Source organism: Poecilia mexicana, unplaced genomic scaffold (assembly GCF_051168715.1).
Source record: "Poecilia mexicana isolate PSO_F unplaced genomic scaffold, ASM5116871v1 scaffold_4, whole genome shotgun sequence".
Classification (NCBI taxonomy): domain Eukaryota; kingdom Metazoa; phylum Chordata; class Actinopteri; order Cyprinodontiformes; family Poeciliidae; genus Poecilia; species Poecilia mexicana.
Genome location: NW_028263373.1, coordinates 8194057 through 8262788, shown reverse-complemented (window position 1 = coordinate 8262788; position 68732 = coordinate 8194057). Strand labels below are relative to the sequence as shown.

General features: G+C 39.7%; 6 protein-coding genes and 1 long non-coding RNA gene across 9 annotated transcripts in view; 3 read left to right on the top strand and 4 right to left on the bottom strand.

The window, feature by feature from the left end:
* Nucleotides 1-15963: 15963 nt before the first annotated feature.
* Nucleotides 15964-17293, bottom strand: LOC148159918 (uncharacterized). The gene is made up of 4 exons (XR_015762754.1): nt 16942-17293; nt 16382-16439; nt 16239-16281; nt 15964-16148 (listed from the first exon to the last, which is right to left on the bottom strand). It is a non-coding gene; the product is annotated as an uncharacterized LOC148159918 (long non-coding RNA).
* Nucleotides 17294-21785: 4492 nt separating this feature from the next.
* tmem161a (transmembrane protein 161A) lies at nt 21786-28033 on the top strand. 2 transcript variants are annotated; one of them, XR_015762659.1, is made up of 12 exons: nt 21786-22055; nt 22521-22624; nt 22696-22779; nt 22919-23010; nt 23151-23307; nt 23838-24053; nt 24139-24282; nt 24382-24495; nt 24599-24773; nt 24867-24963; nt 25045-25483; nt 27740-28033. XR_015762659.1 is itself a non-coding variant. In XM_014967777.2 (11 exons), the coding sequence occupies exons 1-11, from the start codon at nt 22053-22055 to the stop codon at nt 25347-25349; spliced, it is 1491 nt and encodes a 496-aa protein (XP_014823263.1). In that variant the 5' UTR covers nt 21786-22052; the 3' UTR covers nt 25350-27675. The 2 variants fall into 2 exon arrangements, 1 of the variants encoding a protein (XP_014823263.1); XM_014967777.2 differs by lacking the exon at nt 27740-28033 and having other exon boundaries at nt 25045-27675.
* Nucleotides 28034-29031: 998 nt separating this feature from the next.
* mef2b (myocyte enhancer factor 2b) lies at nt 29032-45106 on the bottom strand. Its single transcript, XM_014967774.2, has 9 exons — nt 44687-45106; nt 39259-39328; nt 37246-37449; nt 36678-36806; nt 36334-36517; nt 35434-35582; nt 35100-35214; nt 32955-33051; nt 29032-31263 (listed from the first exon to the last, which is right to left on the bottom strand). Exons 2-9 carry the CDS (start codon nt 39310-39312, stop codon nt 30951-30953), a joined length of 1245 nt encoding a protein of 414 aa, XP_014823260.1. The 5' UTR covers nt 39313-39328; nt 44687-45106; the 3' UTR covers nt 29032-30950.
* Nucleotides 45107-55875: 10769 nt separating this feature from the next.
* tmem221 (transmembrane protein 221) lies at nt 55876-60749 on the top strand. Its single transcript, XM_014999221.2, has 3 exons — nt 55876-56224; nt 58616-58701; nt 59342-60749. Exons 1-3 carry the CDS (start codon nt 55920-55922, stop codon nt 59881-59883), a joined length of 933 nt encoding a protein of 310 aa, XP_014854707.1. The 5' UTR covers nt 55876-55919; the 3' UTR covers nt 59884-60749.
* Nucleotides 58510-64466, bottom strand: borcs8 (BLOC-1 related complex subunit 8). Its single transcript, XM_014999225.2, has 6 exons — nt 64294-64466; nt 63981-64093; nt 62863-62927; nt 62663-62770; nt 60816-60907; nt 58510-59178 (listed from the first exon to the last, which is right to left on the bottom strand). The coding sequence occupies exons 1-5, from the start codon at nt 64328-64330 to the stop codon at nt 60838-60840; spliced, it is 393 nt and encodes a 130-aa protein (XP_014854711.1). The 5' UTR covers nt 64331-64466; the 3' UTR covers nt 58510-59178; nt 60816-60837.
* rfxank (regulatory factor X-associated ankyrin-containing protein) lies at nt 64451-68067 on the top strand. 2 transcript variants are annotated; one of them, XM_088004883.1, is made up of 9 exons: nt 64451-64700; nt 64798-64902; nt 65054-65152; nt 66056-66121; nt 66199-66299; nt 66373-66513; nt 66637-66703; nt 66808-66888; nt 67567-68067. In XM_088004883.1, exons 2-9 carry the CDS (start codon nt 64800-64802, stop codon nt 67614-67616), a joined length of 708 nt encoding a protein of 235 aa, XP_087861009.1. In that variant the 5' UTR covers nt 64451-64700; nt 64798-64799; the 3' UTR covers nt 67617-68067. The 2 variants fall into 2 exon arrangements, with proteins under 2 accessions (XP_087861009.1, XP_014854708.1); XM_014999222.2 differs by having other exon boundaries at nt 64456-64700; nt 66388-66513.
* The window catches only part of nr2c2ap (nuclear receptor 2C2-associated protein), a 3107-nt gene continuing 2238 nt past the window's right edge, over nt 67864-68732 (bottom strand). The window contains exon 5 of the mRNA XM_014999224.2: nt 67864-68479. Within this exon, the coding sequence (XP_014854710.1) occupies nt 68357-68479 (123 nt within the window). The 3' untranslated portion in view covers nt 67864-68356. The remainder of the gene's footprint in view (nt 68480-68732) is intronic.

Below are 68732 nucleotides of genomic sequence, written 5' to 3'. Positions count from 1 at the left end.
ACGCGCACTCTCATGGACAACATCCGAGGAAGCGGGGATGCGCGTGCGCCCACACTCGTGCACGCCGCAGTGGAATCTAGTGGCCAAGTGTGACACAATCGAGATAACATCTGTGGAATAGTGAGCTTGCAGCAGGGCCGTAAAGCTAAAACAATGGCTCTGTTGTGTGTGCAGGGGTAAGAACGCAGTACACGTCCGATCCGTCCGGCGCCACATCCGTCCGTGCACCTGGCAAAACGAAATGAACGGAAGAAGAAGCGGGCGAAACTTTGCGAAAGCGACAGATTTAAATCTCTCTTAACTCGCCGCCGCGTCGCTTTGTGCTCCTCGTTTAACACGGCCATCTTGATGCGTGCGGAATAAATCTGGGCAGCAGAAAACCATAAAGGGCGTTCAAGCAGATGTACAAATGGAGACGTACAAATCACCAAGACAATGGAATGTTTAATGCAGCCTTATGGCAGGTGCTCAAGAGATAGACCCAGTCTAGACTGGGCTCCATCTGGTGCGTAGAGGCCTCCTCCTCGCGCCCCCAGACAGACAGACACATATTAATGTGGGAAAAAAATGCACGTCTAGCCTGCCTCTGTGAACGCTCACCAGACTGCATTTGAATCTCAAAGGGCCTCTCCACATATCCTCCATTTATTAGCCCTCAGCAATGCATTAATTTTTTTTTTTTTTTTTTTTTGCTGCTTCCACAGGTCGAATGTGGGGAGGGCGGCCTTGTTGGTGTAGAACAATCGCAGCTGACGGATCACGCTGTGTTATAAATCCCTGGCTCAGAGTTGAACCTTTATCTTCAAGGGACATACAGTAAGGATGACTGCCTCAGAACATGGGCTTCTGACTTTCAATTTCAGGAGCTATTTCTGTCAAATCACTAAAGAGAGACAGATGGTGGCGTTTTGATATTGGCTTCAGTACCTGAAATAATGTACATACTGGAATAACAGGGTTAGCAAGACGTCAGTGTCCTGCTCCTCGGTCAAATTACACTAAATGCCTCCGAACAGCACATTTGCAAATCACGAAATGACCATTAATAGCATCAATTTAAAACTACAATTTAAAACCAAAAAGTGTCAACGCCTAGACCGCGAGGCACACAAACAGGGCTGTAGCGACACAAAGACGCAGCAGTGCTAGCATCTTCTCTGATCTGTGATGCAGTGCAAAACCGGGGCCTGTAGCACCAGGCAGGAGGTCAGGCAGGATCTGTGCTGCTGCACACCTACACTCAGCACACAAGCAGAGACACAGGCAGCCACACAGCTTTAGAAGCTGTAACACACAAATGACTTGTTCAAATTCAACAGGCGTTTACCACCGTGGAGTTAAACCTTTCACTCAGACGCCCCCCCCCCCCGCCCCCTCCTCGACTTGGATGGAGAGGAGAAGAAACGGGTCGTGTTGCAAGACAAACTGGGTTATTAAAAACAGGCCAAGGTGACCACGCTGACCCCGTCTCAGCAGCGATAAGGGTCAGATTTTAGGGGAAGTGGGTCTCTTTTAGCCTGTTTTGGTGATTCAATTGCAAAAGTTCTTTGACTTGTGCAAAAAACGTTAGATTGATACTTTGAGGGTCAACAGGTCTTGACCAGGAGAAACTTTAGTTTCTGGATCTTTGACACCTTTTGACATTTGCAATGTATATCTTCATCCGTGCAAAAACGGTTAAGTGACTTTGACTCGTCTATATGCGGAGATGGAACGCAGTCACCAAAATACACCGAAAACAAAGAAGGTGGTGAGTGAGCAGCGTTCTCTTCAAACTATCTCTCATGAACACCCTGGTCAGAAATTGGGTGACAAAATCGTCATCTACACAAAACCACAAACAGTTCAAACACCTCACTTTATACGTCAAAGTTTTCTTTGGTAAATGTTTGTAACATATCTTTTACTTTTAAAATTATACATGAAATCTCTAACAATCTTGTTGACATTTTGGAGCTGGAATACAGTCTGACCCTGAAGACTATACAGCTGCATTTCTTTTCCCCTAAATATTTAAATAAGCCCAATAAGCACCGTTACTGCCAAGCAGTCATCTGCAAAACAGCGAAAACTTGAAATGGGTGCTTGATCTACAATTTGTGTTTGACCTCACTCTTCTGCAGAACCTTTTCCAAGGAATCAGGCCTAAACGGGCTGGTAATGGAGGCAAAGATAAATCCAGGGATATAAGATTTTACCTTTGACAAGCGCAAACTGAACTGGATAACTGTCTCATTTCCTCTTTTTAGCTTGACACACTGACATGTGGGCCAGTCTGAGTGAAAATGTCACAGTTTCATGACATTATAGAATTTATTTTACAAATATCTGAAGGAAAATGTGGGAATGGCTAATTGTTTTTTTAAATAGAAAAGCATGTCTTTTCTCCTTTGTATAGTAGGACATAAAGAGCTAATGACTAAGCTAAGATGTGCTCCTTAGGTTTCCATGGGTGCAGTAGTCTCCAAAAGTAATAGATTCCTAACAGCTGATTGTTTCCTTCTTGCAAGTGGAAGAGAAGCTCAGAAACATTCTTGCAGCCAGCTAGCCATCAGTGTGCAGCAGCGTGTTAGAGAGGCAGTCTCAGATAAAAAGAACTCTATTGTCTCAGGGCGTTTCTTATTAAAAGGACTTTAAACCACATGAATGAGATGATGGAGATCTTAAAGAAATAACTTAAAAAAAATAATAAAATACCTTGACACTATGTCAACACACACCGAAGGTATAGCTGGAAACTAGCCTTCTTGTTCTCTTTTTTGTAACATCTCAAGCCCTGAAAATGGGATCTCATCTTTTATGTGGCACATCACAAAGTGAATCCCTTCTGGCCAACTTTTTTTTTTCTTAAAATGAGACTTTACATTGATGTGTAAATGCACCAAAGCATGATAACACAACACAGCAGCTACTTTTCGTTGTTAATATCCCTTTCCATTTCAGAGATGCAAGGCATAGTTGGGGCTGCTGGTAGAACACGTGACTCCCAGGAGTCCTCCAATCGGGTGCCTCTGACATCGTGCACATCTCACCTTGTGTCTGCTGTTCAGCGGCGTCCAAGTAGCAATGAATAAAAATAAAAAATAAAAAATAAAAAAACGGCACATGCGGCCACGTGCCGTGTAGTTCCAAACTGGGAATGGTCCATTAAAGACACCAGCATCGGCGCCTTCATCATCCTCATCACCCCTCAGCGAATGGAGCTCGAGTCCGGCTGCTAACTACTGTCACTCCAAGCATCCCTCTTGATCAAAAAATAAATAAATAAATGTAGTCCCACGAATCCATCTTTTGAGGGAGGATCGCCTCTCTTTTCCGCAACGCTGATCTTCCAAGGAGGAAGAAGGTGCTCCATGGGCGCGATCCTCCGGCGGGGCTCTCCATCCTCAAGCTGCATCCCTCCCTCCGTGCACGCATGCATCCATCGGCTCATCCAGCCAGCTCAGGCAGTCCACCTCCCCCCCAACACGACCACCCGCTTCTCGCTCCGCTTCCAGCTCGCTCCGCCGTGACGATTGCGGAATTAGTTTATACATTCGGTTCTCTAGCTTTATGATATTACATAAACTCATACAGCTAGATAACCAAAGAGAAAAACTAACCCACGTCTCTTAAAGGGGCCGCCGCTGGGAGCTGCATGTGTTGTGGTCACATGGAGCCATTGCAATCCGCCTTGCATGAAGGCGCCTCCCTCGCTCCGTCTCCCGATCTGCCTTTCTAATAGACGCGCGTAATTGCGCGCACCCACAAAAACAGGTTACACTCAGTATATATATATATATATATATATATATATATATATATATATATATATATATATATATATATAAGTATATATATAAATAAAACGTACACACAAGAACGTATTTCTGTGTCTTTTGATTTGCCACGTTACTAATAATAATAATAATAATAATAATAATAATAATAACACCTTTAAACAACCTCCATCACCACAACATAAAGTCCACCATCCGTCTCCATTCTGGTGTTTTTTCTCTTTTTATTTTTAACTTCAGCTTGTGTAAAAACCTGAATCCTGACGAGCATCTGCAGGGTGAAGTCATGCCGCTGCAGGATGATGATGATGATGATGATGATGATGATGATGATGATGATGATGATGATGATGATGATGACACGTCCATCTATCACCGACAGAAAGGCTTAACGACATCTAATAACCGCGCGTTGCTCTGCTAACAGCACAACACAGTGTCAAACCCAAACTGCTACACGCCATCACGCAACTCGTGAGCTGAGATAAGACACTTCCTCCGAAGCCCAGGCCCCCTCGCACACGGCCGGCTCATTGTTGCTTTTTAAATGCCAGCTCACATCGACCCATTTCAAACCACAGGACCCATAATTTTTTTTCGCCGCTGAGTGAATTAATCCGCGCATTGTTTGAAAGTATGACAAACTACCACGAGCTTGTGCAGCAATATATAGGATGGCTTCCAGCAAAATGTCAGCAATGTGACCTCCAAGAAAAACCCAGTCCTGCCTCACTGAGTGGGACTGCTTTTGTTTTGTGATAGTGACAAGCTAAAGGAAACCGAGGTGCTTTCAGGACAGTATTAGACATCGGGCTTTCCTTTCTTTTCTTTTCTTTTCTTTTTTTTTGTTTTGTTTTGGTTGTTTCCAGGGGCACCGCCGGGGTGTGGCGTGGGGGTGTAAGGGATTTTCTTTTTTCACGTAAAGCAAAAAGGTTATTTATTTCCTTGATTTGTTTCAATCTAATAACACATTTATGCATGTTTTCTGTTCCTTACTTTGGAGAATTTGTCACATTCATATATAAAAGTAATTTAAAAATAAGAATAATAAGTTCTACACTGACTTGTTTTCACCCCAAGATATCATCTGAGCAACCTAATTAAAAAGTTCCTGCTTGCTTTAAACACTTTTCAGAACAACTTGCAATGACAATAAGATACTCTGATGTAAATTGTTAGCCTACCAGAACCTCACTGATAATAAGCAGCTCCTACATTTAATTGCGCATTAGCGTTAATATACAACTAAGGCAAAGTAGGTCAACAGCACTGTGCGCATAGCAAAGACTGCTGTTAAATAAAATATAAAGAACAAACTAGCAGAAATTGTTTCTGTAATTCATGCTATAATACGAACAATATTTTTAAAATATGTTTTAGCTACTATAAAGATTAAAGAGAGGCAATCCAAAAAATTCCACTTAAGTCAAGAAAATCTGAAGAATAGTAAAGATGTCGTTTTTCTATTTAGGCTGCAATTTGAAATACATAAATTTATTATGGAATGCGACGTACTTTAACAGCACGGTGACGTAAAGAGACAACATAGCCACGTTGTGCCTATTTTAATAGTTTAACAGTGTAGATCCATTGAGATGGGAACAACATGATGAATAAAGATGAATTAAAGTCGTTGATTTAACCACATGGTTTTATCGTTTAGTAGGTTTGTTAAAACATGTTTGCTGAGAACGTACCTAACAATTTATGACCTATTCTCAGGAAAAAATAAATAAATAAAACAAGTAAATGACAATTAAAAGCGAAAACACTCACAAGACTTAATTGTTTATGGAAAAGAGCTTCCAGTCAATGTGCTTTCCCAGCAATTCTTTTTTTTCTGAAGGGTCTTAGCTCGGTTTAGGGGCATCACTCCCTGGCGCGCTGCACCCATGACGCTGCGCGTCTTGGTTACCACGTGGGCTGACGGCCGGCACGTGAAGACAAAGCGCCGGCTTACACAGAGCAGCGCGCACCGTCTCTCCGTGCGTGGAAACAACACGCACATAAGATGGGGGAAATATGCAGCAAGCGTTGAGGAAATAAGAGGCTTTGAGTGAGTCAGATGTGGCACAGGGCCGCTTGGTGCTCCCCACGGCAGGGGTCAGGAGAGGGGGGCGAGGCGGGTGTAGGGGATGCACACTGCCGAGGGACAGACACGGTGCTGCTGCGAATTAGGCGTGCTTACTGACACGCAAACACGTGGATGGGCTCGAAACAGGACAACCCACGTGAACATGGATCCCAAATTAGAAGGTGACCTACCTACCTACCTATCTATCTATCTATCTATCTATCTATCTATCTATCTATCTATCTATCTATCTATCTATCTATCTATCTATCTATCTATCTATCTATCTATCTATCTATCTATCTATCTATCTATCTATCTATCTATCTATCTATCTATCTATCTATCTATCTATCTATCTATCTATCTATGCAGCCTAGTTCTGCTGCATCTCATCATGAGCTCCTTAAAAGTTCATTTAGTTGCATCTCTGTATGTTATGCGTCTGCTTGGCCCAATGAGAAACATCTGTAACATCTGGCCCCCAGCGGCGAGTTACAGCGGTATAATAACCACATGGTCACTTTATGACTGCTCTATAAAGTGGCCATGTCTCCCCCTGCATATGAATATTATTTTTTTTTTATTGTTATTATTAAAATGTGATTATAGGTGTAAAAAAGAAAAAAAGAATTGCTGCTGACAAGTGGATGCTACGAGAAGGTGCTCAGGGTTTTTTTTTTTTAAATAAATAATAATAACAGTTTGGTCACAAATCATTTCATTTCTGTCCTGACAACCCATCTGAGCAATTTCAGTCGTTGTTCTGAATAATATTTTCAAAGAGAATATCTGAAGGTATATTTGAAGGCTTGCGGACAACAGCCTCAACAGATCCACGATTCTTCTAACACTGTCATAGTAATAACAATAAAATTCAGGCAATTATAGCAGAATCTGAGCGCAAAATAAGTTTTGCCTTGCATTCATCTCAATTTGTGTGGTTGGTAAAACCACCCAGTTGAAATTTAAGCTCCCCTGCCACTGTCGTTCTGTGTGTGGGTAATTGTCTAAATGAATCATTTAAAAATACATAAATGAAATAGGTCAATTAAGGTGGATGTTATTTTCATTCTTTAAAAGTAAAATATCTCACAAAGTAAAAAAAAAAATGAAAAAAAAGACGACTGCCTTCCCACACGCATTCATTTTTTTTCTTTAAGACATTTTGGCTTGCAGTAAAATTTCTTTTCTCACACTTGAAATAACATTCAATGAATCATTTCATAATCATAATTTTTGTTTTCTTATTTTGCTACAATTTATCTAAAGCACAAATTTTAAAAACACGAGCCATGCATAAATAGCAGGGGGCAAACTTAACGTTGTAAACCTACTGTAAGATCTGTGTGTGTGTGTGTGTGTGTGTGTGAGGAAGAGAGAGGGAAAGGGAAAGAAAGAGAGAGGTAGAGAGATGTTTTTTTTTTCTTTGCCCGCGGCGCAAAGTGAACGTACAGTACGTTAATGCAGGTTGACTTGGTTCTTCCTCTCATCAGCTGAACACGCCCCCTGGGTGCGTCACGTCCTACCACATATAAATACCGTAAGCCATCCAACCAAGGTAAGCCTTTAAGCTTTATTCCAGCCTATTTCTTTCTAGCGAGCTAACCTATTTTCCTTATTTGGGTACTTTAAAAAAATATATTAAAAAAAAATAAAAAATACCCGCAGACAAGTTTTGTTCTTGCTCTGTGACTTGAATGCCGTGTCCTGGGGGTGGGGGGAAATAACAACAAATCCTACTGAAATCTAACAAACATATAAATGTAATATACCAAAATGTTACGGAATGCAAAAATATCGCTATTTTAAGGATAATAAGACTGCATTTCGTCGACGTTGGCGCTCGGACGGAAGAAAGCAACATCTCTGTCTATGGTGCTGAAACGAACGAAATTATATTTGCTATTTGGATGATGGGTGACCAAAAATACAAATAAATAAATAAATAATTAATTTTTAAAAAATAAAGAAAAAAGAGTGAACCTTTGAGTTTGTTCAAAAAGCTTTAACACAACTGAACTCAGATCATATGTAATTGCCGGTTTGGATTTTTGGAAAAGGAAAAAAATACCATTATTTTATATTGTTTTTTGTTTTATGCGTCGTTACTGTATTCAAATGAGGACCCAACCAAAACGCATAAGGTGTCTATTTGCTAGCCTAAAGAAAAATGAACAAAAAAAAATTACTATTTCAATAAGTCTTAACTTTAGCATTCTTTCAGAGGTACAGTTGCTGCTCATTTTTAATCTGAAAAAAAAAGGTTTTATATTTTTAAAATATGATTTTATAACGTGCTATTTTTTTGCCACATTTTGGACTTTAACATTTCCTGGTTGGACTGGTTGAATAAGGAAAGGAAATGCAAAGTGCAGCTCTCAAGTTCTATAAAAACACATCTAACCGTTTTTAATGTAAAAAGTGCCGAATTGTTTGTTTTGTGGGCAGCTGCGTTGAATTCAAATTTATTGTACTGTAGCTAGCTACACAGTAATAGCATTGCAATCACACCAGGCCTGTACTTGTTGCATGGTGAAAGAAAGGAAGAAAGACAGACAGGAAAGAAACAGAGAAAGGAAGAAATAAAGAAAGAAAGAGAGAAAGAAAGAAAGGAAGAAAAGTAGAACAGAGAAAGGATGAAAGAAAGAAGGATAAAATAAATAAATAAATAATGAAATAAATAAATAAATAAAAAATGGAGATTTAAAATTGTACTTTTCAGTGTAACTTTCTTCAAACTGTAATTTATTTCTGAAATAATTTCCTTTTATCTACCAAGAGTAATAGAGAAAGTACAAAACTTTAGTTTTTGCTTAAATTGATATAAAAACTATATTAGTACTTTTAAAAGTTAATGGCCATATTTTTTTTTCAGCTTCAATGGTCTTATCAATTAATTTCACACGGTTGCTCCGGAGAACATTTTCCCACAAACAAGGTACTTACAAAAAAAAAAAGAAAGAAAGAAAGAAAGAAAAAGAATGGAAAGAAAGAACGGGGGGGGGGGTAAAAAAAAAAGGGGGGGGCGAAATCGTCCGATAATAGAAAGAAAAAAGTCAACATCAAGTTCAACAGCGTGCTGGTGCTCATTATCATTACAATGCTGTCTGGGAGCACACACAAGTCTTCTTAACAAGGGGCTCTGGCGTCAAGTCCCTCCACCTCCCAGCCGAGGGGACATTTTCCCAGGCTCTGCTAACAATCACACAACTGTTTGCTTTCTAAGCGCCGCGCAGCTCCGGGGCCACTCAGCTCAGCCCGCCTCAGCTGCGCTCAAGGTGGGACGGAACAGCCGGGCTGCCACTCATCAGTCCGGGTCTCAGCACACCTGACATATCGCCCCTTTCAGAGGCACACTTTAACCCACAGGAAATTATCATTATTATTATTATTATTATTATTATTATTATTATTATTATTATTATTATTGTGGGACAAGTTGAGTTAATATTTAACAAGACTTATGTGAGGAATACTTACAAGCAATAAAAAGCGAATAAATCCCGCATCTCCGGTTGAAGTCCTTTCAGAATTTTAAGGCAAGTTTCTACGGGTGGATCTCTCAGTCAAGAGCAACGTTGCATTACCAAAAGCCCCAAAAGTCCAGGGGGGCAAACCCCAGTGATACGCGTCACTTCAAAGCGGTACAAAAGTGGATCCCATGCAGAAAAAAAAAAGTTTAAAAACGAGAGAAAATAAACATGCAGCGACCACTTCACTGTCTCAACATCTCCTCACTACCCTTGGATGACAGAATAGAGGAAGCTGCCGTGTCGTTGGTCCCCTTCTCTCTCTCTCTCTCTCTCTCTCTCTCCCCCAAAACACGCACTCAAAGCGGCCGCAGCTGCACCATGTTCTTGCACGACCCGCACAGCAACGCAACAGCAACGCAGTATTCCCGGACCACCGTGATTCCCCACGGTTGGAGTTGGATCTCCTTGTCCTCGCGTGGTTTCCAGCATCTGACAGACGTGCTGCGCCACGTGCAGCCCTCTCTCTCTCTCTCTCTCTGCGTGGCAGTTACGGGACGCAGAGAGACGTGGAGGACAAAGCCCCGGGACTCCTTTTTTTTTTTTTCCAGACACACATTCATGCCAACTCACGTCCGTAGGTTTTTTTTCTCACCCCCCTTTTTTTATCCTACATGGCAGGGAGGAGGGCATCAAGAATCTCCACACTTTGATGAAGAGGCGCACTTTCGCAGATGTGGTTTGTGCGCTACAAAAACGAAGCCCTCACATCTTATCGTGTATCCTCTTTCTCCATAGCAAAACATCCAAATGGCAAAAAAAAAACCAAACAAAAAAAAAAAAAAAACACCACGGGACCTTGAATGAGTGGTCCCCACACCTGCATGCATGATGCATGTCTCTTCTCTGAGGCACCTGTGCCAGCGTCGTAAGAGAGAAAGGAGGAGAGAGCGAATGAAAACGCCTCCAGCAGCAGCAGCAGCAGCAGTAGCAAAGCGGCTGCGCGTTTAAGCGCTGTATAGTTCCCGTGTAGCTACTAGCGCGAACCGCAGGAAGGATGCGCTGTTATCGAGCAATCTGAAGTGGAGAGGGTTAAATGCGGAGCACGCAGCGGCGGTGTGCGCGGGGCTGATGTCGCAGCGGCAACCTCGGCAGCGGCCAGCAGATGCCGATGCCTCTACACTGAGCTCCAGCGGGTCACGCTGCTTTACGCGGTGCGACGTAACCAGCAGGACGCACGGCGGGCACTCGCGTCTAAATCTCGACTTTAGAGAGAGGTGTTAAAAATACACCAAATTAAACCATCATATTCCAAAAACCGGCATTCATCTTTAGAAGAGGCAAAGAAAGCAGCGTGAATGCGTCGTAAAAAGCAGAAGAGAGAGAGAGAGAGAGAGAGAGAGAGAGAGAGAGAGAGCGAGAGAGAGAGAAAAGCAGGTGCGCCACTAAAAAATTGACGTGTTAAGCTGCGTGCTGACGTAAGGGATAGCGCGTGCGCCGGGATATGTTATTCCAAATGTGTTACCCAAAGAGTTAGTATGTGTGTGGGATATTCATAACACAGAGGGGCTGGGACGTTGAATCTGTTGGCATTTTATAATGTTTTAATTTCTACAACACTATTTTAAAGAAAAGATTAAATGTTGCGTTTCTTTCTGTCTTTCTCTCTGTCTCTTTTTCAAATGTGGAGGTTAAAATACAGAATGTACACAGGGACACTTCCAGAAACTTATTAACAATAGTGTGCCATCACCAGAGCTTCAAGAGTTGTACTGTTCTGCTTCCTTATCCGGGGTAAGGCGAGGGGGCTGGGCCGGGAGTGATGGACACATTTCCAAAACTGACATGTTACAAAGAACTCAATTGAAATCACAATAAATAAATGTCCCGTCACTCAGATTTTAAAATGACATGGGTAAAGCTTGGGTATGCCCTGCAACCTCCCTCACCCTGCACCTCCTTGTGCCACTGGATTCAGAACAGCTTTCATTGTCTCTCTCCAACAGCCCTAATCATTCATGTTTTAGTAGTTCTCCTTTGAAAATTAGTCAATGCATATTATCATTTTCCAGGCAAAGTAGTCAAAACATGTGTTGGTTATTGTGGAATGTTTGCAAGATGTCACTTTTTGGGAAGCGATATGACACATGAATTAGGCCAACATTAAAACGTAAGCCTATTTAATTTATTTCAATATGAAGACAAAACAACAAAGAGGATCTCAGATTTAAAAAGTTTTGCTTTATTTAATTTTTTTATCTAATTTGATATGTTTTTATTCTCTATCTCTTCAAAGGTCGAAGTTTGTTAATTCACAGAAAAAAAAATCATTTTTAACTATGTACATGTAGACCATGATGATGAATACTAATGTAAACATCAATGTATACTCTCTTAGCCTTTCTGAGGCCTTTTTGCCGAACACATTCTGGGAAGTAACGTCAATCTTTGATGTAAAACTACGGCACCTACTGGCAGAGAGGTGGTACTGCGGAAACTGTCGGGCCTGCACAGATAAAATGCCCGGCCTGAAGCTACAGCACGTTAAAAAATAAAATAAAATAAAATACACTAAGCGCCAGAAAATGTCATTAATAATGACGCAATGTAAATAAAGCATCCAAATGAAGGCTTTTAAATGTATCAAAACAAGGCATTGCCGCAGGTAAAGTGACTGTGTGTGAACGGAAAAAACGGCCTGACATGTTGCATGCATTAATGTTTGTAAAAGCGCTTTTTATTCTGCTCAGTTTTGTGAAAATTAATCTGCTTTATCATCCCAAACTGGCCTGGCTCCAAAAGCCTACGAGTTAGAATAAACTTGTATGAATTAGACGGGGGATTTGAATAGGATAATATTTATATATGTCTATAACAAATCCATAGCAGCCGTTTGGGTTTTATGAAATGAGTTTCGTTTGTTTTTGTTGGGATTTATTTAAAAATAACAGTCATAACAATAACAATAATATTAATGCAACAAAATTGCATACATTTTCCATTATATTCATTACATTACTTCACACTTGTAACTTGCATACAACAACTAACATGACAAAGAACTCGATTGAAATCTTAATGAAATTATTATGAACATTTTATCGCGAGATTTGATCGTTAAACGTTTACACGTGAAGCTTATTAAGGTTTGGCATTTATTTATCTTTGTTTGAAATGTTATATTAATGGAAAGCAAATTCATTGACAACGTGCGTTTTGGATTGACAGTTCACCCAGAGCTGAAAAACGACAATTGTCTAGAAGCATAATATTTCATTTGTTGAAAAGGCGATCTTGAAGAAATACATTACAAAATGTAAGGCTGCATTTTAAATACATACATGTGCAAATATGGAAATGCCTACTTATCTCTTATTTATTGCATAAAAATGATTTTGCAACAAATCAGCTTCAAAAGGAACGTTGTTTATTCTTTGAAAAATATATTTCAAGACTTCAGGATAAAAACGTTGGATTTTCATGTTTAATTAATTTGAATTAATTAAATAGATTTTTAATATGCAGATTTTACTGAATTTAATGCTACAATAAATTGCACTTTAATTAATTTGTACTTGAATAATAATAATAATAATAATAATAATAATAATAATAATAATAATAATAATAATAATAATAATAATAATAATAATAATAACTTTATTCCGATATATGCACATTGTGAAATAAAATGTAAAGGTATGGTATTATTATTCTTTTCTACATATGGACGATAAATAAGACATGACAAACATAAATAGAAGACGTGGCATAAATTCTTAAGATCCTAATCTTCCTCATCAGAAAACAAATCCACTGCTTTCTGCAAGAATTTATTCTTGTTCTGCAGAAATCACCACCACCATCTATGACCTAAGTGAGCTCTGTTGACTTGCCAAGAACTGACCAATTCAAGTGGCCACTTTTGGGAATTGTAATGACTGATCTTCAAAGAGGTCTGACCTGACACAGGGGCATGAAGATGTCAAAGGTCAGGCATGAGAAACCAACAGGGTGCCAATATTTGTCCCTCCCTCTGTCATGCTCCCAAATCAGAACCCTGCGCTTCAGAGCTGCAGCTCATTCGGCATGTTGGAGATGACCACTCGAGTGCAATTACAGAAACTTTGAGATGGACTGAAATTAAATTGCATGAAGATGTATAATCCATACGTACTGTGGACAAAATCCACCTATAAAACCAGCAACAACACGTTTCTGATGTCTTTTAAGCTATGGCAAGTTGCAAATGATTTTATTTCTAAGCTTGTGGTGCATCCGTAATTACATAATTATTGAAAGAGAGTAGCTAAACAAGAGGGAAAAAGCTTGTAAATGGCATTCAAATAACCAGATGACTCAAGTGTCTCCACAACATGAGGCAGCAGCAGTTTTCTCTGTTTTAGATCTTTAAGATCAAACAGCGTTGCGCTGCTGCCAGTCAAATCTTCCTCTGTTAGGTTTACCTGAACACCCTGAAGGCATCGAAGACCAGATCAATACCCCAATATCAAATCTTAATAAAATTAGAGCATTTCTTTGGATCCACATAGAGTTGTTGTCAGTAAGAATCATTAAATGCACTAAAGCTGAAAAAAAAAAGAAGTGTTTTAAAGCTTCAGTTGAGGTGGAAAGCAAAACACCAAACTATCACAATGTTTCACACCAGCCAGTAAGGGGAAGAAAAATATAAGATCCCAGTTTAATGTTCAAACATTTTAAATAAAGGAATAACAAGTCAAAAATCGCCATGAACACATCAGCAACTCCAGAGCTTACCCCACAGTTCAGCTGCAGCTCCTGGCTCTTTGTTGGTCTGTCTGCAGAGGGAGATGCTGGCCCATTCCCGGCCATGTGAAAACAGATTGATGGCCTCCCCGCTCTCCTGGTTTAATTGGGAACAGGCTGAAATTTATGCTAATACGATGACATCAGTCCCGCCAGCCTCCTCTCTCCATAAAAGAGCGGAGCAAAAAAAAAAAAAAAAAAAAAATAGGGGGCCAAAGTCGCGCCTCTTTTCCCAGCCAGTTCCGTCGGTCAAGTTCAAGCGCGCCGCCGGTCGGGCTGCTTTTGTCATTTAAATGCGTGACTGCGCTCATCAAATTAACGCAAGTGGAGGGTGGGGGGGACACGTAGGCACGTGAGCATATCCATGCATCTTGCATCTGGTTTGGTTATTTTATTGGTGAAGCTTCTGTGTCACTAGTGTAACAAAAATGGTTTAGTTTCCACCTATAGCAGAGAGGGATTATGCACCTGTGTTTAGGTTTTGAATTTCAACCGTACCAGATTTGCTTTGCAACGGATCTAAAAAAATAAATAAATAAAAATGTGACAGGGATGCAGCCTACCAGCACACACACGAGTGAGACTTTTTAAACATTTGTGAATGTGAGTCATCCGCTCAGATACGCCAAATTTTTTGCGCTGTCACACACCGTCCACCTGTATGACAAAACAAGATCGCTGCAACAGAATTACAGACAGAGGGGTCCTTGGTTTTTCCAGATGCACAAATTGTGTGAGGACATAAGCAACAGCTTAAAGAACCACAGCGGAATCGAGCTGAGTCTTGCTTATTAGTGGATGTAATGCGACTTTATGATGAATGACGGGCCTCTTCTTGGGTTAAAAAAAAAGTGCAATCGGTTCGGAATAGCATTAACATCCAAAACTCCCTCCCAAAAAGCAAAATAAAACTTTGTGTGAAGCACAACTGAAAGACAGCTACCATCCTTCTTTCTGTCTTCTTTCTTTCTTTCTTTCTTTCTTTCTTTCTTTCTTTCTTTCTTTCTTTCTTTCTTTCTTTCTTTCTTTCTTTCTTTCTTTCTTTCTTTCTTTCTTTCCTTTAAAGTGTGGCTCTGTAAGGAGAGTCGAGTGATCAGAAGGTTGTAGGTTCGATTCCAGCCAAAACAGGTCAATGTGCCCTTGGGCAATTCACTTAACCCCAAGTTGCCTACCGATGTGTGTATAAATGTGTGTGCGTCTGTGAATGTAAATAGGTGAATGTGACTCTAGTGTAAAGTGCTTTGATTGGGAAAAATTCAGACCATTTACCATTTTCTTTCTTTCTAGTCAAGGAACCCTCTGGGTCATACTGCCCTGCATGGGTAGAAAGCTGTATAATCTACATCAAAACCAGCACTGACTCCCCATAAATGAAAGTCAAGTTTGTAGATAGGCATCAAACATAAACACATTGTCCAAAGACCTCATAGTCATATACACAGCCAATATTTGATATAGTGTTATATATACTGAGTAGAAATGTTGCTGTCTAAATTAAAATTCCAATATGTGTTAATGTCAGCTCGGTGGCTTTTTCTGCCTATGTGTATCTATATGTATTTTTCTGTGTACACAGCAAATTCGGAAGTGTTCCATCAACTTCTACAGAGTTAAATTCAACCCTTTGAAAGTGTCTATATTGGTCCACTCTGGATGGTGTAGAAGTTACACTTTTGAAAGTGTTATTTGTGATAGAGTTGAATCAACACTGACAGTAGTTGATATCAAACACACTTCAGTGTTAATATACCCAACACTAGTGTATATTGTTTTTTGTTTTAAGACATTAGATGCCAACCTGAATCAACAAAAACACCAGCACCAGTTGGTGCTACTACTTTTATTTCAAAACATCAAATAGCACTGACAGGAATATACAACAAAGGTCATTCATTCATGGTACTTTGCACTGAAGGTGAAGTGTGCTTTGAAAGTTCATTGGAAGTGGCCATGGATGGTCTTGTGCTCACTGATGGTGAAGTGTCTTTGGTGCTGCTCTTGTTTTCATCAACATGAAGGAGGAAGACTTCCAGCCTGGAAGGAAAAACAAGAAATATAGCAGAAACATTAGAATAATAAATAAATATTTTAAAAAGTAGTGTGAGCAAAACTAATCAGACTCACCTGTGTGTGTCACCATCATATTCATTCAAATTACTCTGCCCACCTGGTTTACAGGATAAAGCATAAAAAAGTCCGAAATAATTACTAAAGACATTAGTCAGCTTATAGAAAAAATTTTGGACAGCATTAAAAGTCGTACCAACCTGTCTGAAGAAATGTGTTGAAGTCATCATAACAGGCTTCAGTCACCAACATGACACACTGACAAAGAAAAAACATTTAGGCAGTTTTTAGATGTGCCACGGGCACAGAACACCAGAGTCAAATGGCTCAACTGCCTTCTCATTGTGTAGATATGTTCTCCAGAGTCCTGCTAATCACCTAATTATTGTAGGTGTGGTGCAGCAGCGGCACATCTACATGTTGCAGGACAGTGGTCCTCCAGGACTGGAGTTTGACACCCGTGGCATAGATCAAGCCAATGGTCCAGCACAGCCACTCCCCCATTTTGCAGTCTACAGCCAAAAACTTGAACAAAACGACCTCGGCAGCTAAATAATGTTAACTCAAATGGCCTCCAGATTTTCCTGACAGTTTTAATGTTTGGTTAAGATAATAAACAGTCGTATATACCGGCGATATCCAAACAAATAAACATACGTTAAGCGAACTATGTATATGAATCAATACTCTTGCTTAAACGGAAAAATAATGCCTCCATAAAAAATAGTCAAAAACATGATCATTTTAACATGGAACTAACCTTGTTATAATAAGCTCCAGACAAGACGCCATACTGCTGCCTCCGCTCCTCAGGGAAACGTGACGCAGTAGCGGAACAAGACGGCGTCGTCCGGGGGACAGAGCTATTAACCGGGCCCAAATAATAAAGCTCATGATAATTTAACCTTACAACATGTACGTGCCCCAACAGCGGAGCTAACAAGTTTAATCACCACAGAGAGCGACTATGTCATTTTGAAATCCATCTGACATCAAGTACAACAAACCAAGAGAAGAACAGAAACATCAGGCTACTGGTCACTGATGATGAAACAACACAAATTCAAAACATGTTAAATAGTCCGTAGAAATGCTCTAGCTAGTTTGCCATTTGTTGCCCAGTGACTGATGATGACGTTGGTGACAAGCTTGACCCAGAATGCACCTGGAGACAATAAGGACGATTCATTTGTAGTTTTGTGTGTCATGAAGTTAAATATAAGAGTGAAAATAAAGCCAGTCATGTAGCACAACATTTTATTCAATATTTTACACTCACTATGTCACTAAAATCAGTCAGTCTGGTAAGGTTTTTAGCAACCATGAGTCAACAATGGAGCACCCTACTATATAACCTACTGGGGTATCAGTTCTCTTTGGGTTCTTCTGTACAGTTGTCATTAGATGTTTTAAAGAAAATCCCTTCTTGTATGTTGCGCAGTCCGATGTGAAGTTTCAATTGTGGGGAGGAACTATCTGATGATTTCTAAATCAACACCGGACTGAGTGTTGAATTAGACTGTTGGACTTAATATAGAAATCAACACTGGACTGGACTGCTTTTTATTGAATCCTTTGGAACTCTAGTGAGTGTTAACACTCATGTTGTTGAATTAACACTGTATTTTTAACATACAATACTTGCACTGGAAAGCTGACACTTCCGAATTTGCTGTGTAAGGCTTCCTCCCAACGTCCAAACAGCAACAACTGGATATTGGCACCAGACCCCTCTGTGAATCCGGTGGACATAGAAAACGAGCCGATGTATAAAAATGATTCATTTCCTGTATTTGTTCTGTGGACACTGCATGGATTAATGAGGTATCATGTTGAACGACAATGCATCACCTACTCAGTCTCTTTCCAGGCACTTCCTTGTTTCCCTTATCCTACCATGAGCCTGCTAATTAACAGTCATGAGTTGCAGCGTTTTAAAAAATCCCTGTGACAAAACAGATCTGGTCCTCCTTAGCTTGTTCCCACAGTTCACAGTTTTTCCTCCTGTCTCTCTCTCTCTCTCTTTTTCTCTCTGTCTCACACACACATATTACAGAAGATGCAGCAGTTAGGACCGAGACAAAAACCCCCAGAAAAAAGCGGGTAAAATTAAGGCAGATGATAGGGGGGAGACAATAACCACAGACAGAAAGGGGCAGTTTCCTTTGACAAGCCACCACTGCAGCATTTGCATATATTCAAATTAGGGGGCCAATGCCATGCGTGGGGGTTGACAAAGACGAGCCAATGGGAGGGCTGCGTCCCTGCTGCGGGCTCTGAGGCAGCCGCCAGTCCTCCAGCAGCACCCTGGGAGAAACCCAGGGAAGTGGTGTGGGAACCAAGAGGCCCCTGGAGCTGGACAGAGGGAGGGGAGCCACTTGTAGCCCGTGATGGATTTGCATTTTATTTGTGTCCATTTTGCTCAGTAATTTCTGCCCCTGCTCTTCAGCCACAGATGGCGGACATGATAGAAGGATTATCATTTGTGTCAAAAATGATAATGATGGAAGTGTTTTTTTTTTTTTTTGTTTAGTTTTTATTTTACCCAGACAGATTTTTCGTCCTTTTGTTTGACTGGCACAGTAACGTCGGACATGATGGACAAACTTTAAGAACATTTAATGGATTTTGGTATAATTTTGTTGTCAATTCCTGCTTCAAAAAAATGTGTTTTATATATTTTAAGAGTGCAATTCACAATGTGCATAAAGGATGTTGAGTTAGACAAAAAAACAAAAAAAAACAACAAAAAAAACGAAATACAGAACTGGTCTTCTAAGGACAGTGCTTTGCAAAAGCATCCATGCAGTCATGCCGTGTTTTCTTAGTTCTTTCTACATTTCACTGAACTCTGACCTGCTTTGCTATCCCCTCTACAGAAAAGCATCCCTAGATAATGGTGCAATCATCACCATATTGAGTTCACGGACATGTTCAGTGTTAGTTTTCCTCCACATATGGTTTGCACGTAGAAAAAAAAAAGTCAGGTCTCATCTGGCATTCATAGCATCCTTTTCCACATGTTTGATGTGTCACTTATATTATTTGTTGTTAGAAAAATGTAAAGAGGTCTGGCTTTCTTTCAATGTCACAGTCTGCTTCTCTAATGCTTTTCCATGTCAACTCTGTCAGATTAGGTTGACAGAGTTGTGTCAACCCAAACTGACCGTTTAGGTTGACAGCCATGTCTTAACGTGTACGTTTTGTGCCATACTCTTTCCACTTTTCGAAGATGGATTGAACAGCACTATGTGAAATGTTCAAATCTTGAGATGCTGCTTCACAACTTAACCTCGTTTTGAACCTTTCCACAACTTTACCTCTGACCTGTCTGGTGTGTTTGATGGCTTTTGTGAGCCTGGTTCTTCAGTCATTTACACCACAACCCTTCAATATGATGCTGCCTTGTTTCATTGCTTGATGTTTCAAAAAGATCTGTTGGATTGTTTTTTTTTGTTGTTTTGTTTTCTTTTTTTGTAAGGGGTACAGGAGAACAGGGGAACTTAAATGTGCACCCCACTGTTTTCTATTTTCCAAATCATTTTGTAACCACGCATCATTTTCCTTCAACTTCACAGTTATGCACTAATTTGTGTTGGTCTATCGCACTAAGATCCAATAAAATACATTAAGGTTTGTGGTTATAACTAAAACAAAGTCAAGGAGTTTTAATATTCTTGTCAGGAACTGTATAAATAGCCGCAATGTCAATAAAGTATACTCATTTTTTTTCTTGTCAATGCATCTCAAATTCAGGCAGAAACATATAGTTGCTAAAATACCAATAATATAAGCTGATGAAGTAATGTGATTTGGTTTATAGAGCTTTGGAAAAAATGAAGAAACCACTGCAAAAATGATCAGTGTCTCTGATTTTACCTTTCATAGGTTTATGTTTGAGTAAAATGAACACTGTTCTTTTATTCTATGAACTACTGACAACATGTCTCTGTAATTCCAAGCAAAAACTTTGTATTTACTTGGAGAAAATGAGAAATGGTCAAAAAAAAAAAAAAAGATGCAGCGTTGTCACACCTCAATAATGCAAAGAAAACAAGTTCATATTCATTTGGAAACGACAATACTAACGTTTTAACTCATGAAGAGTTCAGAAATCTATATTTGGTGGGATAACCAGGAGGTTTTCAATGGGGTTCAGTGCAGTGGGCTCTTCATTTTCTTTTTTCCAGAACTGTATTTCCAGAGGTTTTCCTACCAGAGGTACAGCATGAATCTCCAACTCATCAAATTCCCAATCCTCTCTGAAATGCCACTCTCTTGTGATCAAACTATAAAGAATCAGATGTTTTCTTTTTAACAGAGAGGGAGTCGCCAATTAGCCAAAACTGAGAATTAAAGCCATAGTGGAAGAACGCTTCAATAACACACCCAGCCTCACATCCTAAACACAGATTTGAATCTCGTTGGCCTAAGAGGTTTAGAAGCAGATACTTTTCGCTGTTGGTGGCACATGGGGATGAGCTGACATTTGAATGCATGTACAGGCTGTGGCTGTCATTCAGTCATTAACACTGATCAAGCTGCTCCTGAGCAAGGCATCTGTGCACCCCGATGCCTTTTGTCATGCATTGCCATCTAAACACAGCGTACATATGTTAGTGGATTTTAGGGTGCAGAAAAACATGCGGGCGGATTAAGAGGCGACAAAGACATTACCCTGGTGTATAATGTGCGCCACGCTGAAGCTTTTCTGAGTTTTATCCTTTAAAGTGGAAAAGAATGCTCTGGTGCACAATTACATCACACAATTATCCCTGTTGAGCAGTGTTTTAGTGCCAAAGCAGAGAGGAAGAGGAGCATATCTGAGACCTTAAGCTTCACCATTTGCATATTGTTTGTTTTCATGCAGCGAAATGTTAAGATGCATGATGGTGAAGCATGAGACCTGGGGATTATCATTAGGAGGATCACAAAGATGCATTCGGGGCTACGCTGAGGAACAACAGGAGGATCAAACTTTACATTTTGAAAAGATTTGATGAGTTGAAGCATGATGGTAAATTAAAACTGCTAAGAGGTTTTACGTTTTTGTGAGTTTTCTCCACGCTGCGCACAGTTTTCATATGTATGGTGGTCAACGTGTTAAGAGAGAAGTGCAGCAATTATTAACAAAATCTTCACAAACTGTTGAAAATTTAGGAACAATCTGCTATTGTTACTAAATAAAGATTTAAGTATGTACTATGATAGCAAATTGTTCCTTTTAAAAATATATATGTGTTACACACATCGGAAACCTAGAAATATTTATATTTTTGGAACACTGAGAGGCAAAAATAAATAAATAAATAAATAAATAAATAAATAAATAAATAAATAAAAGCACGGTTTTACCGATTCTTCTGGTGCCTTCAAGAACATTGGGAAATTTTCCCTTTGCATCGGCAGTTTATATTTCCGACGCATTACTATTATTTTTGTAAAACCTTAAATGTTAGTAGCACGAAGAATATAATTTAAAGTTTGTCTGAATTCTGAAACCCCAAACAGAAACATCAACTGATATATTGAAAATAATAATTAATTTAGAAAATGTTGACGTAATCGTGAAAAATTATTTATTAGCAGAACGGCAGGAGAGTATGGAGACAGCTACAAATGATGTAAATGATGTAAATGTAAAAACATAAAAAAATAAAACTTGAAACTGACGATTTTCGTGTTTATTCTTGTATTAATCATTAGAATTTACCTAACTTTACTGAAGTACATGAAGGTAACCCGGAACTCACTTCTACATCCGGGGCATTCAGTAGTTTCACATGTAGGTCGGTTCAGCTGCCATAGAGTGCCCTCGTTCAGAAGCTCCTGGTGCTACTCTGGTGTTTACATCCACATTTGACAGAGATTATGGTAAATATATTCATATTAACTCAGCAGCCTGTATTTATCTGGCTAACAGGCTCGCTCTATGGACTTCTAGCGAGCATTTAGCTAATGCTAAATGCGGCTTGCAGCAGGCTGACAGGTGCTGGAGCTTTGGCTAAATTTAGCCGACAGACATCTGCTGAGTTTCATTCATTCTTCCTGGGACTTTCAACTAACATATATAGTTTAATTTTTTACTTTTTCATCGAACATTCTCACTCTTTGCAAGCTTTTGCTTCACAACAAAGTAAGGGTATCGCTTGTTTTCTGGACCTTTTTTTTTGGGAGGGGGAGGGTCATTTATGTTTCCAAAACAAACATAAATGAAACTGCGGCCAATTGTGCAGTGACAAATTTAGCCATTTGAGAAAATAAAAAATCAGCTGCAAACTTGCTGAGAGTAACATACCCAACTGCAGTTGTTAAAAATGTACTTCATTCCTCTGCCAGGCACTAATGGGGATTCAGCTGGTGGTCAGCTTGCTGGCCGCCAGCATCATGCAGAGGATGGCCCCACACTGCTCATTTGCACGATGGCTCGTCTGCAACGGCAGGTAATGTCACACTCGGGTATCAGTTTGTGTGTTATGCATGTAATATAAGCTGCACACGTGTTTTCTCCCAGTTTGTTCCGATTCAAACACCCGTCAGAGGGAGAGTTGTTCGCGTTGGCAGGAAAACAGATGCCTAAACAGAACAGAAGAGACAGGTGAGTGTTTTTTTTTTTTTTTTTTTTTTTTTTTACTGATAAACTCAGCTTACATTTATCTGAGAGTTTGCTCATGAGTTGGGTTTTCTCCAAATTTTCCCTCTGTGTTTTAATTTTTTTTGTGTGTGTGTTTTCTAAGGAGACAGAATGGAGAGAGCAAGCCTCTCACTGTGCCCAAAGACATTGACCTTCACCTGGAGAAAGCGCCTGTCAACGTGATGGACGCTCTTGGTAAAACAAGGCACTCCTCTATGTTCATCGGGTCGATGCGTTGCATGTGTTATTACTCTAAGCTCAGTTACTAACTGCGAACCGATAAGACTCTCTTTGAAATAATCAGAGCCTTTTGGTTGTATTATTTCTGTTTGCAGTCCTGCGGTTTTTCCTGGAGTACCAGTGGCTTGTGGATTTTGCTGTCTATGCCATGGGCGTCTTCCTGTTTACCGAGTGTTATTATAGTGTGGTAGACGCCAGCAAAGAGGTCAACATCGGAGCCATCTGGTGTGTCCTAACGGTTGTGTTTGGACTGTATCCTTCAGATTTTGCCTTAAAGCTACAGCAGCTTTTTAACAGTGGTGGTACAGCAGAGGCAACAATTGCTCTAGTCACATTTGCGTCATTAGAAATACATTTATATCAAAATATCAGACAGAGCAAAGAAGATGTATTAGAAAATAACTTCTGTTTTAAGTCTCTTTCTGTCCTTCTGTCCAGTATCTACACATCTTTCAATTAATCCATAAGCATCTGTTTTGTTTTCCATCCATTCACTCAATCAGGTTTTTTCAGGGTTTTTATATTTAAACCAAAAATATAGTAAAAACAAAATAAAAAAAAATATATATAATATATAATCTCTGCAAGAAATTTAGAATTGGCCATACATGGCTGAGAATTTCAAAAGGTCGAATAATGAACCTTTAAAATAAAATATATTCAGGAACCCTTTAACCTGCTCTTTATTCCACGTATGAAGTCGTGTTTGTGTCGTCGTTTGTTTTCCATCAGCTCCCGGTCTCCTCCCGGTCGTTCCTCCTTAACCCGTCGTTTTTTTCCAGAAAGGCCCTCCACACTCTGATGAGTCACTACTTTCGCTCGGAGGAGGGCGGCGAGCGCTCCGTGTGCCTCGCCTTCGGCTTCCTGTCTCTGCTGGTGGCGATGCTGGTTCTGGTGGTCCGAGAGGACTACCTGGAGTTCGGCCTGGAGCCCGGCTTTTCCAGCCTGTTCGACAACTTGGAGACGTTCGCCAGGCATCAGGGTTACGCCGATTGGTCGTAAGTAGAGACGCGGGACTTGGCGAGGCGCGCTCGCTTCAGGAGACGCCGCCGTGCCGAACTTTGCGGCTGTTTCTGACGACAGGATCCCGGTGACGAAGCTGACTGTGAAGCTGGGCCTGGCTGCTGTCTGCGCTTACATCGGGTCCCTCCTGGCCTTCCCTGGACTCAGGCTGGCTCAGACTCATCTCGATGCTGTACAGATGAACTCTGACCGCCCTCTCATTCAGTAAGAACTCTTAGAGGAAAGAAGGAAAAAAAAAACTGTAGTCCCATCTTTTTCCAACATATTTGACATCGTGTTTGTATCTCTCTGATTGCTCTACAGGATTCTGCTGCACATGAGTTTCTTATCTCCCGTCGTCGTGTTGGTTTTGTGGGTAAAACCCATCGCTAGAGACTTTTTGGCCAACGCGCCCATGGGAAAGACGTCTGTCACCCTGTAAGTAACTTTTTTTTTTTTTCTCCACTGACTGTTTAACCTCTGTATAAGTAAAGCTGGTAAGTTGTCGGCAGAAAGAAACCTCGCGGTTTGCCTCCGGCAGGGTGAGCAGCGCAGCATTCGACAGCATGCGTCTGTGGATCATCGTGGCCCTGTGCGCGCTGCGTCTGGTGCTGACCCGGTACCACCTGCAGGCCTACCTCAACCTGGCTCAGAAGTGGGTGGAGCAGATGAAGAAGGAGGCGGGACGAATCGCTGCCATCGATATCCAGCGGAAGGTCAGACACATGTTTTTTTTTTTTGCATAAGAATGAGAACGATTTTCATCGCCGTCACGGAGAAACCTTTTAACTTGATCTGCTTTCCGTCAGGTCACGCGTGTGTTTTGCTACCTAACGGTGGTTACGCTTCAGTATTTGGTTCCTATCCTGATCATTCTCTTCTCCACGTTGGCACTCAAGGTGCTGGGTGAGTGAATAGTACATCTTCTGGAGAAACCCTGATCAGGAAACCTCGAATGCTACGTCTCATGACTTTATGCTTTTGTAGGGAACTTCTCCTGGGGTTTCGACATCGAGGAGACGCCGGGTGTGACGCCAGCGCTGGTGCTCCCCACAGCAGCACCCGTGCCGACCGGCGGCCTCGACGAGGACGAGGACGGGATGGAAGACATGGAGGAGGACATCCAGGCCACGGTGGCACGCCTGTCAGAGACGTTCGCCGCGCTGCGCTCCGTCCTCACTCCTCTCTTCCTCCGCGGTCTCTTCGCCTTCCTCACTTGGTGGGTGGCTGCCTGCCAAGTGATCAGCTCTCTGTTTGGCATCTACTTCCATCAGTACTTGATGCAGAACTGAGGAAACTGGAGCGCCGGATGCACGCAGATCACTTCGAGCTCTCGCTGTGTGAGACGCTGCTGGAAGGGTGATGGACAGAGGGACCATAGCGGATGACCACAGACTGAGACCGAGTCTGTGTTTGGTTGGAAGAGGTAAACCAGCAGGCCTCTGGCATCAGTGACACAAACACAGAGAACGATCCGTGACTTGTTTCACAAAGCAGGTTCAGCTTGTATCAATTTATACGACTTCGCTTGGTCATATCATGGAAGCAGCATTTTTAGCAAAGGAGGAATAACTGAGAATAGATCTATGTTTCCTTTTCACTTCAGATCTAACTTGACTGTGTAACTTTGAAGGTATTCAAACCTTTTTCTTTTATTATTCTCACTCTAGAGCAGGGATGTCAAACTCCAGTCCTCAAGGGCCGCTGTGCTGTCCTGCAGTTTTTAGATGTGCCACAGGTACAAAACACTGGAATGAAATGGCTTCATTACCTCCTTTTTTGTTTAGGTAAATTCTCCAGAGCCTTGCTAATGACCTAATTATTCCAGTCAGGTGTGGTGCAGCAGAGGCGCATCTAAAAGTTGCAGGGCAGCGGCCCTCCAGGACTGGAGTTTGATGCCTGAGCTCTAGATGAACCTCTAGAATCCAAATAGCCATTTATTTATTTTTTTTACCTTCATTCCTAATAAATCAATGTCTCCATTTCCAAAAAAAAACATACTTGTCCCCTTAGTGAAAGGAGAACTTAACTTTTATAAATGTTATGTTGAATTGGTGTGATTATACAATGAAGGATTCACAGTTTAATTTTTAACATTTTAAAGCAAAACTGCAAACTTTTCCGGAGGGGAAAGAGCTTTCGTGAGTAGAGAAAAAGCCAACTTGAGGTGGTTGTATATTTGTGATGCACATGATGAACACTACCGTAACTTCAAATGGCAATAATGGTCTGAGAAAGAACAACAACAAAAAAAAGACATTGGCGCAGCACAATGTCCACAGTTCTTTGCAGATTTGATATAAAAACGTTTCTGTTGCCTTTATATTTAAAATAATTTCTTTATTCTCTCATCATGTTTGATCCAAGCTACCAATCACTTTGCCAGTGCTTCCAGTTTCAGTTTTTCACGACTCTGATGTTGAAGTCTTAACTTTGACTCATCAGCTGCCTCCAGTATGATGATTACAATCCCTTTGGTTCGTCTCGACTCCAGCTTTTTGAGTTTAGCAGAAACTTACCTGGGAATCAGATTTTTTTTTTATTTTTTCCAGGAAAATTCATGAATAGAACTTGATTGAAAGTTGCAGTATTTGCCTGCACAAGCAAGTTATTCTTAAAGCTTTGTGTGTGTGTCTTTTTTGTTTTTTGTTTTAATTGATGGTGTTATTTTGTGGTTAACTTGAGATGCTCTGTGAACTCAGAAAGCATAACCTTTCTTTTAGTACCGTCCCAGTTTTCAGTCCCTTTTTCTGCTGCTGCTGCTCTAAATCGCCTCAAAACATATTTTCCTTATTTAAAAACAGGAAATTATGGAGCATGTACTCATGGTGATCTGCAGCTACTAAGCGTCTGCTGACACCATAGCGGTTAACTTTCCATTCATTTTCTTGTGCAGACCTACCAATCCTTAGCTTCATTCTAAAAGCATCTTCTGCAGCTTTTGCCATGCATCTGTATCAGTGTAATGTGAACAGGCTGCTGTTTTAATGCTGCATTTATATAACATGTAATGGTACCAGTGCAGGTTTTTGTGCCTCCTCCCGGAGCTGGAAGAGGATATATTTTGTGTGAGGGACTCTGTTTCCCTTTAAAGAACCGATTTAAGAGTGCTAAACAATTTCTTTTTTTTTTTCCTGCCGTTTCTTTTTTTATGTAGAGCTGTAGTTGAAAGTGTCTGAAAGCCAAACACTGAAGAGTTATTTTATTGTGACCTAAGTGCCTGGGAGCGTCAGGGATTGTTAGTTTCTCCAAAACTCCCTCTCTCCTTGTTTGTTTTGTGTTTATTCAAATCAGCTTAATCACATTTTTGTTTTCATATATATATATTCACAAAAGCAGATATGATATTTTCCCACGCTAGATGGCTAAAACATTTCATGCTAACTAATGAGTTACTTTTTATTTATTGTGCATCACCTTATGTTGTAAGTGACATAGAAATTTAGCAGATTCTGACGTTTTGATCTTTAATTTCATTGTAAACCATTATGCTGTGAAGTTTTAACCGAGATGATTTCAGTTTTTGAATGCATGGTGTGCTGAATCTTAAGATTTTTTTTTGTGTGTGTGTGTTTGTGCAGCCTAATTAAAGACAACTTTCTGATTTCATGCATTTTAGACATTCTCACTTTGTCCTGTTTTTTTGGGAGATTTCTGATAATTATTTTTTTTGTTGAAGTAGCACTCCATTGATCGTTAGCCGAAGTCCGGAGAACGTGACTGCATACTGAGGAAGGTCATCCAGGTGTTTGATCCAGGTGCATTGGACCAGAGACGCATATGAAAGCTGCAGGACGTCGGCCCTCGTGGACTGGAGTTGGAAGTCCTCCAGGTCTAGTTGATTTGAAGGGTCCTGACCTTTGACCCCGGCCTCCAGAGAGGCTGCGTCATCAGAGAAAAGGAGGCTAAACACGAATACACGCCACAATTTTGAAACTTGTATTTCTATAAAGTTTTGGAATGTGATAAAGGGAAATGTGCCCTGACTGTGTTTTCTTAGAATGGTCTTGTCTTTAATCTGACATATTTTCTGATAATTGTGGTTTATTTCCATTCTTATTAAAAAAAAAAAAGAAAAATCACAAATGCCTCATGACAGCAGTCAGGAGAGGAAATTTGAGTAATAAAATATCACATTCATGATAAATAGACATGGGAACTCGGGAAGAGCTTCTGTCCGACGTCGTACTGAAAGGTGACTCCGTCTCCTCGCTGGTGTCTGTGCAGGAGGGTCACTGCTCCAGACCGCTCTGCGCCTCCTCAGCCGACCGCTGGCTGGCTCCGGTTGCTATAGTGATTTCCTATGTATGTCTGTGCAGGGGACCCAGACATCCCCTACAGCCTGGGCTGAGGCTGTCCTCAGGGGAGGAGACCAGACATGACCCTGGTGAAAGTCTCTTTTCTGATTCTTTTTTTTTTTTTTTTTTTTTTTTTTTTGGAGGGAAGACAACAGAGTCGGTCCATGCTGGTGTCAGCCCATTCCCCGTTTGGTTGGGTGTGAGCGGGAAGGCAAATTCTCCGTGGGTGGAGTTTCCGTAAAATGCTCCTTCACAGTCACCGCGAGACAACCAGCTGTGGAAATGAGCCTTTTTATACTGAACAATTTTAGTTTTCTTTTTCTCTCTCTCTCTCTAAGCCAGACATAAAGGTCTCCGGGCTTTTAAGCAGCCCATTCTCGCTCTCCACTTTCTGGTGGCTGCGTGGTGAGGAGCATGACAGGGCCGTGACATGATAATGAGGGAGTGTTTGCATGTGGGTTCAAAAGATAGAAAGTAGGTGAAAAAAGAAGAAATAAAGGGAAACATGAAAGGTGTGCAGTAAATGGCATTTTTATCAGCCTTCAGACAACGCAAAACAGGCAACGGATTTGCATTTTCTCTTCAAAGCGAGATATTTAACTAAATGTTAGATGTTAAAGTAAAAAAAAAAAAAAAAGACAAAAGCGAGAGAGAGAAAGAAACCAGGAGCAAAAGGTACAAATTAAAATGTTTTTTTATTTAAAAGGATTCACGACAAATGTCAAATAAAAATCAGTCTCTGTTCTGCTGGAGAGGAACTCAACAAACATTAGAAAAAAAATAATCTGCAGTAAAATAAGAATACTAATAAAAACTTTATTTTTCTTTTAGATATATAAACGCATAAAATAAAAACAAAGCTAACTCCGCCACAGAGGTTCGATGTGGCGACCTCTTTTCACTGAGGTAAAACATGAACCTGAACTTCCATCAGGTCATGGACATCCTTTTTTTTTTATTTTTTTTTAAGATAACCAATCAGCGACAGAAAGCTTACGGCATACAGCCTCAGCCTTATTAGGTTGCGATAGTGTGACATAATACCACCCCCTGGAGGACAAGAAGAGGAAATGATCTGAACGTCTTCTGAACGGCCACCAGCAGTTTTTACTACACATCAATGAACCAGATGCAGCTAAAAAAAGAGCAGAACAATAGAAAGGCAAAGATTTGTCACGCAGATTGTCCCATATCTGTACATCATGAAGAGGCGAGAGACGGCAGCCATGGTAACAAAGTCTTATTTGACCATGTTCAATTCAGCACCATCCACATTTATTATTGGTATTAAAGATAAATACAATAAGTTCACTGTTTTTTTATTTTTATTGTAGCGTAATCTTACACTGAAAATGCAAACTTTAATTTATTAATGAGTCCCGTTTCTTTTGGCTACTTGTTAGAAGGAAGGCATGTATTTTGTGCCAACACATAGTGAACAGAACGGCAAGGGAGGTAAAGAAGGAAAATCTAAGCAAATAGGGGATGTGGATATTTCTTTGGGTTTCGCAGGATTTAACATAAAGCTTGGGGATAGCATTTGCGTATCATTAAAAAATAAAAAAATATATCCCGCATTTGGATATATTTCATATATATATATATATATATATATATATATATATATATATATATATATATATATATATATATATATATATATATATATATATATATATATAAATAAAGCAGCAGGTTCCGATTGTGAAAACTCTGCTTTGAACGAGGCAGGCGTGTTCACATGGGAGTCTGAAAACGGTTTGGACGTTAGTGGGTTAGCCTAGCATCGCGGAGGTAATCTGTGAACAAGAGCCGCTTCCTACAGGGAGAAAATGAGTCTTTTCAAGTTTACATTTATGATTGAAGAACAGAATAAAAATAAAAATGATTGCTTTTGCATACGAATTAACTTCACTGCATATTTTTAGACAAGATATTTATTTATGTCAGACTGAATTCTTAAGTTTCCAATCAAGCCTCTTGTTTGCTCATTTCAAAACTTATTTTTTAATTATAATTTAGAAGTCTGATTTTGACTGATCAATTAGTCAAAATTGATCAGTCAAAATAAATTTTTGACATACTAATCCTCATTGTGTAGGAAGCCAATAATTAGCTTAAGCGTTTTAACGTAGATTTAAATAAAAATGAGCAATTTCTAAAATAAAATAAATTTCAATGTTTATTCATAGTTTTTAAAACTAGTGCTTCATGTCTTGTTTCAGTCCGGACTCGGAAGAGATGCTGTTTTAAAGGCCAAATGTACTTTCAGAAACCTTGAAACTTCTGGGGAAACTCAGCTAGTCTTTAACTATTTTCCCAAAGCTGCAAAACAAACAAAGAAACAAAAACATAATCAAACTGTATTTTGTTTCAGCACAGAAAAATCTAAATCAAAAGAAGAAAGTCTGTATGCGTCTATCGCCTCGTGGGATCAAGCGAGTGACTTGAAGAGAGGATTTCTTTCCCACCCTGGAGAGCCCAGCTCTGCGAGACGAGACGTCCCCAACGGGGTCGGTGGGGGACGCTCTAGAAAACATCTCGACCCCGTCGGGTTTTGTTGGCAGCCGTTGAGCGGGAGGCGGTGGCACCTGGCTATCTCTGCCAGCCGTCGCTCATCTCCAGCTGCCTGACAGGCTGCCCTCTCTCCTCTCCGTCCTGTGGGTAGCCGGCTTTGGGAAGCTCCTTCGTCCTGTTGGCCGGGTGGGCTTCCGGAGGGCTGTGGCGCGCCACGTCGGCGTTGCCCGTGGGCGAATGCTGCCGGAGGTGGTGCAGACGAGGAGAGGATGGAGAGCACATGTGGTCAGGCGAGCTTCGCTCCGATTTGATGCTGAGGTTCAAGGAGGCAAGATGAGAGGAGTTGGAGGAGCAAGACTGGGGTGGGAAGGAGCACCCCCCGCTGGACATCCTGGGAACAACAAGTTAAAGTATTAGCACATTCACACCAAAGGGGCATCATCTTGCTTAATCTCTGATACTAGTTAAGTGTTACTTCAGTCCTGAAGTTTTCCTTCCCCTTGTCCTTTTTTTTTACATTTTTTTTTTTTGCAATTTATCATGATAAAGCAGGAAGCCTCTTGGCTTTTAATGTTTTACACACCAACTCAAAATATCTCATTAGTGTAAAGTCAAAGAAAAATGATTTTAACATGAAATAAAATGTAAGAAAAAAATCCTTCAAAGAAGAGTACAGAGAAGAAAATCATTTTTGGAATAAAGTTCATTTGAAGTTTGCCACGAGTCATGTAAGGACACTGCAAACCTATCAAACAAGGTGCTCTGGTCAGATAAGACCAGAATGTAACCTTTGGCCCATATGCGTAACGGTATGTGTGGTGGAAAAACTAAGATTGAGCACACCGTCCTCCTAGTGACACAAGGTAGTGGCGGTATTATGCCTCGGTGACGCTTTTTCTTCAGTGGAGATAGAGAAGTTGGTCGGACTTGATGGGAAGACAGACGGGGCTAAAAAAAGGGAGATGCTGAGAGAAAACCTGCTTGAGACCACAGAGGACTTGAGACCTGGGTAGCGGTAAACCTTCCAGCAGCACAATGACTCTAAACTTACCCCCAGAGATACAAAGAAACAGTTCAGAGCAAATCATATTTCACGTACGGCTTGAAAATATCTTGTTAATGTCAAAGTTGATCCCATCTGACAGAGGTTGTGCTTTTATTCTACAAAGATGCAAAACTAGTTGAGACGTGCTTCGAAACATTTGCTGATGTAATTGTGGCAAAAAAACACACACAAAAAAAAAAGGCCGACAAACTGCTGACTCTACTACAGTAACCGACTGAAGATGAATGCAAGCCACAATTTTCTTCCTCTAAGTAATAATATTTTTTTTTACTCTTTCACATAAAAACTTCAAAGATGTTTGTGTTTGCAATGGGAAACAACATGGGGCAATTCAAGAGGTTAGGAATGCTTCTGCACATAATTTCTGCTTATTATGTGCAAAAGAAGAAATGATGAGTCAGTATTCTGAAAGCATGAACAGGTTTTTCTTTTTTATATATTGTGCTTTGGTCTTTCCTGTTTTCACAGTGTGACATGCATTTTTATCAATGAACTAATTAGTTATTTCTTTGATTTCCTCATATGTGATTCAGACGCGAACGCAGATTGGAAACCAAAGTTTTTAAGACTTTTAGACAACTTCCTCCCGAGGCGCCTGCAGTTTCTGTTTCAAGGCTGAGATCCACAGACGCTTTGCATGTCATGGGGTCGGCTACCAGAAAGACAGAAACAAATACTAATTTATGTTTCGTTTGCTTCGCTTTTACACTTCATCCGGAGGTTTTCTTTTGGTTTCTCACGATTTATCGTTTCTTTAGAGCCGGCGTCAATTTTGGTTCTACTTTCAAGACAGAGAAGTCTGACCAACACTGTAATCTGCCATCTCTCAGCGACCTGATAGATAAAAACAATATTTCCCTTTTCCGTCACAGAACTCTCTCTCTCTCTGTGTGTTGAAGGTATCAAAATAAAGAGGTTCATGCATTTTACTCCCCCAGTTTTCTGAATTCAGATGGAAATGAACATTTGAACAAGAGACAATCTCCTGCAGAGACAGGGCCAGTTTTATGACTCACCCTGAGCTGATATGAGGACTCTGAGACTCATGCTGCCAGGGATTCACCGGTCCTCGCTGTAAGCTGACAGAGTGAAAGAAACCAGGCTGGCTGTACTCTAAAACAAAGAGACAGACAGGAACGTCAAGAAAATCATCTCCAAGACACGCGAGACAACAACAACAAAACAGCTACACTGTATGAAAAGACACAGTAGCTAATTCTTTTAGGAAATAACTCAAACCAGCTTCCTGTCTCAGGGTTGTTGTTTTTAATTTGTGCGCAAAGCTTGAAAAACTGAACAATAAACTACTCTCTGCTAGGTTGAGCAAACTAAACTGAGGTTCCCTTAAGTATTTCTCGCTCTTTACATGTAAAAACTCCAGTCCTCGTGGCTCGGTGCACTGCAACTTTTAAAATGCGTCTCTGCTTCAAAACTTGAACGAGGCTCAACTGTACGCTGAGGAGGTTATTTGGTAATTCAGCTCAGGTGTTCGCGACCAGGGACACATCTAAAAGTAGCTGCACAGCAGGAACCTCGAGGCCTCACTTCACAATGGTGCATACTTCACGCACTGTCACTTCATGTCACCTGATGACCCTGGTTGTCTCCAAACAGCTCTCGGTGTAGGAGTACGCTGGTACATTTGTCTTTCATTAAGACGTTAAAATCGAACTCCATCGGTCTTTTGGAGTTACGGAGGACATTTATGGTTTCGGTTGCGGATTTCATAGCAGTCGGCGCGGACAGCTGCTGCTGACCATTCAGCGAACGCTGACTTGCCAATTGCTGTTTGAAAGCTGCCTTTGAGGAATGGGCGCGCTCGAGTCAGGAGTCTGTGAGCAGGCTTCGCTGTGCTGGTAAACCAGGAAAGTTAAAAATAATCACAAAAACACGAAAAAGCTTAAGAGAAAAATAGAAGAGGGAAGTTGAAACTACCGACAGATTCGAGATTCGTCTCTAAAATGGATGTAGTTCCCAATGCAATAGAGGTGTCACTTTCTTATTAGTGTCACCTGCCATTTTTAGTCTTAACTTGTGAAGAATGCAGCAGGTTGACTGCACCTCAAGCACAAGCATTTACATTTGTGGTCTTGTTGTGACGTCGAAATCTGTCCGCCCTACATACAGCTAACAAGTCGAGTATAACTTTTATCTTGGGCCTGGCTTTACTGAGGGCTTTTCAGCCTTTAGCATAGACCTCAGCCTTGGGTCCTTTGCATGTCCATTTTGCTAGCGCAACATATAATCAGTTAATTAGTGAAAAACTGGGAAGGTAAGGAAAATAATAAATATTTTCTTTTTTTGTTTGTTTTTGCTTTCAGAGCAAACAAAAAAAAAGAAATACGGTGTGTATATGGTTTTTTTTCCCCCCCAATATATTTTACTGAATTTTCTCTTTTAGGACACAACAAACAACAGACTTATAACATTATAAACATGTACTTATACACACTTTGGTATGTATATGTTAAAAATATGATCTGGATTTGTACTCAGGTCCCTTTACTCTGATATACCCAAATAACATCCGGGGCAACCTTCACATTTACCCCACAGACTCCCCGTGTTTGTCGTGTAATTTCAGTATAAATCCAGCTGATCTGTGAAGGCCTCAGAGGTTTGTTAGAGAACATCAGTGAACAAACAGCATCAGGAAGACCAAGGAACGCAGCAGAGATAAAGAGCCGGATAAAATCACACCAGGGTTTCAAACCTAAACTAACAAGCCAGGCTAGGAGAGCAAGGTGACTCTGGAAGAGCTGTAGATATCCACGGGTCAGGAAGTATTTCAACAAAGTTTAGTCTGGAAGGGAGAATATAAACACATGCTGCAGTTTTCAGATTTTGTTTTTGTAAAAAACAATACAAAAATAAATAATTAGGAAAATCATGTTTCGTTTTCCTTCTGCTTCCCAATTATGCACTGATTTCTGTTCGTAACATAAAATCTCTTAAAACAATACAACTTAAAAATAAAAATTTGAAAATAAAAATTTTACATAGGGTATATATATATATATATAGGGTATATATATATATATATATATATATATATATATATATATATATATATATATATATATATATATATATATATATATATATTATATATATATATATTTTTTTTAACTGTAGAGAAAAATAATTGAAAACAGATTTACCAGAGGCTCCAGCAGGGGGAAGCCCATAGCCCCCCAAACTGTGACTCAGGAGACCCGCTTTACCCATCGCCACCATCGAGCTGCTGCTGTGCAGGCCCTGGTACAGCAGACTCCTCTGATGATGATGAGGAGGAGAAGTACAAATAGTGAAACACAAAATGTGCAGTGATGTCACTCCTTGTGACTTGTAATCACTATTGTAGTGAGAGATGAGGGCGAGTGAGAAAGCAAACTGTGAAATTACGTTAAAACTGGCAGGTTAAAGAGTTGTGCATTGGCTTATAAGCCCAGCAAGTGGCAGATTGTTTCATTTTTGATCGCAACAGATACTCACAGCAGAGTTGTGGTTTACTCTTGTGGCCCCCATGGCCTGATTAGCAGCGTCTGCCCGCAGGTTTTCGCTGCCCAGGCTCAGTGGAGGAGGGCTTTTCATGTCCAGAGCTCGGTTCAGGTTGCCGTGGGAGAACACGGAGTAGCCGATGCCTAATCAGAGGGAGACACCAGCAGGGCGTGAATGGAGTCCAAAGCTCACTTCACCGATCGGCGACTCATTTATTAAGTGCCACATTCTTCACCACCTTCTTCTGCAAACTAAAAGCTCAACACTAATATATATATTTCTTGATGCAAGTAAAAAAAAAAAAAAACAACAAAAAACCCCACAGGAGCTTTTTTGCAGCGTGACAGAATCTGTCTCGAGATGACGGAGGTAAAAATGTTGTCATTTAAAACCAAAATCATTCCAAATCGCTACGAGCGATCGGCAGCTAAAGATGAAAATTGTAAAAGAGGCCGACATGACAGGCAGGTGTGATGCATTCTGTGCAAAAACCACAAAACTGGTTATAGCTGCTGTTACACTGGTGGAGGGCCAGTTTCACAAAAAAAGGCTCACTGCATGTGTGGATTAGTGTACACAAACACACAGACACACAGACACACACACACACACACACACTTCCTGTGAGTTCACAGCCAGCTGCACAGAGGGCTGACAGCATACACATGAAATTCACTGCGAACTCTTAGTGAGAATATAAAAGAATGCTGGATGGATTTTTTTATGCGCGTCAGTCTGCCTCAAATGGAAAACTCTACAATAAATGTTTCAAATTTGACTTAGGATGAAATTTAATTTTGTAAATGATTTAAGATATTGTACAAACGTTGCTTTTGTAAAAAAAATTTAAAAAAATAAAAAATATTGGTGTTTTATGAAAGCTGGTGTGCGTACCTGGATGTGGGGACATGAACGCCGCGTGCGGTCCTGCTGGACTCGCAGAACTCGGACGAGAGCTCAGAGCTTTAAACCCAGGGGGTCGGTGGGACGCTGCGCCGGGCGCCGAAGAGTTGGGGAAGCCGTTCTCACACCCGGCGGACACGAGGAACTGAGTCTCCGGTGACAGCAGAGAGGGAGGCTGAAGGACACGAGGAAAGGCGCAGAGGATCAGAACAACAGCGCAACTTTTAAACTGTGACCACCTGAGCATCTGCGCTGCGAAAAAAAAATCTGTGTCGACTCGAGCGAGTGAAAGCAGAAGTGTGTGTGTGTGTGTGTGTGTGTGTGTGTGGACTGACACAGAAGCGCTGGCGGGCAACAGACAGGTCCATGCTGTCGCTGCCGGGATACTTGTCGGCCGCCGCCTGCGCGCTCTCCTCGCTGTCGAGCTCGGAGCCGTCCAGGCCGTGGCCTTTCCTGCGCAGCGTCTGATGCAGGAAAAACAAAGGCTGCATGTTGAAACCATGGGAAAAATTGTTTAGAAACACATCCTCCCGCGTCGATTTGTTTCGGAGTTTGCCATCTATAACTTTATAACGCATCATTTTATCAGAAAACGTTGTAAAACATTCTGCTAATAAAACTCTAACAGGACAACAACATCAGTTAGAATAAATTCAGAATTTCCTCTCTCTGTTGCAACGTTTCCAGCATTCTCTGTGACCTTTGGTATTTTTGGCAGAGTTACATGTGTATAAGCAAACTGCAAGTTTGTGTGGAATACAAAAGCACCCAATTATTGCACTCCAAACAGTCTCTTGTGATGCTAATTTAGCAACAAGTGATGTATTTTGCCTAGACTTTATTTATTTATTTATTTATTTTTACTAATTTCGTGGGGTTTCTTTTACAAAGCTCTCACAGTACCTCCAATATGTCTGTGTTGGTGCGACTCTCGTGCGGCTCGCTGTACTCTGTGTATTTCAGCAGAACTTTGTCCATGTCGGTGCTGGCGTACTGGAACAGACGGTTGGTGCTGTTGAAGATGATGAGGGCGATTTCGCAGTCACAGAGCACGCTCAGCTCGTACGCCTTCTTCATCAGGCCAAACTTACGCTTAGTGAAGGTCACCTTCCACGGTGAAGGGGAAAAGACACAAAACAAACAAAAAACAAATCAGCATGCTGTGAATAAATGCAATATGTTATGTTCTTTTGAGAGCTTAACACGGTCATTTTTAGTTCAATTAATCAGTTCTTCTGCATGTTTTTAATGAGAATGACAGAAGGGCACCAATGACAAAAGGCTTTCATTAATGGAGAGAGAGTTTACTCAGGTGGCCTCGCTCAAAAAATAAAGTCTTTTTTTTTTTTCTTAGTAAAAGATGACTTATTTTGTTCTAAAATCTAACAAGTTGAAATCAATTTCATTAGCTTTCAAATGTTTGTTCAAATTTATAAGATCCAGAAAAACTTCATTTTATAGCACCGGGGTAAAATTAGCTCTTTAAATCGAAAAGGGTGCTGATACTAAGTCTTAATCGTAAAGAGCACGTCCTCAAACAGGCACTTTCCACCTGGACTTCACAGTATGTACAGTAATCAGGACTGTCTTTCATCACACATGTAAGATACTCAAGATATCTCAGACTCAAATAACTCAAAAAAAAAACCCAAAAAAACAACAGCGCTCAACGGACAAGCTGCGAACATCAGTCCTCTTCTGTTGTGACCTCAAGTTTCTTTCATCTTGGCTTTCGCTACGTATTTTTAAACTATAATCGTCCCTAAACTGCAGGTTTACACAAACGCCTCAGAGGCTAGTGTCTAAGTAGAAAAAAAAAATACTGCTGTACGTAAACTTTCTTGACTCTAAAATATTTATTTTCTTCATCCTGAAGCAGATTTCCTCTTTTCATTTTGGCCCTTTGGTGTCCTCAGTTCATTTTCTAAAACCTCTGCAGGTTACATAATTTTATTGGCAATAAGAAAAAGTTCAGTTTTTGACACCAGGATGCAGATCTGATTAGACTCAGAGCACTGCATCACAGAAGAAGTTTCATCTTCTTACCAGACAATTCAGCAAACTATCATATCGACCCACTTTGATGGCACTATTCCTGTCTTGTCAAGACTTAGATAATAGTTTCAAAACCTTATCACTCCTGAAAGTATTTCCTTTATATTTTTGAAGATACAAATATATTGTATTGTATTGTATCTATTTCTTTGTTATTTTCTTTTTACTTGAGAGGTGTGCAGAGGTTAGCAGGGATGCAGTAGGGAGTGTAAAACCAAGACAAAACAAGAAAACCCCTCCTAGTCAAAATGCAGCACAATGAGCTTTTCTGCCTATCTGCTAATCAAATGTTTAAAAGTCATTTTCTGACTGGAAGCAAAAGTTCATAAATGCGTAGAAGCAGAACATTTTAATCGCATCATACGGTGACGATTTACATGTCAGATAGGCCAGTCTTCGCTCTGGTTGTTTTGGACATGCAAAACACCATGAGATATTTTTCCCTTCATCTCAGCAGAGCTGCGTCCGAACATGGAAATCTGAAGAATACCGATAAAAATATGTACACTGAAAAGAACAATCTCTTGATATCCAAACTGCAGTCTCTACGGTACTTTGCGCTGAAAACACTTAAATAAATTTGATCTTTTATGTCGGATTATCCGCTTCTTTTAGCCTGTTCCTACGCTTTGATTTTTCCTGAATGTATTTGACTGAGTTTTGATCTTCATGGCTTTTATTTGCCTGATGAAGCACTTTAGACGTTCCATGTATTGCATTGCTTTGTTGAACATTTGAATTTTAATAATGAAAAAAAAAGTCAGTTTCATATCAAACATCTCTTAGTGACAGATATGAGACTAATATTAAAAATTCACAAATAACCTCAGACAGTTATACTCGTGGTATGTGAAGGCTCACCTGTCTGTTTCTCTGGTCAAGAATACGAGAAATCTGGATTTTCTTTCTCCCCATGTCTTCTCCCACGACTCTGAAAACAAATGACAGTTTATTATGGGACTTTTAACTTTTTTTTTTTTTTTGCATTTTTGTCACAAACCTGCCAGCTTCCCTTTCAAGGTAAAAGAAAAGCATCCCCATACCCTGATGCTGCCACCACCATGTTTCCATGTTGGTCCCATCATTTACGTTTTTATGGAAACTGCAAATGGCACTTCTGACGGCTTTCTTCCACCGACTGCTTTTGTCTCGCCACTTTTAAATAAAAGCTGGATGTGTGGTCTGTCACTAATACATTTTTGTTCAATGATGTTCTCTAATAAATTTATGACCGCAGTGTTTATATTTTAAAAATAAAAGTAAAAACATCTGGACTCTTTTTATTGAGCAGGTGACTCCTGAAGGCAACTAGAAACACAAGGTCTTTTCGGGTGGTATCTTGTGTGCCATTTAGGCAAAAATCCTGATAAATAAAAAATATATAAGCATAAAGGATATTTCTATGTTGTTCTATTCTTACGTGAATGCAGATATTTCAGTTCAACACTTACTACATCCTGACTCCTGACAGAGTTAACTCAGCCTATTTCTGGCTATATAAAACTAAAATAAAAAAAATGCATACCTTAATATTTTACAGATTTACTTTTTCAAGCAAAATCCACCTTTCTTCAAAAAAAAAAAAAAAACCCACAAGAAAAGTCTCACACATCCGTATATTTCTGATGAGAAAATGTCCTCCGTTTGGTTTAAGTGACTCAGGTTCCTTCCTCTCAGTTCATGGGTGGGGGGTGGGGGGGGTGTTTATTTTTACCACCATAAGGCGATGTGGTCTGAAGTCAGAGCCACTTTTGCCAGACCATTTGTCCACGCAGACTCTTTCAGTCTGCGTGTGTGACTCCCCCCCGCCACTCTCCCCTCCCCAGCCTAGCAGCGCGGTGCTCGAATACACCGCTTGGCCCCAAGAGACGGGGTTAAAAATACAGTCCACGGCTCCTTTTTAGAAGTTCAGCAGGCAATAGCTTAAACCAAACAGTAGAAGGAAAATGGTGTGTGTGTGTGTGTGTGTGTGTGTGTGTGTGTGTGTATGTGTGTTTATATGTGCGCTTTTGAAAGATGGCCCGACGACGTGAGCCACCCACTCCTCTCTCATGCACAGCTAGGTCGGAGAAAAAGCGGGACTCTGAGGGGCAGATGGCGTAGACATGGATGGATTGCGGCTGGCTTGAGAATGTTTTGAAACTGTTTTCTTTATTTACTTGGTGTCAAAAACCTCGCTCTCGCTCCTCTGCTGCAGACCATGGCATTGCAGAAGATAAAAACCTGTTACTTTTGCTGGACTCTTCCGCGCTTTGCAGCAAAACAACTAACTTGCACCTCTTATTGGTGACTTCACGGTGACCGCGCGATGCATCTCCAAACCCCCTGAGGAATTTTCCCTGGTTTTCCCCCTTAATTCTAGACGTGTAGCAGAGTTTTCTAAATTTAGTCGCTTGCCCCTGCTGATGCTGCTTGAGCGGATATGGCGCCCATGTTCCCATGACCCCTGAAGTGCCCGCTTGCCCCTCAACGTAATTTTGGCACAAAGGCATCTGGGTCACTTCTGGTGGAATCCGCTTCTTTGACAATTACCTTATAAAGTGAAATGAAATCCAATGCACCGGACATGTGACACGTCATCACTAAACCTACGATGCCCTTTGTTTTCGCTCTGGCAAGACAAAGGGTGTAATGGACAAATAGGACCACAAAAACCAGTGTTGGTCTATCTGACTGACAACCTTGATACCACAAAGAATTCACACAAGGCCTCAGGCAAGCTCTTGAGCTTTTTTCACACCAGAAGTGAGACAATTTAACCTCATATCAAGAAATTTTATGGGTGGAAAGACAGGGAAGTGGGACATATGTTTTAAGCAGCGCGAAAAGATCTTTATCTCGTGTCTTTACAGAAGGTTCCCCTCGTCTGCCAAATAACCAAATTACAGCTATCAAGCGCCACAGACTGCTCTGTGAAAAACACTTCACTAAATGGGTAAATATAGCCCCGCATCCAGCCAGGCAGCGCAGAGCTGGCTGCAGTGCTCTTTGTGGTTTCACAGGTTTGTCAAGAGCCTAAAGGCCAAGACGGGCAGGAAAAGCCTGGCTGCGCCTCACGGCTCATAATACAAGATTTCCCATATTAAAACGGCTATTTGAGGTGCGCGTGTGCGCAGATCTGTAACAGGCAGCCAGAATCTGCCTGATCCTTGTGACCTTTCATCTCGCAGGTCGGCTCCTGAGCAAGCCGTCTCTGAGAACAGATGGAGATGAAAAGGAAAAAAAAAAAAACCTGTCTCATTTGCATGTACTTGAAAATCTCGTGAATACGAGACAGAAGTACTGTCATAGAGTGTCGACTGCACATGAAGAAAGCTGCTTGTGGGTCTGGGATGGAAAACGACTGTTAGATTCGAAAGACAGCAGAAAACACGGGGCACCAACACCCACTTTTCCCTGCAACACACCGGGATCCTCTCGCGGATCACCGGGAGCTGCACCAGGATGCGGAGAAAAGTAAAAAGAAGAAAGGAAAAAAAAAAAAAATCAAACAGGTACATTTCAATCAGTTCGATTCCAATTAACTCACTCTGACTGTTTTACAACGTATGCACCATGTGATCATGCGTGAAGTAAACCTCACGCATGAATGAGAAAGGGAAAAAAGTAGGGCATTTGCACAGAATTGAGGGTTCTGCTTTGATGGTTTTCTTTCCATGAGTCATTCAGAGCATGGTGGCGTGTTTCAGAAAGATGGTAAACACGTGCATGCACATCAACTGAGGCAGATCATAGCTGATTATCTGACATCAAAAGAGAGTTCAGGGAGCCATCAGGAATTAACGTGTGTTAAATGTGGCTATATGTGGTCAAAAAAGAGACACTGAGTCACTGTGTTGCTAAGTTTGCTGTAAAACAATATTATTAATGTTCTTGACAGAAACTTGAGAAAATTAAGACAGGTGCTTCCCTCTGGTATACAAAGTTTAACCGAAGCAGCAGGAGCAATGTGCATAACATCACAATCAATATAAAATTATATTTACAACTGAATAAAGTTTCATCGTTCCAGAGAAAATATTTTTTGAATTCTGCAAATGTAGCTTGAGACACAAAAATCCATTTCCTTTAAAATTTATGACAGAGCAGCATACTTTCAGAGGAAGGTTCGAAAACAATATTTAATCCTTAAAGGGTTAGATCTGTAACAGCGTGGGAGCCGTTCTGTGGGGAAAATGTTCGTTTAGTTCAATTGGGTTTATTTGTGCTGCGCCAACATACAAAAAAAGCCTCAAGGTACTTGGCAGAAAAAAAACAACAACCTTATTTTCAAATTCACAGGTCCAAATTCAGTTCAAACCAGGCCAATTCAGTCTAATAAGGTCTGAATGTCACATCCAGAACCAATGAAATATCCTGATCACAGCATTATTGATCCTAAACATATAATCAAAGTCAGCTGATCATTTAACACCCATTGGTAAAAAGCAAAAGCAGCGGACCGCCTTGAGTCATTGACTTTATAGAAATCCAAGCATGTAGCGAACATGTAGCTTCACATGAACGTCAGCAACACTAACATAGACATAGCGTTATATTTACCACCCAGTATTCCTTGGTAACAAAATCATATTTCCACAGGGCTGTAAAAAAGTCCAGGAAACCATTTCTGTATATTTAGGCTTTTTTTTTAAAAATAGTGCCGCAATGTTAGTTGTTCAGTCTTTGTCGCTCATTTTTTTTCTGAAAATTTATTGCATCTTGAGATTTTTCTTTTGCTTTTTTAAATTAAGGCGACCACTGGGGAAGATTCCCCACAATGAGGAGGTATGGAGAGACCGAGTAAAGTTAAAGAATTATAATAAAGCGACTAAGAAAATACTGATTTGTCAGATCTGAACAGCATCTTGGTATCTTTTTTTACAACATTACTTGTACTCCTTTTTTGAACCGTATTTAATTACTGCAGGAGTGTTAAACTATGCTTCTGGATTTTTTTTTTTTTTTTTTTTTGCAGATGTAACAAAAGAAATGCAAACAAATCACAGATAGTTTAAAGGAATTCATTAAGGTCACATAAACAGAAGACCACTTTATAATACTGTATAAGATTAGATTTTTCTAAATTATGTAGCATGTATAGACGTGCAGACGGGTTCGGTTCCTCCTTTCAATTTAAGATTTATTTTTGTTTTTTGCCTAAGTGGCACCCAAGACAAAAGAGGGATTCCAATAATAAATGATCTAAAGAGATGGACTGAGAAGGAGTGACAAAAAAAAATCAGCATCAGGTGCGTCCAAGCAGAGACACAATCAACCTGCTGGTGACTGGAGTTTAATTCCCGTGCAAATAAATGCAAGGACTCCAGATCCCAAAGTTGAGCTGCATCAAACTTCTCATAAAAAACAAAAAAACAAAAAACTTTTTGGGTTATGTAGTTAGACTTCTTAAAAGCATATGCATTTTTAATGTATTTATGTTAACTCATAGCTTCTTAATAATCCACATCTACATGTAGCATAAAAGCCTATATGTGTATGTGTGTGTGTCTGTGTCAGCTTGAGGGTCAGACAGTTCATAAACTCACGACAGGCCCGAGCACTGAAATGGTGAGGAAATTTTTGTCTAATTTTAACTGGAGATAATTCAATTGCCTTGATATTTTTGATCGGAGAAGCAATGGTGCATACTCTGGGCACAATCAGGATATTTGACCTTTCTGTAAATAGAGGACAAAAGATTTCAGGACATTGTGTATTTGGTGGGCAGCCATTTAAAGAATTTTTATTTTCTGCAAATAGGAACCAGGCGTCAGTGAAAGCTTACCACAAAATGGCACAACCTCAATTTCCTGCAAAAATCTATCTATCTATCTATCTATCTATCTATCTATCTTAGACTTCTTAAAAACTTCTATCTTATTAGATAGATCTACCTATCTATCTAAATAATTTGGAAGAGGAGGTATCATGGCATGGGCCAATTCTCACAATGGAGAGGTGTAAATCGAAACAATGACCTCTATAACCTTAGAAATAAAAGTAATGCCAAGGTACGAAACTAGGGGAAATGTTTGTGGATTATTAAACCCAATGTATTGTTTACGTCAGTCAAAATAGAGCGTTTAAGAATAGCCCGCCTGTCCCCGAGTTGCCAAGCACCTCTGTCTAATATAGCTTCATCTACAGACAGCTCTTAATAACACAGCAACAGGTACTTAACTCACAGCTGTGTCATGAAATCTGCCGCACAGGAAACCCAAGGAAACGCTGCTCATTTCCCTTAAAACAACCCCCCCAAAAAAATCTACAATCACAATATCTAAACGTACGCAGTTAACAAGCTTACCTTTTTTCTTTTCTGTCGATGTCCTCTTTTTCTTCTTCTTTTTTTTTTTTTTTTTTTTGTTCCTACTTGATTTGCTTAGCAAGTGTTACGCCGCACTTGACCAGTTTGAGAGACGAGGAAAAAAAAAAAGAGAGACGTGAAGTTGACAATAAGAACCGCAGATATCTATCAAAACGAGCAGGAGTCGTCCCGACGTGCAGTCTGCTGCTGGGCTGATGAACAAATATCCACCTGATGCGGACGCAGCGGGAGGTTCAGGAGCGCCGCGCGCCGCTTTCCAACAGCTGGCCGCTGCTGCTGCGCCGCCCGCCTCCCCGCCACCGCACACCGCCTCCCCGCCCCTGCCATTGGACACAGTCCTCAGCCGCCTCCCATCCAGATTCAAACGCACCCCTCTCGAAAACGTACCCGCAGTCTTTGAACAAAAAGGAAAAAAATAAAATATAAAATATATTGTATTGTAGTTTTTAAAGACAAAGCAGACGAAGTAGTCCAGAAGGGGGCAATTTCTGAACATTTTATTTTATTTTTATTTTGTGACTGTAAAGTCTTCACATGGGAAGCTGGCAGGGTTGGCCATTTAAATTCAGCTTTTAGCATTGTGTGATTATATATTTTACGTACCACCTTAAATTTAGCAAAGGGCTAAATTAAAGAGAATGTCCACCTTGAAAAAAATTAAATATATTAAATATAGAGTTATAGAGACATTTTTCATCTGAAATCAAACAGTTACAAAAGCTATTTGAACAGCTTTTGTAACTGTTTAAATAGTTACAAAAGCACACACCGATGTTAATTTATTCCAGTAAAAGTAGATTTAAAGCAGGCTTGTGCCGTCTTTGATGTAGCAAAGTCTGTTTTAAAAAAATTTCAAAACCGCACAGGTTTTCCATAAAAGCATTCCTACAATTTGAGGAGCATTGTAATATAGGTTAACATAACTGCCCTTCCCCAACTTGTTGCTGCACACTATCACCCATAAAATACACTGTAATTCCACAGTTTGTTTTCTTCTTTTTTCTCATGGATATTTATGGCATGGAAATTAAAGGAGAGACACCCATCCACATTAATTCATCACTGTTGAATAAAGTATTTTATAACAGCAGCCTGTCTCTCAACTAGCTGATTGTAGTCTTTGTCTCAACTGTAATAATTAATGTTACATTACTTTAACATGTTTTCTTTTGTATGAAAGCGATTGCATACCGCAATGCTTTTTTTTTTTTTTTTTGCTTTAAATATCTATGTTAATTACAGCAACATCTTTACGAATGGTTATGAATCTTGCAGTGGCTTCAGCCTAAAAGGAACTGATACGGAAAAGAGATAAATAAACGCTGTGCATCTTCTTGGGTCAGCGGAGAGTAGTTCTGGATCTTGAAGCACTTGCTCAGAAGCTCTCAGAAAACAGCTTCGTGAAATAACGCGTCAGGAACATTTTCCATCCTGGTCAGGTCAGTAACACAACCCCAAACCATGACAACTCCTCCACTGCGGGTAACAGTCATAAAGGTGTTTTATGAAAGCATTGCTACTTATGAAAGGAGACCACTTTAAAGCTTATCAAACGTTATTTTTCATCAATTCACTGCTTTGTTCCGTTATGAAATTGACATCGTCTTCAGTCCACCAGAAAGGCTTAAGGCAGCTGAGTTTCAGAGCAAAACCAGAAGAATTTGATTCCTGGAAAAGCTTTAAAATCTGGTTACATTAATTGAGAAACACATCAGTCTACAATAGGTCTATGTCATCCTAAATCTTAAACCTCAACCTCACCTTAAACTTAAATCTGTCAGGTATGCCAGAAATGGTATTGACTGGTTTTGATTAAAATGTTTAAAAAGAACATTTCCTCTGGTATGTTTAAGACCATGGCAACAAAAATGTTGATTTACGCTGCCCAAGCCTTGCAGCAAATACTGCTATATAAAGCCTCGACTTCTTGTGAAAAGTCGTCACCATTTGCAAACTTGTGAGCAGTTCAGAGTCATTTCCCCTTTTAGAGATCGCAACCTGGATATCAAGTGAGTTTAAAATACCAACCACTGCATAATCACAAAGCAGATATTACAGAGAAGGTCACGTATTTACGTGTTTTTGAAGCCTGACTTATCGTAAGACATCTTTCAAAGTGCTACAGAATGAGAGGGGGAAAAAATTATTTCGAGGCAAAACATTGGTCCTAAAGATGCAAAAAAATATATATATAGATATATATTGTAAAAACTATAACACTGGCGTGACCTCTCTATAGACATAATGGAAATATCTATTTGAAGATAACTGGAAGGACAGAAAAAAAGTTTTCGTATTTCAGTAATCAAACAGCACTCTAATGTTGTCTGACTTAGTTTTAACATAGCATTTCAATTTCTTCTGAAGAGTAATTTTTTATTTAGAAAATAATCCCAAACAAAATGAACATTTATTTCACTGAGCGCCTATTAATTGAGAATTTACCACAGATTTTTAACCAGGTTTTATAGTGTAGATTCTGTCCAAACAAGAATGAAATCAAAGATGAAAATCTTTAAAGACAAATAAACATCGTATTAAAAGAAATTAACATGAAAAAAAGAAAACATTTAAATAGGTGACTTGTTAACCTTCCTTAAAATAATCATATATGGTTACATTAATTGAGAAACACATCAGCCTACAATAGATCGGTGTGTGGTTTTAAAGTTTGTCAGAATCTTTACAAGGCCTGTTATTTTAAAAAAAAATGCATTTTTTTATGTGAAAGGTTACACAATATACTACAAATTTACCAATTTAATGCAGCATAAAAAGTTTTAGATGAAGAAGTAGTAATTTGGTTCAGTAAATTACTACTGTCTTTTATCCCAAGTCATATCATCGCCCCGATGTTTACTAAAATTATCGAGTATTGCATGTCTTCCAAAACATTGTCATGATATGGTTTAAAAGAGTCTCTATTCAATAATCCTGTCCAGGTTGAACCAGTCAAAGTATTTTGAATTTGCTGATCAAATGTCTAGTATCCTGACAAAATAGCGAAAAAGCCCTTATCTGCTTTATAAACAGCAACAAAAATTAACATCATTAGCAAGCTAAGATACACCTCCATGTGCTTTTGGAGTGCTTAGTTTGTGCACCATACCTTACCCCTGCCCCAACTTACCACCGACTGGACATGCAAAAAAAAAAGAAAAGAAAGAAAGAAAGAAAGAAAAAGAAAAAACAATACAATTCCGATTGACGCAACTTCTCTCTGGAGTTCCTGAGTCGCCCCGTGACGTCTGACACCCTGAGCTGTGAGCCGTACCGCCTGTGTCCAAAACCTTTAACAGGTACGACAGTTAGATGGCAAACTTGTCATAAATTAATATGCATAATTTCTTGAAAAGTTGAGAAATTGTAGCCTTTTATTTTAATGTGTATCCATTGCATTTTCAAATGCAGAAGGCAGAGGTGTGAAAGGTCCTGTCCATAACTTAGTGAAACGTGAGGGTGTCACAGTTCAGCATAAAGGGGAAAGGTCAGCAAAGGCTTCATCTTTTCAAGAAAGAATAGGCCAGTGCAAAATAGCAAACAACTTATGTATCTTAAAACATTTAGTGAAGGTATTATGAAAAAATTTAGGAGGTTTGAGGGGGAAAACACTTGTTACCTAGTAAGTCTATATGCTGGTAACGAGCTCTTAAAGGTTCTGCTCCGCTGGCGGCAAGCAAGGAGGAGGCAGATTAAAGCTTGTAAAACTTTATTCCTTTTCTTGGCAAGACGAACAACGAGCTGCACAGCTAGAGTCTCTAAAGCTAACACACTCAGCTCTTCTTCTTCTTCTAACCCCTAGATGCTGCTCTCTACCGCCCCCTAGGGAAAGGCTGGGCCTGTAACACACTAAAAATCCAAAGTGTTCGACCATTTAAGTCTTCTGTTGAAGAGAAATCGCTCACATCACCATGACTGGTGTCTGAATTAGAAGAACATTTGAAAATCAGAGTCTAGTGCAATCTGAAACTCTATTCTACATGTTGGCTTTGTGTTTTATAGCCTCGTAACTTTTGTTGGTACAAGCTCACCTCAGATGACCAGAAAGACAGTCTTCCCTTGTTCTGCGTTCAAATTAGCCCGTGTTTTGGCTGCGCTTGGGAACATTTGGACTTCACCTGCTAAGAAAAAGCATAACGGTTTGTGTGCTTTACTGATCTGTCTACGGTCCACATTTGCATCAGACTGATTAGGAAGAGAATAATCGGACGAGCTCAGGCCTCGGAGCGTCTGAATTCCTGTTTGTCGCAAGAATCGAATCAAATCTACGGTGGCCGACAGGTGCAAATGCGCAGCAAAAGAGAAAACATCAAACAAAAGAAAAGACACGCGCACAAATTAAATGCGGCAAACAAAAAGCAAATAAAATGCAGCAAATAAAAAAGAAGACACCCCCGAATCAAATGCAGCAAACAAAAAAGAAGACACCCCCGAATCAAATGCAGCAAACAAAAAAGAAGACACCCCCGAATCAAATGCAGCAAACAAAAAAGAAGACACCCCCGAATCAAATGCAGCAAACAAAAAAGAAGACACCCCCGAATCAAATGCAGCAAACAAAAAAGAAAACACCCCCGAATCAAATGCAGCAAACAAAAAAGAAAACACCCCCGAATCAAATGCAGCAAACAAAAAGTGTTGAAAACGGAAGTGCTCCAGACCACTAGGGGGAGTCTAACAAATTCTAACAAATGTGTCCGAATTCAGGCTCTGCATCCTTTAAAGCGGGTGTTCAGAAAAGCAGCAATGGCGACAAAATAATTTTTGTTGTATTACACTTAAAATTACACAAAATTATTTTTTACAATGTTTTTAGGCGAGAATGTAGATGTATAGATCTGAAATATCTGCTCGGTTCATTAATAAATCACCTACTTCCAATAATGCTCCGACGTTTTCGGAGATGTCTTCTCCCGCTGCATTAACAGCCAGCTTCACTCGCAAGCTGTCAGCTGGCCGGGCGCTCCATGTAGATATTAAGTTAGGTAGTAGTAAAATCTTTTGGTTAAGTAAAGTATTTAATTTATTCCTGAGCAAATGGGTTTGACTGATTAAAGTTAAGCCTTCAAAACATAGTTTATTTAACTGTAATGTCTTACTACCTGAGATCTGGAGAGTATTTGAAAATGAATAATATCCCTTGTATACATTAAACATTTTAGAATCAGACAGATTTTCTTTTTACTATGGAACAACCTTTATTACAAAAGGTGAAGAATAATACAGAAATAAAGAGTAAAAAACAACTGAGTCCGTTTTTTTTTCCTTCGCTGCTCTGTGCTTCACGTTGTCACGGTTGCTAAGCAACATAACGCCGAGATGGAGGCTAGGCAGCTAGCCGGAGGCTTCAGCTTCTCTCTTCTGGTCGTTCATATTCGTGGCCTTTGAAGGACCCGTCTTCTGTAGATCGGGCCGTTTCTCACATAGACATAATAAAAGGACAGACGCCTAATGGACCGCTCTCGTCTTATCAATACATACTTATATAAGTATACAAACATAAATAAATAATCATTAATACTGAATAATATACATTAGGCTATGCATAATTATGCACACGCACACACACACACACACACACACATATATATAATGTTTTCCAGCCTACGAGTTCTGGTTTAAGAGTGATTCAGCAGCTGAGATTGGGTCCAAAATCCGATACGAGATTCATCCGTGCTGTGCAGTGAATCTTTCTCTCCTTAAAGACATTTCTCCCTTCTTCCTCACGTCGTAGGAAACCTTCAAAACAAAAACGGGACATTTTCGAGTTATCTTACGTTGACAGAGTTAAATAATTAAATAATAGCCATTGTCATCTGTGTAAACTTTGCTGGTGAATGTTATGATTTTTATAATATTGTTTCATTTCTATAGTAGGCTCTTGTATCAGATAATCTAAATGTTGGAGAATGACTGAAACATTTTAAGATTTACGGAATCTCGGTTAGCTGTCAGAGCGGGGGCTGAACACCAAGCACTATAGCTAGCATTAGCTGGTATTTCGCCAGTGGACATAAATACAGTATAGTAATATTCTAATCACAAAAATACACAGTAATATGTCCATCTTACTTGCGAAAAGTCTGTCGAGCCCTCACGTCAGTAGTCCGTCGATCCGATCAACAATATTCCGCAGTGCTGAAGGCATCTTCTGCTGTTTTGGTTGAGCAAAGCAGGAGGGACGACCGCTCCAAGAGCGCATTTGCGCCGGAGCAGCCAATCGTAGGGGGGGGGTGTCTACTCTTTTATTATGTCTATGCTTCGAAGGATCAGTTTCTCAGGCCCTTGAAAGGATGCAGAGCCTGAATTCGGACACAGCTATTTTTTGTTAGACTCCCCCTAGTGGTCTGGAGCACTTCCGTTTTCAACACTCTTTGTTTGCTGCATTTGACTCGGGGGTGTCTTCTTTTTTGTTTGCTGCATTTGATTCGGGGGTGTCTTCTTTTTTGTTTGCTGCATTTGATTCGGGGGTGTCTTCTTTTTTGTTTGCTGCATTTGATTCGGGGGTGTTTTCTTTTTTGTTTGCTGCATTTGATTCGGGGGTGTTTTCTTTTTTGTTTGCTGCATTTGATTCGGGGGTGTCTTCTTTTTTGTTTGCTGCATTTGATTCGGGGGTGTTTTCTTTTTTGTTTGCTGCATTTGATTCGGGGGTGTCTTCTTTTTTGTTTGCTGCATTTGATTCGGGGGTGTTTTCTTTTTTGTTTGCTGCATTTGATTCGGGGGTGTCTTCTTTTTTGTTTGCTGCATTTGATTCGGGGGTGTCTTCTTTTTTGTTTGCTGCATTTGATTCGGGGGTGTCTTCTTTTTTGTTTGCCGCATTTAATTTGTGCGTGTGTCTTTTCTTTTGTTTGCATGTTTTCTCTTTTGCTGCGCATTTGCACCTGTCGGCCACCATACAAATCCAATCAATTTGTGTTCATGTCACTGCATAGCAAATAGTATGCAAAAAACTGCATGTTGTTTATCTGGTGGTTCTGCACTTGCTGCACCATTTGCCCGACTCCGACTGTTGAGGTTGAGGAGTCTCTCAAAATGTTCAGAGCCGTGTTCCTGTTGCCACCCCGAAATAGATCCTGCACAGAGAGGGAGGCCCCAAAGACCAGTGACCCGTTCAGCTCCCCTCACTATCCTGCGCAGGCCACACTCTTGTCTGCCATGTGATACCACCGTAACATTAATCTAGAAACTCTGCAGTGATGCCTAAAATCGGTGAAAGTAAATAAAAGAAGCAGTCGTCTAACTTGCACAAGATTCCCTGATGCAACGTCGGTGGGGTCGAGTCAGTGGGGGATTGTCAGGAGGAAGGCAGGACGTCAAAGGACGAGCCGAGGGTCAAAATTAAAACAACCGGGGGTTCCTGAATGCCTCAGAAGAACCGCAGGCTGATTTTCTCCATGCTGTGCTGCACTGATGCAGTAATTCATGCGAAAAGAGGCCGGATAAGTAACAGCCCTGGGAGCATTTGTTGTCCAGTACAAAGATATATGTTTCAGTAGCCTCACTTTTTTGTATTAAAATCTTTTTTTGTTGTTGTTGTTGACAATTTGTCACATTTTTCATTTTCTGAAAAACCTAATTTTGGGTTTTCTTTAGCTGTGATCACTAATAATAAATGCTTGGCATGTATCACTCTTTGTAATAATTCTAGTATAGAAGCTTCACTTTTTAAAAGAATAATACAATTATTTAACTGGATTACATTTTTACGACATTCTAAATAATTGCGATCCGCCTGTAACTTTCTGTGAACCATTTCTAAATAAAACTCAAATCCCTCATTACAAACAAGCATGCAGCCGTCAGAATCTGTTGCTAAAATGGATTAGATCACCTAAATATAGCTGTAAAATATAAAAAGCAGGTGACCAATAGCAAGTATGAAGACGAGAAAAAAAAAAAAGGAAAAATAGGATGATCAAAATCAAAACGGGGAGCAGACATGTGGTCAGTTATTATATTTAGAGGTAATAAATGAATCACAGCACGAGCCACATTATTGTCTATTTCTGGGAGGCACAACAATAAACGGTCCTCCTAAAAATAATAGGGCGACAAATTATTAGCAGAGATAATCTGCGTAAGTGTGGATAACAGCTCCATCTCACTGCCTCACACACCATCAGACAAACAGCCTGCAGGCGCAGACATACTCGAAAATGCGGGTTCAGACACACACGGTTTGAAATCCCGAGAGGTTTGGGCTCAAACTGTACATCTGATGCAATACTTAGCAACATCCCCTGCAGACCGCCACAGCCTATACCTCCAGGACTCATCTGTAGAAGAATAATGCCAGGTCCCCCCTCTACTCATACAACAAGCAGATCACCTGCTGCAGAGACGAAACTTTATGTTTCCAAATGGGATATTTTGTACGCGTATTTATTTTCTTTTGTGACGTTAGGTGAAACCTTCAGCAGTGCGGTGGACCGTCGGGGTAATCCAATCACAACCATGTTCATACCATACTTGGAATCAGTGATAAATCAAGTAAAGGACAAGAGCCGTGCAGAGATAAAGGTGCCTTTGAGATCTTCTCATCTTTCTTTTTTTTCTTTCTTTCTTTTTTTTTTTCTTTTTCCTGAAACTTCTCACTTCTGCTTTCGACAAGATCAGCCACGTCCCTTTTAGAGCATGTGGTGAAGCTGTCGGATTCAGAAATAGCCTGCATGGTCAGTGTACATGTGTGAGAGCAATTGTTCACATTGTGCGTCTTTATAGCTACAGCCTTATCTGCATCTCAGCAGAATAAGGGTTACACCTTTACCTTCCCACCAACCCCCAACTTGTAACAGAACAGATAGGCCTTTGTAACAAAAGTCGCAGGCTTTAAGTGTGTCAAGGTGCTTGTGGTTTATCACGGTGTTTATGAAGAGTATGTAAAAAAAATAAAAATAATTTCTCTTAAGTTGTATTAAAACGAATGGTAAGGAACTTGCTGTAAAAATTTGACCAAAAAAAAAGAAGTTTGTCTTATAAAAAAAAAAAATCTCTAAGTCTTGCTTTTTCTGGAGAAGTGAGAGAGGATTTACGAAAAAACTGAACACAAATCAAAAATTAAAAAGCGTGTTTTAAAAAATAGGGAATATAAGTCAAAAGAAGGAGCTCAGCTGCCTGCAATGTCTTCAAGCTTCAGTGTAGCTCACAGCTAACAAGGTCCCATTTTGAACACAAGGAATTCTAAGAATGCCCAAAGCATTCGCGTTATTTGTTTCGTCTCTCCTCAGTTTAAATGCTTTATTCTACCTGCAGTAGATGATGTAGTGTCCTATTGAAAAGACCAGCAGTAATCCTTTAATCACTTCACGAGGAGAGAGGATGGCTGTTCATGTTACAGCATAAGAAGTAGGCTAATCTAAAAGTAGACTGCGGCCTTTTATCGTATGCACACATTTATGTGCAGATTATTTTTTGCAAGATGTAGAAGTACGCATAGTAGGACGAATTGATGTTGTGTAATTTGAGTGAGTTAAATGATGCTAGATTTCAGGAGTCCACAGAAACTGACTTAGAAATGTTTTTGTTAAACTTTTTTTTTTTTTTTTAGAAATTATTACTTACGATATTTTCTGTGCAAAACCTACTCTGTATATTACAAATCTGTAGTTACACAAGCTGATCTGAAAGCCTGATTTTGCACTGCAGATGTGAGGTTGTTAGTTTTTCCTAAATATATTTATTACAGTCGTTTATGACTGTATCTTTGTTGTTTAGCACAGAAGCATCATCTTTTTAATGATACTTCAATTAGTAAACACAGCCTTTAATGCGAGTATGTTTGATAGCTGCGAAGAATTGTGGCACATAAAAAAATATATATATATTTTTCTGAAATCATATCTAATATAATTCTTGTAAAATAAATGAAAGCATTTTTTTGTACTTTACATTTTAGGTTGATCAGAGGGTCCACTTATTTTCAGTTGTAACCCACGTTTTACTGTTTTCTTTGTTTAGAAATGTGACACAGGTGCCCATTTCTCTTGGCCCCTTCTAACACTGGGAAAGGCAGGAGAACATTTTTGCTTAACTTACACTAATTTTTGTTGATCTTATTAAAGCTGGAAATGCTGGGGGAAAAAAAGCTTCTGGACTGAACTTGCTCACTTTAGTTCAAGTAAAACTTGAAAAGTTTAAAACATCTGGAACTGTGAGGAACGAAGCTTGTAGAGAACACACATTCATGACATGAAGCACAGCGAGGAGGAAGGTGGGAGAGGCGAGAAACATCCAAAGAAGAAGAAGAAGAAGAGAAGTTTTAAGCCTATCACTCACTGTGAGGGGGATTTAATTTTTTGGATCTTGTCTACAATCTCCAACTTGTTGAAAATGGTCACAACCAGCAAGCCTGTGCATCGTCACCTTTAAAAACAATCAAGGAACAATTATATAAGGAGGAAGACATTTATAGAAATTTTGTCAAGTTCCTAAGGAGCATTTTTAGAAAGGACAACTAAAAAGCTTGTTACAAAAGGGCCCCTGGGACCGTCATCCTCATAAATCTGGCCCTGAAAACAGTGACAAAAATGTATTACAACCGGGTTTTTTTTATTATTGATAAAGCACTTACAGGAGTGAAAACAAGTGTTTATATTGCGATATATTTCATCTTCAGTGAAAACATGTGGTTGAAAACAGACAATAAATAATAATTTAGTTAGATCAAGACAACAAAAATAGTAATAGGCTACATGTATTTAAAAGCAGAACAAATCCTGCTTTACTCCGAATAGCATTAGTTTATGTAATGACTAAACGCTTTTAATGTAATGGACTCATACCTATCAGTTGAAGTTGTAATTCTCACAAGATAAATAAAAAAGTCAGCACTTTCTATCGACTCATATCGTATGTAGGACATTATGATCAGTCCTGTCATTGTTTGATGACTTTGTTCGGGGCGCTCTCCCGTGAATACGCCAAGCCATTGTTTCCGACCGTCCAGGAGAAGAAGTCCATTGTTGCTGCGAACTTTTTAATCTGGGGGATTTAAAGCCCCATCACATGCTCAGACAGAGCAGCGGGGCGCCCTGCCACTCAGCTGAAATCCATACCGAGGAAGAAAAGTTTTCCTCCGGACAGGACCTCCGGGAAACATTTCCTACACACTGCAATGCCTGCCCACGGCGCAGGACTATAGGCACTTGGGGAGTCCCACTGGACGACGGGACGCATCTCTTTCCGCTCTTCTGGAGCCAATTTCAGGATAAACATGACGCTCATGTACAGGCAGAGGTCTTTAATTGTTCTGTCCTTACTGGGAGTGCTGTCGGCCATCATGACCGTCTTATCGGTGATCTTAATATTCCAGCTGCAGTCCCACCAGGCGGCGGTGAAGGAGTCCACCACCGTCGCCTCCTCCTCGGTCATACCCGCTCACCTCTGGCCCGTCCTGCTGCCCGTCTCCACGGTGCTCTCAGCGCTGTCCCTCACCCTTAACTTGAGCTCCGTGGTCGTGAGTCTCCTCCACAGCTACTTTTCCACGGAGGTCTGCAGAGGGGAGCAGGACACCGAGAGGTATTTGGCCTGCTGCAAGCTGAACCGACTGGTTCAAGGAGCAGCCAGTTCCGTCCAGTTGTGACGCAGATTTAAACCATAATTTATAGCTAATTAGAATATTAATTCAACCTGTTGAGGGTTATTCGAACTGCTTTGAAAAATGGGAGAGATTTACGCTTCATTTTTCTGTCGCTGAGAAGTGAAATTGTTCAGTTTTGGCATGCAGACTGCCTAGTTTATCAGACTGTAAAACTTACAAAAGCGTCCAACGTTATTGATGAAAAAAAAAAATACACTGTTTTAACCTTATTGGCTGTTTTTTTTTAAACGAAAAACTCCCCTTTTAAAATGTTTGAAGGTGGAAAAGTAAAAAAAAAAATACTTACAATTGTGTATTAAAGTTGCTGAATCTTCTGGGAACTTAAATAGCTCTCAGAAAGGTTGATATTAGAACCTTTTGGAAATCTGTCCTCCACATGGTATCTTAAGATTACATGAGTAAAGTTGTAGTAATGCTTCAGGTAACATTCCCTAAAGGTCCTCTAAATGCATAATGAGACATGCAGATACATTTGAGGTTGTGAAAGCTGTAGATAAAATTTGGGGAACCAGCACCCTAACCCTAAGAATCTAACTTGTAGGTTCTCCAATCCTACATGTTGAAAGTTGTAGCTTATTATATTCTGAGCAAGTTCCCAGAAACTTTATGTGTCAGTGTGTATTAGTATGGGAAATCTGTAACTTTTCCTGAATTTTCTGAGTGGGCCACTTGTAATAATCTTAGGAAAACATAATTTATTTAGGATTAGTAAGGTTAGTTTTTGCTTGGAAAGGTCTCGAATGCTAGCCTAGCTTTGTTCTTTAATTTTCCATTCAGTTCCAAAAAGAATGGTCTCCGAGATTAAACTGTACAAATTGTCAATGTTCTCTGAGGATTCTTTAAAGATTATTTAACATAAAGCTCAGATAACCTTCGGGGAACTTTTCGGGAATGTTCCATCAACATAAAAGTTGTAGATAACATTTAAGGAACCTCCAAGAACATTATTCCTCTTTACCACAAACTTTCGCTGTCAATGTTGAAACTAACCTTTCAGGAACATTCTCTAAAGGTTCCCTGAAGGTTAGAATACCATTAAGAGGGAATTTTCTGTATGTTCTCTCAATATGACTCTTCTTTTTTCCCCTTTGGGTTCTAGTAAGGTTAGTATTTGCTTGGTACGGTCTGGTATGCTAGCATAGCCTCCAAAAGTTTACCTGTGAATTGTAGAAAAACTTAAGAGAACATTCAGTTAATAGTTCTTTCTTTTGTGTGTTTATTTAGAAAGTTATGCCTTTAGGCAATATTTACTAAAGGTTATCAGAAACTTATGTCATTAACCTATGGCCAACATTTCCTGAAAGCTCTTTGATTTTTATACCCGGTCAAAACTTTGGGAAACATTCCCCGAAGGGTCTAGTGAAGTTAACACAAGCTCGGTTAAGTCTTACATGCTAGCCTAGGTGAATCTTTTTGTAATAAATGCAGCTCCTCCAGAAGTCGATATATTATTTTTATTAATCACTATTATTTTGCTAGTTAGTCTAGTACATTAATTAAACACATTTTTATGTGTTTTACAGGTATCATTACTTAGATTTTCTCATGGCTTTCGTAATTCTTGAAAATAAATGAAAATAACGTCCTAATCACGGCAAGTCCTTGGAATTCATCACATATTTTAATTTTAAGAAAAGAAAGTATTTTTGAGGTGCTGCTTCACATCCTACATTGGTTCCTCTTTTCTGTTCAAAACATTGTTGCTACCGGTGAAAAAGAAAAAAGCTGTTTGCATGTGTATCTCCTAGTGCCCACACAATCTTCTTTCGTTGTTAATGCTACTAACCACAGCCTTGTCCTGGATACTAAATTTAACTATTAGGTTTTGTGTAAAGAAAACATGGTTTCAGAAGTATATAAAAAAAAAATGGGGCTAGCTTATATATCAGAGAGCAACGGCCTGCACTGCAATGCCTTTGGTCAACACCCCCCACAACCTTTACAAATCCCATCTAAACAATGGCCTTCCTCTTATTATGCACCCAGCACACGGCCTCGCGCTGGCCCTTTCCCACGTCGGTATACTAATTCAACACCAAAGTCTGGGACCTCCCTGCTGACACAAGGGGGCATTCCAGAAAAAGGGGAAATAATAACCAGTGTCACAATATGCATATCAAATAAACCCAAATACCCAGTAATCCCATGATTTTCGATTGACAAAACAAACTTTTCTGGGAAAACAAACACATAAACACAAAGATATTGTTCTATTTTTATTAACCAATACACCGATTTCAAAAAGTGAAGCATCAACTTGAAAGTGCAAACATACTGTAGAGGCGCTGACATGGGATCTCTTTCAACAGAGCAGACTGGTTCCTTCTGGACAGCAGAGCTGTACGACATGTGGCGATTGGACTATTCTGCCTGGGGGTGTCTGTCTATTTGGCAGGTAGGAACGACAGACAGAAAACATAACAGTACATTTTCACATTTTTTTCTTACTACCAAAGTGTTTATTCTTACATTTGACACTTCATAGACAGCTAGAAACCCACAAAAAGCATCCACAACAACGTTGTGTTAGTTGTGTTTTCAGCAGCAGAGGCATACCAGCGCTGCTGCTTTTCCTCTAATCCGGCCATCCAGTTTCAGAGAACAATGCATTCTTTGAGCAGCCATGACTTAAGTGTTTCTAATGCTGAACCTGGCAGTGCTGGTGCACCCCGCTCCGCAGAGTGGCGAGTTACTTTAGCAGAAGGGTGGTGGAGGGGGGGGTCACTTCATTGTGATAGTTGGTTGTCTCCCCTTGACCCCACTTCAGCCACAGTCCAATGGTAGTGGAGGCCAACTCAGAAGGTCTCTTTACATCCCAAAGTTGTGCCTTTCTGCCCCTTCCTTCAACATTCCTGGGTCTATGGTCCGTTTCCTGCAGGCAAACAGGATATCAATGAGACGAGCAGCGTTCAGTATGCATTTGGTTTACAGTTATCTGGGTCTCTAATGACTGATACCGTTTGCCGATAGTGAATTAAAATACTGTCTGCACGGGTAAATCAAGTTTTCTACGACCTTCTCTTCTTTCTCGGCAGCCATGTCCATTTTCATGCTCCTGATATTCGAGATGGAAACGGGCATCGCCAGCGCCTGCGTACTCTCCTCTGGGATCCTGATCCTGCTGGCGGCGGTGATACACTCCCTGGTCAAAGCTTCCCGAAGCGCCAAGCACTACAAAAGCGACCTAGCCGGCACACTCTATCAAAACGACCACGGAAGCAGCAGCGTGCCCATCTCGCGGCCCTGTGAGCTAAGAGTCGGAGTGGACAAACCGCGGATTCACCGCAGCCAGTCTCATCACATGCAGCATCCGCTCTCTTACCCAACGTGTGGCAACGTCAGGCAGAGGGAGCACTATCAGCAACAGTACTCCCCCACCGAAGGCTCCCAGAGCCACTCTAGCGATAAGGATGGATACAGCGCAGGAGGGAGCTGCCCTCGAATGCACCGGACCTTGTCTACTGAATCTGGCTTACTACAGGCCCAGGTGAAACCCTGGAATGGAGTCAACAACGAGATGAGGAGCGTTTTGGCACGCAAATCAGGGATTTCAGCAAAAGACTCGACGCTTGTGTGAGTCGACATTCTTTTCAGAGTGTGGAACTGGAGAACCGATATCTGACTGCAAGTTTGTGGAGCAAGTGAACCCCCACCACAGAGGGAAAGCTTTTTGTTTCTTCAGTGTATAAATGGCAAGTTTATCTTATCAGGCTGCATTCAAAATGGCCAAGTTTAAGGTATACAGTCAACTTTAAACATGATCCACCAATCTGAATAACACAGGTAATGAACGGTGTTAGATGCTTACAGTATGATAACCTTAACGAAAACTACCCCTGGTTTTACAGGTCTAAATTGAAACAACAATGTATTACATGATCAAATTGCTTTTATATAAAACAAAAAAAGCCACCAGATGCAACATATTTACAGCTATAGATGTTAGAAATACCAGCAGTTCTAAAGCCAGGATCACGACCCCACATGGGCTGCAAATCAATAAGTTCCTCCTCAGGAATCGAACGAAATTATAACATTTTTCAGTAGTTGTCAAATACAGGATTTTTTTTTAAATTGTGCATAATTTGTAATTTTTTCCTCTTTTGCATTTTATAAGTGAATAACAAGCTGATAATTACTCTGACAATATGCTCGAGTAGCCAGCCTGCAGCTTAAATGTCATGCGACTCATTGACCACTTCATATTATGGCACTGTATTCAATTTCAAACCAATAACTGGTAATGTTTTTCATGTACAAATTTAAAGTATGAGCGACAATACACCAACTAGATACATGTGCAAACTTTATCATAATACTGTAAATACATTATTTCACTTTATAAAGTGTTTTTATGTCGGAATTGTGTGCGTGGAGCGATTGTATTTCTTGACGTGTTCAAAAATATTTCACGTAGAACCTTAAATAAACTGTAGAAAGAAAGTGCTTGTTTACTTAAAACATAGAAACCTTGCTTCTTTTCTAGATAAATCTAGAAGAACTACTAACCTTGGACACATGTGCCCAATGTTCATGAGGAAGCAGGTGAGTTTTGTGGAGCAGGTGCGGAGGGAGCAGGAGATGAGGTCGCATCATTTTGTCTGCATGCAGGTGTTGATGGGAGAAAATAAGCAATGAAATAAACAGAAAAACAAACAATAAAACTGAAAAGTGGTTCAAAATAAGCACAAATTAAAATAACAGCAAAAAAAAAAAAAAAAAGGTAATCTGATGCAAATTAAAAAAATGAAAGCACAAAGTCATGTAACTGTCAATTTGTTTACTGTATTAGGAAATCTGGACGAATAAGGTAAAATCATTTGTATAAAGACGGACACTCAAAGCCCAAACTTACATGGGATTCAAACGTTTCAGTGGCTTTTTACGGCCATTTCAGCTCAGAGAAATTCACGTTTTACAGAGAGAGAAAAAAAAATCTCAACATACACCAAAGAGTCGTGTGAAAAAGTACAACATCCCACTTTTTCATTCCTCGGGAAAAAATGTGTCAACAGGAGGTGGCAAGCAAAAATGTATCTTGCTTCATTCATTAAACAAATACATAAGATGCTGTACTCTTGTTTTTGAAGACCTCTGAGATCTCATATATAACTGTGGTGATCGCTCTCTAATAGTCGATCCAGAAATTGCAATTTTTAAAATACAGAACATGTTATGAAATCTTGCTTTCAGTTTTTATTGTTTACATTATTTTTTCAATATTTGCTAAAATTTTAATCAAATAATAATGTGTCCAAATATGTTGAATATATAAATATATTTTAACATGATTGCTTTTATTGTACAAACCTACTGCTTAATTTTAGTCACACATTAGGAGCAATTTTTGGCATTATTTAGATTTTTTTGTGTACATTTCATTTTATTTTTGAAAACCCAGTTCTTACTCACTTTCAAAAAAAATGGTAACTTGCTTTGGTCACAATATAATTTGAATAAAAAAACCCTAATGTTGCTTGATAAATTCAAGAATGCTGGTGCAATTTATTAATTGTAAGGGTAGAGGTGATGTGGGCAAGACCTACTCAGTTCTGACTGTCAATTCTGCTTAAAAATTATATTACTGAATCTGGAGACTAAGGTCAACAGTCTGAAATATTGCACTGCATGTAAACACAGATATTCACCATTTATGGTCTGTGGAAAGAACCGTGTGAAAGCCATGTTCAGAGACATACAAGCGGAGTTCAAAAGTTTGAAGTGATGAGGAACACATGAACTTTACAAAACACAAACAAAGTAATAAATAATGGCAACCTGACAATATCCTTCCTAACAGATAGTTGGCAGACAAATGACCTTTCATTTGTACATGAATTTTTTGATTTTAAAATGGAGTAAACTCAACTGAAACAAGACCATGTGTGTTTTGAAGCACGTGTCATAGACAGCTGTGCCCTTGTGAAATTTAGGGAGGGGATGAACACTAAACGGGTTAAACACAGCTCTTAAGATAACGCCACAGCATTTCATTCAAGTGCTGGTCTGAATTTTGACTAGATCAAAACAACAATTTCATTCTTTTGGTTTTCTTTAGGTGTCCTTTTGTACTGTGTTCTGGATCAATGTGTTTTATGTTTTCCTAATAAGGCTCAAGGTTCAGCTGTCCATCAGATATTATATATATATTTTTTGCTTACCCTTCCACCACTGTGTTTTAGAGACATCAGAGACTATTAGTAATGCTTCCATGTTTCTAGTGTCTCGTTTAAAATGTCTTGTTCAGATTTGACACAGCAAATGGAATACCGTCTACTTTTTGTTTAAGACTTATAGATGGGGACATAAACTTTCTACGGGTTGAATTTATACTCATATTTACAAAATGTTTGTACCTGCGTCCATTATAGTTACTGATCTGCTCCTTCATGGTGATGGCTTGTCGAAGAAGGGTGTCAATGTTCTTGAAATACACACTGCTGTTTGTCATACTTTTCACGGCACTGCAAAAACACAGACAGAAACACAAGAATTAACTTTGAGGAAAAACGTCGGATGGGATTCTGCTTAATTGAAACATTCCGAAACTTCTCACCTGCATGCATACTCTACCGTGTAGATGGCTCCCTGACTCTGTTCCTCCCAGCTCTGCATGTCTGTCTGTGGAAAAAAAGGAACAAAGAAAGAAACAAATGTTGACATAGAGTTTATTTAAATATAGAGTTAACAGCACAACTTGATTAAAAGACATCACGTAGCATGCTTCTCAAAAAAATTTATTTCAACAGAAAAAAAATGAGTTTTTGTGAAAAAATTTGATATTTGTTTTTGTTTGTGTGTTCTTTGAAATTAGCTGTGATTCACTTTATTTTGAGCTCAAGTTATTTTAGACAACTGAATATTAGGTTGAGGCAATGGGGAAAAGATGACCAGTTTATTAAGTGGAACTTTGACAAATTTGATCAGAATTTTCTAAAATACATAATTTAGAGGCATCTAAACTACTTTTAATATATATATATATATATATATATATATATATATATATATATATATATATATATATATATATATATATATATATATATTGGTTTTGAAAAAAAGAAATTCCCACATCCTTGTTGCTAAAGTGCAGCAATAAACACAAGGATGACATAATTCAAATAAAAACAAGATTCTCCAAAACACCAATCAAACATCTGTTTGATTCATCATCTGCTGCTGGCTGGCAACACAGCTCCGTATGCGTAGTGCATATGGATCACAACAACTCCCACCCTCCGCAATTGTTCTGTTCAACAATTCCCATAGTTAAGAAGAAAGTTGGAGTGACAGCCTGGGTCTTAAACATGTCTTAAAATCTAAATACAAAAGGTAAGCAATAACAAAACTATATAATACATATGTTCAATTATTCTAACAGCAATATGAACAACTAGGGGAGGCCAGCGTCTTACACTGGAGCAATAAATTAAATAAGGTTTAGTTAAACTATCCAGTGCATTCATAGCTAAAAAGCACAACATTTAATGCGTTAGGAAGATCAGAAGCCAATATTTGTTTGTAATTAAGTTTCAGACTCATAACTGAATAGTCTAAAGATGATTGTTCACTGAAATTACAATGTGTTGCTGGAAGATGTTTTTTTTTTTTTTTTCATTTTTAATGCTGCAGACAGCTGGAAGGTGTAACATCGAGCTGAAGGAGGAATACCTTGTGCTGCACCAGCTCAGGCAGGGACCTCCTGACGTGCTCCTGCAGCCTGTACAGAGCCACTGATGGCTCGTTAGCCAGGACATACATACTCTCCGTGAATTTGTCACTCACTGTGGAGTCAAACAGACCAGAACACAGCATTAAATGTGTAATTCGTGCCATGAAACATAACAGCGAAACGAACACTTAAACGGTATTATATGTAAGACTTAGCTTGGCCGCTAGCTCAAGCAGCCATTTCTTAGCGCTGCAGCGTTAATGTATGGTTTCAGTAGAAAGTCATCTACGGATTTGTTTTGCTGCTGTTTACCTCTCCTAACTTTCAGTTGCATCTCTTGGTCATCCATGACAAAAGCTTGTTTCTCCTCTCAGAAGCCAACAGCGCGAAGAACGGCGTCAGCTGATTCCTGCTTCCGTATTATTGTCCATCTGTGCAACAACGACGAGATTCCGGACAGAAACACTGACTCTAACAAACGTTTTTCCTTCGCGAATTTAGTCAGAGATGCTTTGATCCCCGAAACGGACTGCTGATTCAAACGATATTTCATCTTGTCTGTTCCCTTAACATTGTTTCTAACAAGCAAAAAAACTGAACAACGTGAGAAGTGTACTTTCTAAACTGTTCGGAAACCGAAACGATCCGGTGTTCGAGCGGAAATTTTACACTTTCTGTTTTCCCAAAAGGAAGTGGGTCTGCGAATGTGGCTGGATGAGGTAAGGAATTTTCCCCGTAGATTTGATAAACTATGTTTGTTAACTCTCACTTGTTTGTGCAGACACACAATCTAGTATCAAATTGTTTTTTATGTAGTTATGATGGAGAGCAGAGATGATGAAGAGGTTACAAATGGCCATCACATTCAGCAATCTAATGCTGCTGAACATTCTTCCAGTTCAACACGTGGAAATTCAAACGGTATTATATCTTCCAAATGTGCTCACATTCTTGACACCTTACACTACCAGAGTCACCTGAGGTTATCTGATTAAGATAGTCTTAGATTGGCTGGACTGTAAATAAGATATCACCACTAACATGGATGTGTTTTCTCTGATTGGTACTCTAGAGATGGATGTGGAGGAGGATGACATCTTTAAACACTCCACTACTTTGACCAACAAGCAGCGTGGGAATGAAGTAACAGTACGTCCAGCAACATTAGACTGTAAGTAAACGCACTTAGAAACTTGCAGTTTCAAAAATCAGGAGACTATTTGCAAACAGACAAAAGTCCACATTAATTTGGGACTTTTGATGGCGCGTCCTAGGCATGCACACAATTGCAGTGTTTAAAAGAAAGAAAGAAAGAAAAAAGAAAACAAGAATTGAGTAGAACACCTGTAATTGATTGTATGTTTTAGATAAGCTTAATATAACCTGGAATATGTTGGAGCACCAGTGCCACTGCCCACAGTGACAATAGTTAACAGCGCCGTGAACTGTAAGGGTGCACATCTATGGGGAACTATTTGAGCTGTTTGGCCACATTGACAAGAAGTACATTTGGTTTGGACTTGTCAAAATATGGTTCTCAAAGATCAGAGTGCCAGCTGTCCACCATGATGGACAGCTGGCAGCTCAAATCCTTCAACACCTTAACAATTGTGCCATTACGTATTTCAGTGCCATCCTCAGTCATATTGATAAATTCATGGACAATGCTTAAAATTGTGCTTGAATTTAAAAGTTCATTTAAATTGGTTGGTTGACCCCAAAAAAGTGGTCATGTATTCAGCCAGAGGCTGGTTGAAAGCTACGAAAAGTATTCCGTAGGGTTATTTATGGCTAAGAAACATTTACCCAAATATTGGTCATGATGATTTTATGTATTAGACAAAATCTGCAACATATTCAAATGCCCAGTGTTTTACAAGATCTCTGAAGTTGTCATATCAGTCCATCCAGATAAAAAAAACAACAAAAAAAAAGATAAAAAGTCGTCAATTGTTAAAAGCCCAAATTGGTTATGACTTTTATTACCCCCACAAATGTGTGCAACCCTCTGGTCAAAACTGTAGGTGTTTCATCATCGTTTCTGGATTATTTGTATCGGTTATTTTTTTAACAGCTCTGTCCATACATCAGCTGGCAGCTCAGGGTGACGTTTCACAAGTGGCTGCACATGTAAGTAAAGGTAAGAAAATCCCGTCCTGTTGTTTTGAAAAGTACACGATTCTGCATTTCCGAGCACTTCGTGCTTCTACCTTGCAGACAGTTCAGTGCTCACCACGCAGGATGATCGGGGTTTTACACCCCTCATGTGGGCGGCTGCGTTTGGAGAAAAAGCAATGGTGGACTTTCTCTTGGAAAAGGTTAGGAAAAACAAAAGACACGCGCTACATCGAAACTCCTAGTGTCATTTTCAATAAAATAAACATTTCATAGAAATATATTTTAAAGGGTGCGGATCCCAATGCAATCGCAAGGGAGCGAGAGAGCGCCCTGACTCTGGCCAGCTCTGGCGGCTACGTGGACATCGTCGAGTCTCTCCTCAGACATGGAGTGGACATTAACACCTACGACTGGGTACAGCTGGGACTTTAGACATTTCCTTCACACATGCTCAAGATATATCAGGAGAACAAGTTATATGTTACAACATAACCACTGTTTTTTAATTGTTTTTTTTTTGTTTTTTTTTGTTCTCAGAATGGTGGAACTCCTCTTCTTTATGCTGTACGAGGGAACCACATCAAATGTGTAGAAGCTCTGCTTGGTACATTGCATGTCTTTTTTTATACAAAAAGAAAAAAGAATATATAAAATAATAACAACACTTGGTTAAAGCAGGTTTATTCTAACAATGGTAATCTCTTGCAGCCAAAGGAGCAGATATGACCATAGAGTCAGACTCTGGCTACAGTCCGATGGCCTTAGCTGTTGCACTTGGGCACAAAAAACGTATGTATTAGTTTGCTCTAAGGCGTTACATTTGCTCTCATTTTGTCATGTTAAAACTACAAACTTCATTGTATTTTATTAGGATTTTATGTGATAGGAAAAACCCCCCCACACATTTTGAATACAAGTTAAGTTAAAATTTTTAATCAGATTGTTCTGCCCTTAGCTTTTAGTGGCTTGTTGTTTGACGTAACCCGATTTCAAACCACCCAACAAATTTATTCATGGCCTTCTTGTTCTACACGACTGTTCACAAATGTTCTTTAAAAAAAATAAAATAAAATCCAAGGCCTTCAAAGTGCAGCTGTAGTTCCACTGAGATTAAAATACACTCAAACTATTTACCCACTTCTGGTTATCTGTTGCACAATATTTTATTCAGGGATGTCAAATTATAAATAAATATTACAACCACAATTTCAGATTTTTGGTTTTAAAAAAAAAAAGACCACCACAAATCCATCACTACTTTTTCTCTCTTTTTTTTTTTTTTTTTGCATGAAATCCCAAATAAAGAAATTAAAAGATTATAGTTGTAATTAACCAAAATGTGTAAAAGTTAATAGAATATGAATACTTTTACAAGGCAATAATTACAATTATCGATTTAAACCATTTTTACAGGGTGTTGTCATAAATGAACTGTAAAAAAAATTCTTTTACATTTTTCCCCTCTAGTTCAGAAAGTGTTGGAGGACCACATCCTGAAACTCTACAAGCCAACATGACGTCAAAAAGCCAACATGATGTCAAAAAGCCAACATGACGTCAAAAAGCCAACATGACGTCAAAAAGCCAACATGACGTCAAAAAGCCAACATGACGTCAAAAAGCCAACATGACGTCAAAAAGCCAACATGACGTCAAAAAAACCCGCAGAAACATTAGGCAGAAGACGCTTCGCTCCCATCCGTGCAACATTAAGAGACGGTAAAAACATCCGCCACGTCGACAAACCACAACAGAAGACAGAAATGTAAATAATTGGATTTATTTATGCACTTACAGTTTGTTTTTTTTTTAAAAACCCTGATTTTTTCTTTTTGTTTTTTTTAATGACAATTTACGTAAAAACTATTTTGAAAGAATGAATGAAATGTCAATTGTTCTGTAGAATTGTTCTGAATGGAATTGGGGGGGAAAAAATTAAGCTTTAATAAAATGCTATTTTTCGATAAAGCGGTCGTGTAATTCAAAAGGCACAATATACATTTCTAAACGCAGCAAACTTTTTTAACGCCACTATGGCCGTCAAAGTGTCCAACGTGTGCATTTTCTTGTTTTACTGACGTGAAGTGAAACTTCCACACAGACGTCTGAACGCAGCAATACCAAAAAAGGCCACGTTTGCATCAGTTCACAAGGTGGCACTACCAGATGACATGTTTTCCAAGTGTCACCACACCACCCTGTACTTTGGCCACGGGTCATTTCCTCTCTCATGAGAGCATTAAAAAAAAAAAAATGCTCATGAGGTTTTTTCCCCCAAAATGTCCAAGGAATAAACAACGATTCTCCCAAAAAGGTCGGTGCTGTTCTCAAACAGTATTTTTACTTTGTCCACGGTGGGGGCCTCCTGTATGGGAAAGCTGTGGGTGTGGAGTTAAGAACGAAATAGGGGGGTGGTGATAATGAACAACATGGTCAGAAAAATATTGTCCAATAGCTATTATGAGCCGAACAGAACAGCAACAGGAAGCGTGCTGTTGTTCTTTTGAAGTTACGTTTCTTTAAGAAGAGCAAATTCGTAAAATGGTTCCATTTTCTGGTTTATATTAACCGCTGGACATCAAGAAAAAATATTAGGTAATTAATTTAAATGTTTTTGTTCTGATTGTAAAAAA

What these genes read in the sequence shown, in the direction of transcription:
- rfxank (XM_088004883.1), top strand. Translation starts at nt 64,800, where the DNA reads ATGATGGAGAGCAGAGATGATGAAGAGGTTACAAATGGCCATCACATT. An exon ending in TGGACTTTCTCTTGGAAAAG is followed by an intron (nt 66,300 to 66,372) that starts GTTAGGAAAAAC and finishes AACATTTCATAG; the next exon opens with AAATATATTTTAAAGGGTGC. An exon ending in TGCACTTGGGCACAAAAAAC is followed by an intron (nt 66,889 to 67,566) that starts GTATGTATTAGT and finishes TTTCCCCTCTAG; the next exon opens with TTCAGAAAGTGTTGGAGGAC.
- borcs8 (XM_014999225.2), bottom strand. Translation starts at nt 64,330, where the DNA reads ATGGATGACCAAGAGATGCAACTGAAAGTTAGGAGAG. An exon ending in GCAACTGAAAGTTAGGAGAG is followed by an intron (nt 64,094 to 64,293) that starts GTAAACAGCAGC and finishes TTGACTCCACAG; the next exon opens with TGAGTGACAAATTCACGGAG. An exon ending in AGTAACTATAATGGACGCAG is followed by an intron (nt 60,908 to 62,662) that starts GTACAAACATTT and finishes ACCTGCATGCAG; the next exon opens with ACAAAATGATGCGACCTCAT.
- tmem221 (XM_014999221.2), top strand. Translation starts at nt 55,920, where the DNA reads ATGACGCTCATGTACAGGCAGAGGTCTTTAATTGTTCTGTCCTTACTG. An exon ending in GGGGAGCAGGACACCGAGAG is followed by an intron (nt 56,225 to 58,615) that starts GTATTTGGCCTG and finishes CTCTTTCAACAG; the next exon opens with AGCAGACTGGTTCCTTCTGG. An exon ending in GGTGTCTGTCTATTTGGCAG is followed by an intron (nt 58,702 to 59,341) that starts GTAGGAACGACA and finishes CTTTCTCGGCAG; the next exon opens with CCATGTCCATTTTCATGCTC.
- tmem161a (XM_014967777.2), top strand. An exon ending in CAACGTGATGGACGCTCTTG is followed by an intron (nt 23,011 to 23,150) that starts GTAAAACAAGGC and finishes TTCTGTTTGCAG; the next exon opens with TCCTGCGGTTTTTCCTGGAG. An exon ending in CCATCGATATCCAGCGGAAG is followed by an intron (nt 24,774 to 24,866) that starts GTCAGACACATG and finishes GCTTTCCGTCAG; the next exon opens with GTCACGCGTGTGTTTTGCTA.
- mef2b (XM_014967774.2), bottom strand. Translation starts at nt 39,312, where the DNA reads ATGGGGAGAAAGAAAATCCAGATTTCTCGTATTCTTGACCAGAGAAAC. An exon ending in CCAACACAGACATATTGGAG is followed by an intron (nt 36,807 to 37,245) that starts GTACTGTGAGAG and finishes TTCCTGCATCAG; the next exon opens with ACGCTGCGCAGGAAAGGCCA. An exon ending in TCCCCCTGCTGGAGCCTCTG is followed by an intron (nt 33,052 to 35,099) that starts GTAAATCTGTTT and finishes TCTTTGTTTTAG; the next exon opens with AGTACAGCCAGCCTGGTTTC.